Source organism: Sitophilus oryzae, unplaced genomic scaffold (assembly GCF_002938485.1).
Source record: "Sitophilus oryzae breed Bouriz unplaced genomic scaffold, Soryzae_2.0 scaffold_863_pilon_pilon, whole genome shotgun sequence".
NCBI lineage: Eukaryota > Metazoa > Arthropoda > Insecta > Coleoptera > Curculionidae > Sitophilus > Sitophilus oryzae.
The window spans coordinates 1,857,151-1,929,239 of NW_022147487.1; the positions used below are offsets into that span (position 1 = coordinate 1,857,151).

General features: G+C 32.4%; 3 protein-coding genes across 4 annotated transcripts; 2 read left to right on the forward strand and 1 right to left on the reverse strand.

Annotated features, from left to right (window-relative positions):
* Positions 1–3,885: 3,885 nt before the first annotated feature.
* On the reverse strand, positions 3,886–7,185 carry LOC115890354 (serine/threonine/tyrosine-interacting protein A-like). The gene is made up of 5 exons (XM_030910555.1): positions 6,950–7,185; positions 6,583–6,743; positions 6,260–6,520; positions 5,877–6,203; positions 3,886–5,825 (listed from the first exon to the last, which is right to left on the reverse strand). Exons 1-5 carry the CDS (start codon positions 6,983–6,985, stop codon positions 5,759–5,761), a joined length of 852 nt encoding a protein of 283 aa, XP_030766415.1. The 5' UTR covers positions 6,986–7,185; the 3' UTR covers positions 3,886–5,758.
* Positions 7,186–7,433: 248 nt separating this feature from the next.
* Positions 7,434–29,127, forward strand: LOC115890352 (zinc finger CCCH domain-containing protein 14). 2 transcript variants are annotated; one of them, XM_030910553.1, is made up of 12 exons: positions 7,434–7,627; positions 7,681–7,723; positions 7,781–8,040; positions 8,098–8,266; positions 8,322–8,495; positions 14,424–14,893; positions 20,651–20,893; positions 22,204–22,415; positions 22,833–23,033; positions 23,904–24,068; positions 25,837–26,021; positions 28,799–29,127. In XM_030910553.1, the coding sequence occupies exons 1-12, from the start codon at positions 7,589–7,591 to the stop codon at positions 28,987–28,989; spliced, it is 2,352 nt and encodes a 783-aa protein (XP_030766413.1). In that variant the 5' UTR covers positions 7,434–7,588; the 3' UTR covers positions 28,990–29,127. The 2 variants fall into 2 exon arrangements, with proteins under 2 accessions (XP_030766413.1, XP_030766414.1); XM_030910554.1 differs by lacking the exons at positions 22,833–23,033; positions 23,904–24,068 and having other exon boundaries at positions 7,435–7,627.
* Positions 29,128–47,555: 18,428 nt separating this feature from the next.
* LOC115890362 (neprilysin) lies at positions 47,556–68,018 on the forward strand. The gene is made up of 16 exons (XM_030910570.1): positions 47,556–47,905; positions 47,965–48,037; positions 49,899–49,993; positions 50,063–50,365; positions 51,441–51,696; positions 53,524–53,812; positions 56,252–56,493; positions 56,579–56,734; positions 61,115–61,211; positions 61,275–61,451; positions 61,518–61,677; positions 61,848–61,896; positions 61,964–62,031; positions 62,746–62,876; positions 65,548–65,712; positions 67,621–68,018. The coding sequence occupies exons 1-16, from the start codon at positions 47,845–47,847 to the stop codon at positions 67,798–67,800; spliced, it is 2,502 nt and encodes an 833-aa protein (XP_030766430.1). The 5' UTR covers positions 47,556–47,844; the 3' UTR covers positions 67,801–68,018.
* The last annotated feature ends 4,071 nt before the right edge of the window (positions 68,019–72,089 follow it).

Sequence of the window (72,089 nt, forward strand, 5' to 3'; positions counted from 1 at the left end):
TGTTGTCAATGGTGTGTAAATAAAGTGTTATTTGCAAGTTGATTTTATACTCGTACATATAAAACAAAAAAAAATTTTGAAATTATTTTTCATTGTAATCAGAGCCCACAGCACAGCCATAAACAAGGTGACCGTATAAGACAATGCACAGGAGCCGAGCGGGAAGATAATGGGTGAGTTTTTCTTTTTCACAACTTGTGTTTCTAATTTTGTCTTTGCGTTAAGAAAATAATCTGTAAAGGTACACGGGTAATTAACATAGTAATAGCATTAGATATCTAACAAAATATAACCTTAAAACCTCAGATTTTCAAAACATTTTTCCGGATATACTAACTATTACTTAATGAAAATTTGTTAAATAATAGAAATAGCAGGTAAACGCATAGTTTTTTCAAATCAAAATACGTGAGCCTATGATGCACAAGTTAGTGCTGAATCAAATTATGCTACAGGGAAAACAAGCGGAGTTATGATTTTAAAAAAATATATTTTTTGTGATTTTATCATTAGTTTGGGACAAGACTTATACAACAAAATCATTTTAGTATAAGAGGATGCACCTTATAAAACCATGGCAATATTTATAATAACTACTTTTTTCACTATTTCGTCTAGCAACGACGAATATTCGAACTTTCTACACACTTATGGGCCAGCCCTGTATCTTACTCTAGCTTATCCAACGATTTACCGCGCATATCCTTCTTAACCATTGTTTCCCATGATCTGTTTTCTTGTTTTTTTAATTTTTCTAAATATTTTTTTTTTTTTTTTTTTTTTTTTTTTTTTTTTTTTTTTTTTTTTTTTAAATTTTAATGAATCATCGTTACTTTACCTGTATAATTGAAAACGTCTAACGATAAAGAATTTTTTGTATATGTTTGGCATCCAAACGCCTAAATTTATTATTAGGAAGTTCTACTAAAATTATTAACTGATACATTAATTCTCCCCGATATAATAATATACAGGTTTTGGCCACGTACGTCCATAAGAGCGAACCAGTGTGCGGCGGCGTGAACTATATAATAATTTCAGATTTTTGCCGTTGAGGCGCTGCGGTCGGAATTTGTTGAAATCAACTGAAATGCACCAAGCATATACAATGTATTTGAGAAAGGTAATAAAGACAAAGCCTATACACAAGATTTTATAAATTTTATTAACTAGAATCCATATCAAAAAGTGTTTCTTCTTACATAAAGCCTAAATTTACTTACTGGTCGATAAACTAAGAGTTAAAAAAATCGAAAGGTTTATCTAAGAGATAGATATACAAGTAAGTGTTTTTTCATATCAAAAATAACGTTTATCTTTTTAGTCTCGCAATTTTTTCTCCTCCTAAATGCTACGATTTTTCTTTCAGAGATCAAGACATTTACGGTAGTTGTCTATACAGGGTGGCTCATTATTCAAATGAAAAAATCTCCCCAACAGAGTTCCTTTTTGATATTTTAAATTCAGTAGTGAGTATATAAAAATGGTCAAGTTTTAGTACAAACAATGAATCGCCCTGTATATAGTTTATTTTTTCGTTTGTTTTAATATTTCCTTTTCACTGTACAAACTTTTTCCGAAAAAAATAAACGTAAACAACTATTGGCACGTAAACAAAAAAACTAACAACTAACACAAAAATACAGAGAGTATTACAGAAATGTGTTTTTTATAGCATTAATATATATTTTTTTAATAATACCATGTCATCCATAAGTCACCGCATTTTTTTTAAATTCAACAAATAATAAATATTTTTTTAATAAAAATTATAATCAAGAAAAATGAAAAATATATAAGAACTTTATTTTGCATAAAAAAAGTTGATAATTTTGATGTTAAATTTTAATTTTATGGATGACACTGTATACAGGGTGATTCACGACCATGGTACGTTATACGATTTTTTTTAAATTTGGATTTTTGCATAAAGGCACCTGCTCCATCTATATAACATATTTTCCGCATTACAGTGTTGCCGCTTCACTCTAAAAGTGGTAACATCTTTGCTATTTTAAATGGAACACCTGGTATATTATATCTGATAATTTTTCTATTATACTAACCTCTAATAGTTCTAGAGATAAATATAAAATATCTGTAAAATTGACAAAAACATGATCTTGAATAAGCATTTTTTAAATCATAACCACAGCTTAAGAAAAAAACAGCTCGGACAGTGTAGCGTGCCGCTTTGATCTTTTTACGCTCGGATTTGCGATTCGAAAGAGGGAGAACACTAGAGCGGCGAGCTCTCTCGCCACAACCAATAGCCGCGTAAGCGGCAGTCAGCACAGAGATGTATTAAAAAAATTTTTACACGTGACGTAAAAAATTATTCGACTGGTGCTAGAACATAATTTAGATACACGTTTTTTAAATTGTTGACTTTAAATAAATATGCATTCTCAAAGAAAAACATTTAAAAAACAAATTAATTTATTTATTTCTAGAAATAACAGCAAAATGAAATAGGTACATTGATTACTTATAGTTATTTAAGAATGTTTCCAAATTAGGAGCTTTCGGTTTTTGTTTGCTACATTTAAGTTCTTATTAATATTCTTTAAGGTATTAATAAATTAACTTTTGCGTATAATTTTAACAAAAAATACATTATAGGAAAATTTTGACAAGGATGGTTGAATTTAATTGTCTGAAATAATTTAACGAATTTAATAATATATTTTCATTTAAGGAAAGTTCTTCAAAATTGTTCTGATAAATTTTAGAAAAAAACTTTTTTAAAAACAAGTTTTTATTTAAATACACTAAAAAGAATAAAATAAACTTTTTCTTTAAAACTTTTATTATGAACTTATAACGTCATTACACAATTTTAATATTAATATATAAAAGCTTGCCGCGAGATTTGAGTGTACAGTTGCACTCATAAAAATCTGGTACGACAACTTTATCTTGTAATTCCTGGTCTAGTGGTCTATCATAACACAAACTTTGAAAATGAGACAGGGTAGACACAGGTTTTAGTTAATTTACTTGTTTATCGATGTAGAGAAATCTCGTGCCAAGCTTTTATATAATATTAAAATTGTGTAATGGCGTTATAAGTTCATAATAAAAGTTTTAAAGAAAAAGTTTATTTTATTCTTTTTAGTGTATTTAAATTTAAATAAAAGCTTGTTTTTAAAAAGTTTTTTTTGTAAAATTTATTTTCTACTTTTTAGTTATGCTGGTTTCTCAGTGCCACACATTTAAACTCAATTTTTTTCTTAAATAACTTTCTATGGGCATCCTAATAATATGTATATCGATTTTCATTAAAAAAAAGAACTTAAAAAAACGACAGCTGTCAAATTTGACAGTTCAAATGTGAGACAAATAAAATGAAAACCGACTATGGGGTAGGGGGCATCCAATATATCGATTTTTATCAAAATCGGACAAATCTGAAATTTTTTTGACAGCTGTCAAGTTTGACAGCTCAAAATTTTTTCCTTTCATTTTAGCCCATGGCCATCATCGATTTTTATCCAAATCGGACAACTTTGAAATTTTTTTGACAGCTGTCAAATTTGACAGCTCAAAATTTTTTTTCTTTCATTTTAGCCCATGGCCATCCTATATATCAATTTTTATGAAAATCGGTTGACTTTGAAATTTTGACATGTCATTAAACTGTCATTTTTTCAAGATGGCCGTTCATATATTTTTTTCATATGTATATACCCACAATATACCTATATATATATATAATTTTAGCCCGAGCCATTCATAAATAGAATTTTAAAAAATCAAAAACCTCAAAAATGCCGCCATTTTGATAGCTGTCAAAAATTCGGGTCATGCCTTGCAAAAAATGTATTGTCATCGGGTCTGAACCTACATGCCAAATTTCAATCTCCTACAATAAAAGGAAGTGGTTCTAATTTAGCTTACAAGATTTGTCCCGCAAAAACATACATACATACATAGATAGTTACATACAAAGCTTATAAAAATAGCCTCCAATGAGGACACTAAATAAAAAAATGGCCACTTGGCATTAGCAAGCCTCCAAATAAGTGGTCTTTATCGTTTTGAAAAGCTCTAAAGTGTGAATACTTTTGAATTGAACATTAATTTTGAATTGAATTGAAAATTAAACAGACTATATTTTGAATTATTTCCATAATTATTTGTGTAACCAGCAGCCGCACGTCCCGGAAAACCTTTTCCCATTCCAACAATAAAAATAAAATTGAAATAAAAGCACAAATACCTATGGTTAAATATAAGAAAAAATCGAATTAAAATCTTCCGTAATACGGCCCTACACGTCATCGGTGGAGGTTATGCATCGACTGAATGAGGCTGACTGTCGCTCGCTTAATTCAGTTAAGCATCGTCGGAGTGGGGCGTTTTAAATTCGAGCGTGGGAAAAATTGGCGAGTGTCCAAGAAATACATAGGTATAGGTTAGTAAACTAAAAAAAGTATGAGACATAAAAGTAGTTTCCAAAAATCTAATAATATACCGGGTGTTCCATTTAAAATAAGAAAGATGCTACCACTTTTCAAATGATGCGGCAACATTGTAACGGTGAAAATATTTTAGATAGATGGAGCAGGTGCCTTTATGTAAAAATTCAAATTTTTCAAAAAAAAACTATCACCGAATTTCCATAAACTTCTAATGTGCCATCGCTGTGAATCACCATATACATATAATTATGTTGCAAATGATCATACCATTGAATTTACTGTAGAATTACGTAAGGCAAATCAATAAATGTAACAAATTAACAATTTATTACGCAATTTCCTGAATTTATTACGTTATATACCATGCTATGTGTAATAATTACACATTTATTACACTAGAAATAAAACTATTAATTTGTTACATCTACTCATATACAAAAATTTATTTTAAACCAACTGTAGCTTATTACCAAAAGAATTAAAAGTGTTACAAATTAAGAATTTGCTACTTCATTCCTCCAGGGATGGGTATTTAAATTACTCTTCCCGTTTTTTACATTTTGCAAGCAAATATGTGCGTAAAAATCATTAAAACGACCAAACATAGTGAAGCATATTGAAATATCTTTTTTAAAAAGGTTTTTAACAAATAACAGAGTTTTTAGAGAATCTTTAGACCGAAATTTTTTAACAAAAGTAAAAAACACGTTCTTTTTGACTAATTTTTTACGCCAAGATTTTTCTTGCCCATCCCTGGATTGCACTAAAAAAATTATTACATTCTTTACAAGAAAAATGTGTAACAAATTCCCAATTTGTTACAGTTTTTTTTAACAATTATTGAGTAAAATACTCTAAAAACAAGCCTGGTTCAAGAATAGTCTAGATTTCTACAGCTACACAATCATAGACTTATTACATTAAAATTACAGCATAAGAGATCTTTATACTGTGCCTAAAATATAACAAAATAAAACGCAACAACTTTACAAGATTTCTTTAAAAACTAAATAATAATAATAACAACAAGGTGTCGGCCACAGATGTTACATACATATGTACAATTCTTTCTTCACTTTGTATAGGGCAGTATTATTAAGTGTAAATAAAACGTCGAAAATGTGTAAAAAATTGTTATTTTTACACGTAGAAAATCTAGTTTTTTACAACTCCAAACTATTTCTATACCATAAAAAAATCTAGTTTTTACACCTAAAAACTATTTTTTACATGTAAAAAAGACTATATTTTACACGTAAAAATCTAGTTTTTTACGTTAGGGTTTTTTCACTTGCCCATCCCTGATATGAATATAAAAAATTCATGCTGTGAAATCATCGAGAATCTGTGATACGTTCTTTTAAAAATGTTCTGTTAATATATTTTTTTCTGTTTGTGATTCTTAAAATAAATATACTTTCATTAAAAATAATAATGATAATAATATTCTACCTTTGTTCTAGCCACAATTTGTACAGGTTTTTCTCGAAATCGCTCACAGTGGGGCTGTTGTTCTTCATTATGCTTTCTAAGTCATTATAATCGCAAGCTATTGGACTAGGCGGTGGTTGAATCAATTCGTAGTTCAAAGAATCGTTTATTGATTCACTCAGTTGCTCTGATTTACGTTTCTGTCGAATCTTACTGGAAAAGGAAGATTCTCCATTGTTTAGTGTTTGTCTCGCCTTGTATATTGGTTCGTACTCAGAAAGTTGAGCACAGAAACCTTCATTGGGGTTCACAGAAGCCCTTTTTGTTTTCACAAAATTCAACGCCTCACTAAAAGAGATTCAACAAATTAAACTAACATATTTTAATTATTTCCATTACCTTACTTCAAACCAATCCCAAATTTTTCCATGACATAAGCTAGAACTAGGGTTGCACTTCGAGAATTGCCATTGTTTCCATGAACAAGTACTTTAAAATTCTTCGAATGGGCTTCATCAATAAAATTCTTCACTTTTGGGAAAAACCTGATGATATTTTCTGTAACCTGATCCGCTATGTCCAATGTAAGATACGTAAAAGAGGGATCACTAATTTGCGGTCGGATAATATGTGCTTCTATGTCTTGCCGGACACATATTATATATCTAAAAAGAAAAAAAAAATAAGAGGTGTACACCAGCTACAGTTGGGAGAAGAAAAACCTTACCTTATACCCTTATCGACAAGGTTACTGAGGCAGTGAATTTGTGCAGCTGCATAAGGCCCTAAAAATACTCCTGGAATGATTTCTTGCATGTTTGTGTCGCAAAAGTAGTCCCAAGCAGGCGTCGGATACAAAATTGTCGCTCTGTTGCTAGCGTTGTTTATCTGATACAGAAAAATCCTTGAATTTCTAATTTCACACAGAAAAAGTAAGGTTATGAGGCAAAAGCGCCAAAAAAATGTTAGCAAATTTAAAGAGTTCTTTCATTACGTTCTCCATAAGTAGCAGATTTTCAATGAAATATTTATTAACATTAAAGTACAAAAGTTTATCTAAATCTTTTAATGTGAAAACTAAAATTTCTACATACCTCATCTTCATAGTGAGATGGAGTCACATCAATCATGACTGACTAGGGCTACCAGTAAGAAAACAAAAGATATTCTAACAGACGAAAATATACACTGAAAGATTTCCCCACGATTTCCCGAAATTAGATTAATTTGATTGCTAACTCATGGTAAATTTCTGGCGAAAATTTTGGAGGAAACCCATCGCACAACGTACTTCAAACAAGTATGCGACGTTGCCAGGTTGCGAGATAAAGACACGATAAAAAAATATGAGGAAAATGTCAGTTGCATTGACAAAAAAAAACGTTTTTTCCTAAGTTTTAAGCCCTAATTGATGTTATAAACAGTACCAAAATAAATAAAAGTATGAGTGCATTTCTTCAGATAATTTTTAATGTAACAAATAAATTATTTTTTAAACTTTAAATTGGTAGTTTCCTTTTTTATCAACATTCCTTAAAACATGTGACAACATTGAAATTTTATGTCAATTGTCAACTACCAATTGTCAATGTCATAAGTCATCAGTCACTAGTCAGATGTGAAGAAATTGGAGAATTTTGTTGTTGGTTTATATTTAAAAATAATATTTAAACTTATCGATAATGTTTTAATAGTACGTTCTATTCTAAATGTAAAATAATAACGCTTCTAACATGGACAACATTGGGGCCGAAGTGGGCCAAAAAATGCGAGTAAGTATCGATTTCTTTTGCAATGAACAATTCTATTTATAAATTGCTTTCAGAGTGCTATTAAGGCAAAACTAATGGAACTTGACTGCTATGTAGGTATGTATAAGATAAATTTAAGTAAATCCGGCTTAAATAACTGATTAATTTATGCAGACGATGAATTACCTGACTACATTATGGTTATGGTGGCTAACAGACGATCAAAATCACAGATGAATGATGACCTGAACTTATTTCTTTCTTCTAAGACATCTACCTTTGTAAATTGGCTTCATATAGTGCTTAAGAAGCTTAAAGAGGTTACTGTAACTAATCCTGAGATTTATTCGAAAGTTAGTAAACGAAAAAGCACTGATAATCAAGTTGATGATAAAGGTAGCATTAAATTAAAGAAAGAGAAGAACTCCAAGAAGGTACATAGTTTCATAGATACTATAAGGAATAATTCTGTATTTAGATATGTTTTCTAGGTTAAGACAGAAGAAGATTCCGAAATAGTTGATAAAAAACCTGAAGTTACATTAGATTCTAATGAAAAGTCTCTTACCGATGATCTACCCTTAATAGCAAATAAGTTTAGTGATAAAAGAAGGATAGTTATAGAAAATGAAAGTAGTTTGTCGGTCTCAAACAATATCGGTAAGTAAGAACTATCTAATCAAGAAATAAAGTATTAAATATTGAAAAATTTTAGTTGATGATAACTTTGATATACCTCTCCTATCGGAAGTAAACGATAGCTCAAATGAAAAGGAGTTACAAGATATTGAGAGGAAAATTCACAATGTTAAAAGTAGGTTGGGATTGTTGGTTGAAAGTGATAATGAAAATGATGAGGAATGGATTAATAATCAATCAAAAGAAGAAGGTAGGTGTCTAGTATCTGTAGGTCTTATTAAAAAAAATCGAATTTTGTTTTACCTAGTGCAAGCCTAAAGTATGTACTGGGATGTATTTCAATAAAATATTTTAACTTCTACATGATGGATCAAAAAAGTGTTAGTGGATCAGGATGATATTTTTGATTTTTTTAAATGGAACATCCTGTATACTATTGCATTTTTGGATTCCTTTCTGATAATTAGTTGACTTAATCTTAAGATATTTTTTTTGATATTTGTTTTGATAGTTTTTTTAGACGGTTTGAGAGCTACTGTATGATCGATAAAAAACGGCATCCAGTTGGCTTGGAAATGATGATTGTTGACATTTTCTATATAATTTTACATATAAAATGACAGCGATCTTCATTTCATAGCCATCGCTGACGCTGTTTTTTTTTGACCAGACGGTATTTATAAACAAATGAATAAAACATATATTTATCAGTCTTTTTTAAAAAAATTATTAAAAATACAAGAACTGTCCTGAAATCAAAACTATACTAGGTATTTGTTATAGATGGTATGTACTTATTTTGCTTTAAATATCGTGATTTTAAATCATACAGGGTGTTCAAAATTTCTCGCCAAAATTTCTAAAATATCAAATAATTTTTTTTTTAATTTTTTTAAAGGGATGTATTTTTGTTAAATGCAGAATTAAAATTATATAACTCTTCTTGTATTTAAAGTATTTTTAAATTTTTAAAGGTTTCGCAAATATTAAGGTTATTTATTACCTTAGGTTCTTTCATCAGTAAATTTTTGTCAGAGCGACCTAATTATTTTTAAAGACTAATGTCATGTACGGAAAACACAAATTTTCCTGCGGATATGCGTAATTTCCAAATTTCGCACTTTAGAATAACTGAAATCTGCTATAAAAAATACATTTTGCGTTTTATTTTTAATATTTTTCTGAACATAATATAAACACAAAAATTTTCCTGCGTTAATAAGCTGTTTTCATTTTCTAAGGAAATTTATTAGACTTTAGAATAGATGAAATCAGTTATATAAAAAATAAATATATTTTTGCTTTTTAGAAGCCTTTACAAACGCAGGAAAATTAATAATTTCCTGCGGAAATGCCTGTGCCTGATTTTCATTTTCCATTTTTGTAAGCATAAATACATAAAAAATTATCACTTTTGAACTAAAAAAATCATTTAAAAGTGTCTAAAATGCTAACCAATCTAATAATATTTTTACAAAATCACAGTTAATTATTAAAATATAAAAATCACAGCTTAACACCCTCCACAAAGAAAAGCTAACCAAAGCAACCCAAATGCTAACCAACCTAATATTTTTGCAAAATCACAGTTAATTATTGAAATATAAAAGAAAACTGCATGATCCAATGATTTTTTGTTTTGAATCAGCCCTATTTACGTAAAGCTTTAATAAAAAACAAGAATAAGTGCAACATTCCGAGGTACTTATAGTTTACAAGAACCTATATTATCTATTCTACAAGAATTGTTATTCCTCCGAAAGATGTTTTACCCCACCCAACACCTCTATTCGCTCCCGGGTCCCGTAAGCCAAGGATACTATAGAGATAAGGATAGTTCGATTCCTATCTTCCTGCACTGTCAGTTTTTTTACGTCATCTACTGACCGAGTTGAAGTTGGCGCTAAAGATTTTAGACAGTGACAGTTATTTTTGCATTTGACGGACGAGCGCACAGTGCGTTGGAAGATAAATTTAGCGGGACAAAAGCGTTTGGTTAGAAATAAGCCAAAAAATGTGTACTGATAAGAATAAATAGTAGACATTCCAATTGATACAAAAATGCATGAATATTCTTTGTATTTCGATACATTTTTATCAACCAAATTTGGTCGTTTTCTGCTCAGCAAGGCAGAGATCATACGAAAACAAAATATTTACAAGTGCTTATACATTTTATTAGAAAGCCAAATTATGTTGAAGATTGCCAAAGGTATGTACTTTTCTACTGTACGTATATTATTTGTTAAAATCCTTCGTGCCTTTGTTCTGCAGATATCAAACTTTCACTTTTTTTTCAAATATCGATATATTGAATGATGTAGATCAACTCAAAAGTTACCAATAGTTACCAACACAGGTAGTCACAGTCACAGGGAATTCAAGCTTAACAGGTGAATGCCCAAAAAGATTCATTTCAATCGGATAGTATAAAAACAAAACAACTCCATTAAAAGGCACTGAGTTTAAAAAATTGTCTTAGATACTTACTATATATGAATTTACAATTACCGAGTGTTAAAATTAAAATTAAAATATTTATCTCATTTATTATTTTCAAAATAAAATATATTTTTTAAAAATAAATTATAGAGATTACGAATTAATTAAAAAAGATTACAAATTAATTAAGACACAAGATTACAAATTAATTTAAAAAAAACTGCTAAAGAGTTTTTTGATATCATAATTTTATGTATTTGGCAATAGTTTACAATACGGTTTTTGTGTGTCATTGTAGCGTTTTTTAAACCACTACCACTGCGAACGGCAGCTTTTCATCGGAGAGCAGTCGTGGATAAGGTATTTCACTAGAGAGAAAATGAATCAGTAATAATTAACAAAAGATATATAGATATTGGGCGCCAAGCATGTACAGAGAAAAAAAACACAGTTGTGTAATACTTAAAACTAATGACTATATTTATTCATGACGTTCTTTGCTGATACATGACATTTTAGAGTTCTAGTAAATATATAGTGGTTATATGTCAAAGAAAGTGGTGGTAGGAGTCGTACTAAATATCAATGAAAACAACTACGGTAAAATACAGGACATGTAAAGTTTAAGAGAAAATATGAAATGTAGCATTACTTTAATTAATTTGATATATTCCATATGATGCTAAATCGAAGATGTTACACCTGTAGATTCTAGAATCTATGTTTGATTATCCATCTATTAAAATAGTGCAATAATATCTATAAAAGTAATAATACATAATCAAGGGTAATACCATTACAAGATGTAATGCAATGAAACCTAAGATCTAAATTATATTTTAAAGATTATATCGACATGAATGTTCTTAACAATCTAACCACTGAACATAGTCTGTACGATATTACTTAAGATGTACGTTACTGTTTAAGACTGAAAATATTTTAGCTGTTAAAATGTAAAACTAGAACTTAAATATACACTTAGCTGTTCTTTTATGTAACCTTGTTTCAAACAGTAGCAGCGTGAGGTGGTCTAGCATCTCTGTACTGTCTGTCGGCGATCCTGTTGGTCAAAACAACAAAAAAAGGGGCCAGATTGAGGACACCATGAATCCTTACAGCCGCAGCCACTGATCAGGCTTAGAAATGGGAGTGAAGCAGCATGGGACTCAAGCTACATCCACGCTGTGGCACTTAGATGCAAGAAAAAATCGCTCTCACTGGGGACACTTGTCCACAGGACATCCGTACATAAGATAATGTCTGTACATAAGACACTACCCGTACCTTGGAAATAGTCCGTACCTTGGACACTGTTCGTACCTTGGACCCTAAAAATATGAAACTCTTGTTTAAAACCAAACAAGATCTTATAAACAAAATGAACCTACCTCGAATTACTTCCGAGGGCTCACTAAATAATAAAGAACCTGTCCTTCCTTCCATGTGACATTCTGGAGGACAAAAGAAAAGGGACGCCAACGTGCCAGCAAAATACAATTACAAGTTAGGTTGGGGCATCCGCAACTCTACCCTAAAAATACGCAGTAATAGTAACGAATCTAAAAGGATAATATCTCATCTTTACCTGTAGCTTCGAAATAGCAGCTGATTCAGATTATACAGCAAGATTTAAATAATCACCATTTCTCAAAAACTGGGACTAATGGCGTCTGACAGGCCAAACGTTCTAACCAAAAGTGAAGTTAAATCACAGAGAGTTGACAGAAGCGACGTTGACAGAGCGCGCCTCCACAGAGCGATAACAGGGTTGTGTCAAACGAAAACAGGGTTGTGGACTAGAGAACGTAACAATTCGTCAAATAAATCATCAGGCCCGAACGATACGGAATCGTGTGACGATATGCCAGACATCATATATTATATATAAAAAAGACATGTAACGAACTAAAAACGTTACATCATGTACGAATAATATCATAGTTTTATTATCTTGTATTTATTTATTAATAAATTAAGTTGTTAATAAATAAATAAATTTAACCATATAGTTGCTCTATATTAGACCATTTGCTACGTTCTTAGATTTTAAGTCCCAAACATTGCTCTTGAGATTTTGTCCCGCTAGAATAACCATCCGCCGCACTGTGGAGCGCTGGTCAGCGCGTGACGTAGCATTCCACGGCGACTACGACAGCGGCGATTTGACGCGATCGAACCAGATCGAACAGTCCTAGAATATATACAGTCCTTGCCCGTGTGTGACTTGCCAAAGTGACATTGACACATTTCCGCAGGAATTTTTTTGTATTTCTTTGCTCGTAAAGGCTCGTATAAAACAAATACAAGTTCATTTTTCATGTAACTGATTTCGGCTATTCTAAAGTCAAAGCATTTTTTTATGTAAAATAAAAATAAAAAATTTCCGCAGACACTTTTTTGTGTTTTTATGTTGTTTAGAAAAATGTCTAAAACACACCCCGAAGACTAGTTTTGATGTAACAGATTTCGGCTATACTAAAGCCCGAAAAATGAAATTGACGCATTTCCGCACGAAAATTTTTGTATATTTGCACTCCTAACGCCTTCTAGAACGCATATATAAAGTCATCTTTTATATAACAGCACAGATTAGGTATCCTATAAGTATACAGATAAAATCTTGTCCCTAATTCGTGGTACGAAAATTGTTTTTTATGACGATGTGCAAACGAGTCAAATTTCCTGTGCGCAAAAATAAACTCGCGTAAAATAACAATAAACAGCGTAATAGAGAGATATCGCTAAACCGAATAGCGTGCATGGACGTTAATAAGGCCAGGTGTTATTTCCTTTACGTGAGGTGGTATTAACTCTCTTCATTTATAGTTATCGGATCGGAAAGAGTTCTGTTCGCGTCGCGTCCGCTATTTAAACTTAACCTAACTTTGAATTTAAAACTTTGACATTGTTTTGTTTACTAGGTATTTTAAAACTAAAGTGCTTATTTCCAGTGCTTTATTGTTCAACGTCTGCCAGTGGGTTTAGGGCAACAAGCAACAAACAACAAATTCTCTTAGAAGGGCTAAGTCGTCATCTGCTGTAAACCTATGACTCTTTATAGGTTCTTTAGTATTGGAAGAGGTGGAATCCATATTTTGGCCTATATTTATTTAACTAAAACTAATCCCAGCTACTTAAATATCAAATTACCTAATAAAACTAAAGCAATAATTCAAAACAATTCAAACATAACCTAAAATAAAAGATATCGCCGGCCGGCTCCGGTTGTCAAATACCCGCACATGCCCATTTAAGCAATTTTTAAACGTTATCAGAGGTTATTTAGAAAGAGCGCTTGGTGTAATTGATCCGCAAATTACTCAGGCGGTAACGTTATGAGCGGGTGTTGCGTTAAAAATTGACTCGCGCATATCGTAACCATGATAAGGTACGCGTAAATACTGGATGACGCTATTCGGTTTTCCGATATCTCTCTAATAACTGTGCCGGTCAGGCGCTGTGCACAATTTTAGAGGCCATAAGTGGGCGTGCTATGTGCGCAAACTAGTCACCTAACTAGTGCCCGATTCCGAAAATTGGAACCACGAAAAACAATAAAGAAAAAACAAAGATAGATAAGATCTATATAATCTGTGATAACAGATTTCAGCTAAACGAAAGTTGAGCTGTAAAGGGTAATTTACATTTTTTTCCTTAAAATTCTTATTTAAGTGTGATTCTTTCGACTGATATAAAATAAGTACAAAATTTGAAGGATGTTATAATCTTTCAGATAATCCATTAGCCCATACCAGGCAAGTCAGTGTTATAAAAAAGAAAATAAGCGGCTCGGAACTGACTAAACTTGCCGAGTCACTGCTTGCCGCTGAAAATATTGAGGAAACCGACCAACAAAAAGAAGAAACAACCGAAAAAAAATCAGTTCATCAGAGAATAACTTTTGAAAATGACTTTAATAATGACAGTAACGCTTTAAAAAGTGACAAATCAGTTGTGAGGAAATCTTCAGTACTCGATAGACTCGGAAAGAGAACTGGAAGTCCGGATTTTTATGGAGAGCCGAGAAAAAAGGTTAGCCTATCGGAGTATAGGAGGGAGGAGGAAAAGTATACGGGGTCTGTCAGAAGTAAGAGGAGGAGTAGTTCTAGAGATAGGTCGAGAAGTCGAAGGTATAATGACAGGAGGAGTGGGAGTAGAGAGAGAAGTCCAAGAAGGACTAGAGGGAAGGAATCCAGAAAAGAGGTAAGTAGTTTTTTATTTTTATTTTTGTATAATCGCAAATAATAAATTCACCCTCGAGAAGGGATGAAATAAATAAATAAAATTATTTTTTTGAAATTTCGGTTCCATTAAGTTCAAATAAAAGTTCTAGAGCGTTCAATTTTACCTAAAAATGGTCTCTATAATAGCTTCTGAATAACGGTCTAGGTAAAGCATCTAGCTTATTTACCAGCTCAGAATTAGAATTTAAAGTTAGTAACTCGCATTTTTTTTTGGAGGACACTGTCATATTTACTTTAAACCAATAATAAACGAGAATATTTGTATAATTTAATAAAATTACCAGGGTTGGCATGATTTAAATCAAGTTATTTTTTTAATTTTAATCATTTGATTTATATCAAAAAAAAATATATTTTATTGAAACTTTGTAATAAATAAAAAAATAACTGTAAAAGTTATAAAAATGTGTCCTAGAAAACTATATAAAATATTTGTATCACAGATATAACAGATAATAAATCAAAAAATAATTGTAAACTTTATAAAACTATATAAAAATAACTATTCATCAATTTAATTGTTGGACCGATTTTTAACTAATTTCGTGTGAATTCCGGGGTTGGCAAATATCATAATATTTATATAAATATCAAATATCGGATATACAAGGTGTTTCAAAACAAATGCGAAAAACTTCAGGGTGTGATTCCTTGTTCAAAATAAAGGGTAGTTTGCTTCATAAACGTTGGGTCAAAAGTCAACCATTAGGGAGATATCGCGGTACAAAGATGGCGGAAAAATAATGTTTTTATTTTTTATCTTGAAAACGAAAAGAGATAGACTAATGAAATTTTATGGAAGCATTACTGTTATGAAAACACCATTTCTGGTAATTTTTTCTCTTTTTTAAAATGAGTGGAAGGGGTTTAAATAAACTACCCCTATCATTCTTGTTAACGAAATTTAAAGAAAAATCTTATCAAACACATGCAAAAAAAAAATTAATTCTGATAGTTTAGTTTGTTTAGAAACTTTTTATCTCTTGTATTTTTTTTGATAAAACTCACCGATTTGAAATTAAAAAATAAAATGTAAAGCATTACATGTCAGGACAAAAAACATCTTCTGATAAAGAATCTAGTGGGCTGCTGTAATTTTTTTAGGAAAAAATCTAGTCGGCCGCTGTTATTTTTTAGGATGTTTCTAATATTATTTTATTTGACATTACTCTACCGCAATACGTTATTATCTAGATGATTATTATTATCGTTATTTTCTTTCTAAGATTCTGAATCTAAAAATGTGTTTTGTCCTGACATGTAAAGATTTACATTTTATTTTTTAATTTCAAATCGGTGAGTTTTATCAAAAAAATACAAGAGATAAAAAAGTTTTTAAACAAACTAAACTATCCAAATTAATTTTTTTGCATGTGTTTGATAAGATTTTTCTTTAAATTTCGTTAACAAGAATGATAGGGGTAGTTTATTTAAACCCCTTCCACTCATTTTAAAAAAGAGAAAAAATTACCAGAAATGGTGTTTTCATAACAGTAATGCTTCCATAAAATTTCATTAGTCTATCTCTTTTCGTTTTCAAGATAAAAAATAAGAACATTATTTTTCCGCCATCTTTGTACCGCGATATCTCCCTAATGGTTGACTTTTGACCCAACGTTTATGAAGCAAACTACCCTTTATTTTGAACAAGGAATCACCCCCTGAAGTTTTTCGCATTTGTTTTGAAACACCCTGTATATCAAGTTTTGATATTTATTTTTGTTTCTATTTTTTATGTAAAACTGGCGTTTAGTATCAAGTAAAATCAAGAGCTCAAGCAAATATTTTTATTTCAACTTAATTATTGTTGCTTTGCACATAATAGGAACAACATTAAAACATAAATATATAAATATATAAAAAATATACAGAAATTCTAAAAAAATAAACAGAACTTCTAAAAAATAAACAGAAATTCTAAAAAAATAAACAGAAATTCTTAAAAATAAACGGAAATTCTAAAAAATAAACGGAAATTCAAAAAAATAAACAGCTATTCTAAAACTAACAACAAACAAATTTATATTTGATTTATTAATTTTATTAATGGTAAATCATCGTCAGATTCGTCGGCAAGGTTTTCGGTACATTTGAATTTTCCCAGATCCAATCAATATTATCTTTTTTGTTTTTTTTTTCATTCTGATTGTTGTATTTAAATAAAAAAGTCAATTTTCCAGCTTTTTTGTTCCATGTTGACTTTTTTAACGTAGAAATTTAAGAAAAGAGTTGAGTTTTATTTTATTTTATAAATATCATGATATATATCAAAGACATTATAAAGATAGACCGAACATCTCATTCATAAATACTCGTTGGTAGTGTATCAAACATTCCAATGTGTCAAACAAGGACAGAAGAGACAGAGAAGTCTAAAATTTCCGACCCCGGTAACTAGGCGCATTTGGGATTGTTCTAATGGCCAGTGACGTATCGTTTTTTGGAGCGAGTTTAATTAGTAAACTAAAAGTAAATTAATTAGTAAAATTTTTACTCCATATTAATATACTACATTAACACTTTTTCGTCAGATGAGTTTTGTTATAAGGTCTAATATAATAATACAATTAATATCCCACATATACTTATGTTGAAACGTTAGTAGTTTTCGAAAATTACTCCAACGTCGATTTTCAATTTAAACTTTCAGTTACTTCTATATAACCTTTCAGTTACTTTTGGATATTTACAGGGTGACTCAGGCTTCCAAAACAGTTCTATATTAGGTTTGTGGTTGGTGACTTTTCTTTCAATTTTTTTTTCAGAATATGGAGGCATTTAGGCACATATTAGACATTTTTGTAAACACAGGTGGCCGGAACATATTTTCAAACCAAAGTTGTAGATTTGCCATTAAATTTCCATTCCAGAAATACCTAGGGTTGCCACTTGTCCTTTTTTGAAAAGGACAGTCCTTTTTTGGAATAACTTGTCCTTTTGACTTTTTTTGACTTAAAAAGTCATTTTTATTTACGTATTTTCCCTGAGAAAATTACCTACAGCAAACAGAAATATTCTTTTCGCCCAAATTTAATTAGGAATGTTATAAAACTTAACTTATAAATAAATTTTTCTTGTTTAGATTGGCAACATTATTTAGAACTTCCCGTTTAATCTCAAATGATAGTTTAGGTTTTAGTTTTACCTTTTTTTTATCTTAAAAAGAGCTTTTCAAAATTAGTACCTAATTAGTACCGATTTAGTTAGTTCGCAATCGATAGCTTCCTGTGAAGTACTGTGTAATAGTTGTTTAATCTTGTATTATTAATAACTTTCTATACCTAAAATCAATATTTAATGAGAAAATTGTGTTTTTTTTTGAAAATATAGAACAAGATTTGACTCTCTCTCTTTCGGTCTTCTTCTTGTATTATGATGGCTCTGATACGAGGCAATTGCCTTTTAGTCTCGCAATAGAAGGCATTTATCATTAAAAGTATAAAATCTGTGTGCTACAGTATGGGATTTCTGTCGAATAATAATGAATACCTATTACGTTTATTTACAAATCCATTACTTTTAAAGGGAGCTTCATCAGATAATCAAATTTTAGTTAAATGTCCTAATCTTCATGAACTGTATTAAGCATATGTGTTGCGGTTTGAATCACCCTGTATGTTGACAAAAATATTTTGAAAATGTGCGTTACAATGGCCCCCATCTTATGTAAAAAATTGAAATAAAAATCACAAACCAAAAACGTAATAGGTAAAAAGCTTTTTTGGAGGCCTGGGTCACTCTCTATATAGGTATGTATAAAACTAGTAGCCTAAGAATTATTTACAGTTCGTCCCATTCTAAAAAAAGTTAAACACACCGTACAAATAACTCTAGGAAGATGTATTTGTACGGTGGTAAAAAATTGTCTAAACAAGGCCGAAGGGGCAGATATAATAAGCAATAAAATGTAAAAAAGGTCGGTAAACACCTTTGTTTATTTGTTGAGCAAAATTCCTTTAGAATATCGTATATAATGACCGAAATAGGACGCAATTTTAAGAAAAAAATGTCACTTTCTGGCTTATAATAAAGTTTCAAATGTAATGTTTATATTCAAATTTGTTATGATCTACAACAGTTAGGTAGTAATTGAGACGAATTATAATTCAATTACCAGCTACTACGTTCTTGTTTTAATAGATCAAAATTCAACAAATATAATTAGAAATTATTTTAATTGTGAGAGGTTCCCTTGTGGGACGCCTATGTACGATTACGGCGCGGCGGAAATAATACCTACCTATGAAAAGACAAATTCGGGTAATTTGAGCTTATTTGTCTACACATTTGACACTGTCGTACCATATTGAAAATACGCAGATTCAAAAGTACATTAAACAAAAACAAAAACTACTGAAAAACAATGAAAAGTTCACTTCGGACTTGATTCCGACTTCAAACACACCGTAAGCTAACGTAGTACGCTATAACGGATCATGGGCCGTCGCGAGGGGTGGTGGGACGGACGGCTCATTTCATTCTGGAAGACTAGCAGCGACGTTGCCAGTAGTTCTAGACGTTTCAGCACATTAAACAGTAAACATAACTCTGGTTAATAACCATATTATTACGCATGCTTCTTTAAAAATAAACTATTAATTTAATTAAGAAATTGAGATTTATTGATATCCGGTGAAGGTTTTAAAGTCACCTTTTCTGCAAATCAAACTAAGTAGATAGGCGCAAATTTGATATGTGGCAATGTCGCCTTCTCTATCTCAGTTGATTTTTACAGTACGTAGTCAACCTCCGAATGTTTGATCGGGTTAAAATGCATAATGTGATATCTGTTCTTCCTAAATCTATGATATATATCAAGGTATAAATATCATGATATATATCAATGATATATTATATCCGATATATATCATTGATATATATCATGCCAACCCTGGCTCTCAAAATGTCGCAATTTTTTTTTTAAACTTTCAAAGTTAAATAACTCGGTTATTTTCAATCTATTTTAAAAATGGTAAAGAGAAAATATGTTTCTTTTGGCCAGATCTACCACCCCTTAAAATATCTGCACTCATTTCTGGGACACCCTGTATATCTCGCGATGCGGGACTTAATATCTTACCGCTACTTTACGACAAGTCGTATTTATATATTCTGCGCTGTGCTCGTCGTTTTGTGGAAATACCCAAGCTCACCTGATGATGGGGTAGGGCCCCGAAACCGGTAGTGAGAGCAGGTTGATCCACATTATGAAGAACACAGCGTGGAATTAATTTCTATATTAGCAGTTCAGGGCAAGAAACTCTTATATAATTTTATTATATATCTCTCTATACCCATGGAATATTGACATTCTGTATAAGGCAGTATTTTGTTTATTAATGCAACACAATATCTGATCAATAAATAAACTTCAGTAAATATTTAGTATTAAAAACTTTGATAGCCTTTAGACATGAGGCTTTCAAATTTTTACTACAATTTCATAAAATTGAAAATATTTCAAAAAAGGTTTAAGTGTGATAGTCCTTAATCAAATTTACCTTTATTTCAATCGTAGAATCTAAAAATATAGTAACACACAGGGTCTCTCATTAAAAAAACACATAACACTATAATTCCAATGGCACAAAATTATTATTGATTGTCGTTCCACAGCCAGTTTTTTTACAATACTCCATATCGAAAAGCATAAAAATATTGTCTGTATTGAACAAAAAAACTGAATTGAAAATATTTTTTATTTTTTGCTTAATAGGGTATATTGTCGAGACTGGGTGTCCAATCTAAAGTGGCCGTCATTAAAAAGCCGGAAACGTCAGAAAAAAGTGATGATGAGGAGGAGAAAATTGTGAGGGAAGTGCCCAGTTTGATCAAGGTCAAGCCCAGGGTTATACCGAACGATGTTGCGGCACAGGCCAATAAGAATTTACTTTTAAAGGCTGTGGCCGAGGCTCAGAGGAGTATCGCGCAGACGCCAACAGTTGGAAATAATTTGAAGGTAAGTAAATTGTCATTTTTTGAAGTTTTTTGTCATTCTGTCTAGGTCCTGGCGTTTTTAGATATATTTAAAATTTTTGTTTAATTTCAAGGATGGGTGGGCAAAAAAAACTTGGTGTAAAAAAACGATTTTTTACGAGGTACGATTTTTATGGTAGTTTTTTTATGTCCTGACATTTTTAGATTGATTTGAAGTTTTTGTTTAATTTCAGGGATGGGTAGGTAAAAAACGTGCAAAAAACTGGCTTTTTACGTGTAATATACCTTTTTATAGGGTACGTTTTTATGTTTAATGAAAACGTATACAACTAAAGTGTGTTATATTATATGTTTTTGTCGTTGTATCACAGTCCTGACAGTTTTATATAGAAGATTTGAAATTTTTGTTTAATTTCAGGGTTGGGTAGGTAAAAATCCTTTGCATAAAAAACTACATTTTTATGTAAAATATAATATATCTATATTTTTACGTGTAACTTTTTAGGGTTCCGTACCCAAAGGGTACCGAAAATTTTTGTTTAATTTCAGGGTTGGGTAGGTAAAAATCCTTTGCATAAAAAACTACATTTTTATGTAAAATAAAATATATCTATATTTTTACGTGTAACTTTTTAGGATTCCGTACCCAAAGGGTACCGAAAATTTTTGTTTAATTTCAGGGTTGGGTAGGTAAAAATCCTTTGCATAAAAAACTACATTTTTATGTAAAATAAAATATATCTATATTTTTACGTGTAACTTTTTAGGATTCCGTACCCAAAGGGTACCGAAAATTTTTGTTTAATTTCAGGGTTGGGTAGGTAAAAATCCTTTGCATAAAAAACTACATTTTTATGTAAAATAAAATATATCTATATTTTTACGTGTAACTTTTTAGGGTTCCGTACCCAAAGGGTACCGAAAATTTTTGTTTAATTTCAGGGTTGGGTAGGTAAAAATCCTTTGCATAAAAAACTACATTTTTATGTAAAATAAAATATATCTATACCGTTCGGTACCCTTTGGGTACGGAACCCTAAAAAGTTACACGTAAAAATATAGATTTTATGATAAAAATTTTTGTTTAATTTCAGGGTTGGGTAGGTAAAAAAAGTTTAATATTATCTTTTTATTAAGTTCATTTTACGTGTATTTTACGCCACAACGTAAAAAATAGAAGACCCAAGGACTATCCTGCCATCATTTTTATTGAGCCAAAACGTCGAAAAGATGAAAATACTCATGATTTCTATATTTTTATATTTTTTTAACAATTTTAACTAAAGTAACAAATGGAATTCAGCTGTCAAAAACCGTCCTATTTCTTTACAGCCTGATGCATTATATACAAAGAGGTTTAAAGAAAAAAATGGGGATCAGAAAGATAATAATTCTGTTAAAAGGATTGATGAAAAGGAAAAATCCAAATTAAAATCACTAATTCAACAATCTGGTAGTAGGATGAGGAGCTCACTAAACGTGAGCAGCGATGAGTACGACTCTGACGGAGAATACATACCGAAACCAGTGAGAAATGTTGAAAGGTAAGTGTAACATAAATAATAAAAATTTAAATTTATTATTTTTTGATTTTTTCCCTAATTTTAAATACATAGTTTCCATAGCTTTTCATTAAAAAAATTAGTTAGGAACTTACTCAAATATCTACAGTGCGTTCAATAAGTATATTATGTTTCTCAGAAATTTTTATTTTTACTTATATACTATAATCAATTTACTTATTTTTATCTGCAGAATATTTTGTTGAAGTTTTCTTGTTACAATTCGGACCACCCTGTATAACTATAAAAATTAGTAATTTACTCCTTCCCTAGTTTTTTTTTGTTCGTTGGGAACGTGTAAGACATTAAAAAAGGGATCACTCTGTATATTATTATGTGAAAACCGTCCATACATATTTGAAAACATATAAATATTTCAACAAAAACTAATTTTTTTAGAAACCTTCCTAAATATATACCATCGGTGAAAGATAATAATAAAGAGTGCGACGAATCTCATCAAAACAACAACATCGTTGAAACAAAATCAACAAAAATCGTTGAAGATCAACAACAAAACAACAAACAGCAATTCATTATAACGTTAGACGGGATCGATAAAACGCCGTTTACGGATAAGAAAATTTCGGCCAAAATGAGGTATAAAACTTCTTAATGGAAATATATCGTACTATCGCACGATCGAGGGAAAAAAAACGGTGTCTTATGGTCTTCGAAATGATAATCAGTAATAATTTTTTGTGTCCCAAAAATAATATTTAAACGGATAAAAGCGTACAAGTTTTTAGACCCACAAATTATCATAGATTGTCATTTCGAAGGTTACCATGACAACGGTTTTTTTTCGATCATACAGTACTTTGTTTTTGGAGATTCATACAAAACATACAGATGCTTATTCTTTAACGATATTTTTGATATAAAGCCCCCTTTACACGTAACGCTTTACCTGTCGGGTTAGACGGATTAAACAGGTACCTTAAAATTTTGATGTACATATTTTAAAATTTTATAAATTGCGTTCTAGTGGACCGAATTTGATGATTTTTTAAGCAGTATGTAGCTAAATTATTTGACTTTTTAGTATCTCTTTCTAAATTAAAAATGAAAGTTTCTATCTGTCAATTATACGAGGGGAAACAAAATGTTGATATTTTGGTGAAAGTTTGAAACACCCTGTGGAATATGTTAAGACAGCAAGGAATTTACAAATAATTTTATCGTCCAGGGACGAACTTTTTCGTTAGTTTGTTTCTTGGTTCATCTCGATAGCTTTATTTTTGTTGGAGATATTCGCTTTTGAAGAAGACACTCACATTTTTTCGTAATTTATACATTAAAACCATGCCTTAGCTTTTGGTTCCAGTCTCTAGATACATTTTGACTGAACAGGTAAAATTTTATGTGTAGACTGAGCATAAGATCCTAAAAAAACATTTAATAAACCAATGCTATCTGTATGTTTTTATAACTCAAAACACCCGGTATTAGCAGTTATTTTGTTTGTAGGCTCGAAGGCAGGAAAACTCCTTCGCCCATTGTGTTTGATCACAGCGTAATATCGGACAATAAAGTTAAAGTTAACCCTACACGATCTGATTTGCCTACACGTGCCGACATACCGGACACGCTGCCCGTTGTTCACGTACCTTTAGCCGTCAAAAACAAAGAGAGGTAACACTGTTTTTGTTTGATTGGTAGATTTTTGGTAGTTTTTTACTTCTGAATTGCTTATTAGAAATAATGTTTAATGATTATGTATGGATGGATTATTCACCATCATTAGAGGTTCAGTTTTAGTAGTTGCCTTAAAAATAATTCAGAATCTTTACGTTTAATGTAATTTTTTAATGTTATTTTTTAATCTTTAACAAGGTCGGATTTGATCTGCTTTAATATTTAAATACTTTGTAGTATATTGTTTTTAGAGTTTTTTTTAAATACAAAAATTATATATGATCGTCATATTTAAATTATATATGATCGCCATGTATAAAATTATATATCGTTCATATTATATAAATTATACAGGGTCGTTGATGTATGGAAGCGGTCGATTATTAGGTAAAATGTACGAGGTACCGCAAAAAGTTATAGGGTTTTTAATGTCTATTAGCAAGTAATAAATTTTACTATACAGGATGTCCCAGAAATGAGTGCAAATATTTTAAGGGGTGGTAGATCTGGTCAAAAGAAACATATTTTCTCTTTACCATTTTTAAAATAAAATGAAAATAACCGAGTTATTTAACTTTGAAAGTTTTAAAAATAAATTGCGACATTTTGAGAGCCGTCGGGGGAAATCGGCAATTTCCCGGATCTCGCCTTGTTCACCGCCCGCTGTTGCCGCAACTAGAAAGTCTTAAAAACTACTTGCAAAATTCCATAACATTAAGTGCCCCTACACCTTCCAGGAGGAAGTATGCAAAATTCACACTTTAGGTAGAGTTTAGAAGCATATCCACCTTCTTCGGATTTGTATAGGCCATCGCTTTATGTAGGTATGTATGTGTATCGCTATTAAATTTAAACAAAAATACACTTCTAAAATGATTATGAAATAGAAAAATAAGAAAATTAGGGTACTTTATCAGTTGTATTTACATTCCAAGTTATGCGACTATGTTGTATAAACGCATATTAAAATTTTGATTGTGACTGTGCTTATGCTTAATACAAAAATTAAGATTATGATTGCTACTATGTTGCAGTCCATTAAAATTATTACTGTGAATTTATAAACATTTAGAGTGTAGGTATGGTAGGAAGTGGCAACATTGCATTCACTCCGAGATTCTCTCCATGCACGGTAAACGAATTTCCGGAGAGTGAACAGTGGCACTCAAAAGTTTTTCAAAATTTTCCGGAAAATGTCAAGAAAAATATAAAATTTCCAACATTTTTTTTTCGCATAAAAAACCTCATAGGCGTGTTTCTGGGGTTGAACTATACTACCAGTTAAAATATTTGCACTCATTTCTGGGACACCCTGTATATGGTCGGTCATAAAGTCGTGGCACATCAAAATTTATTTTTTTTTAAATGGACCCCCTGTATATTATTGCATAATATTTCATTTTTTCCTTCACTTCTAAGCAAAAATCGAAATATTCACAGACACAATGTACCTCAAACCAATCGTTTCCGAGTTATTGACTGTTGAAAATATCACTTAAACCATTCGATTTTACTATAATAACTACTATAACTTTTCTATTTCATTTTTGCGGTTACTTGTATATTTTACCTAATAATTGACCGTTTCCATACATATCAGCGATCTTGTATATGATCGTTGTAATATGTGTTTCATATATAATTTTTATATTAATCATATATAATTTGATATAACGATATATTTATATATTTTAGATTTTCAATATGTATTAATAATTAAAATATATGTTATGCAAATTTTTAGTGTTTTTTTTTTCTTTTATAGGTGTAAATATTGGCCAAACTGTAGACAGGGAGACAAGTGTGAGTTTGTGCATCCCAGTCAGAATTGTGAGGCGTTTCCTCACTGTAAGTTCAGAGAAAAATGTCTGTTTCTTCACCCACGCTGTAAATTTGGTAATTCTTGTACCAAGAGGGAGTGTCCTTATGATCATGTCAAGTCACTGTCAAGTAAGTATGCTACACTATTTTTTTTTAATTTCTATTTTTTATATCACAACCCAAACAAGTTTTCACCTTTCTACCATCAACCCCTATTTTTTAATAGCGATATTAGTAATTTAATAATAAGTCACGCTGGGAAATGTTTAGCTTTAGGGCTAATTTTCTTAAGAGACTTATATGTTATAACACGGTAGTGCAATGCAAAATTTTATTCAACAGCAGAACTGTTTCATGTGCAATCTCTAATTGATTTGAAAGGATCTACCAGTTCTACTTTATTGTTGCGAATTAATAAATTATCAGGGTGCGTTTATGTTCCTATGCAATATAGATGTGCGTCTTTTTTTGTAAATATAGCACTGTCATTAAGATGTCGTTTAGATAAATCGCGATTTTTAACGATAAAATAGTGAATTATCAACCAGCAAGTCAGATTTTAAAGAAAAATGATTCAGGAAGATCTTCCGCAAGAAATTATTAACCAGGCAGAGGCGACTACAGCACAAATACTGCCAGAAAAGTCTCGTAGGAAATTTATAACACACTAGTTTGTTATAACTTCAAAAACTCACGTGTGTTTTATTTATTTTATATGCATGTATATGTTACGGTTAAGGTGCAATGTCCGGTTAATGTCGACATCTTGGTAATATCGAGAATAACACACAATCAAAAACATAACCAAACAACCAAAAATAGTTTTCATACAGTACGTCTGTCCGTTCTGTAGCTAAGAGGTATCCATGAGAGGGGAAACGATATTCTCTCGAGGTTTTTCGTAAAAAATTAGACGACGCGTTGTGACGACTTTTCTGTCGTTACCCGAATAGAATGAAAAAAGAATCCGTTGCTCAGGGTTAGAGGAAAGCTGGGTTCGTAGGTAAGGCTTCTGACTCACAGTGACTTTCTAATGTTGTTAAAAATTAAAAAAAATGATAACATATATAGGCTGCAGAGATTTTAATATTGATGTTAAGAATTCAAATAGGTATGGTCAAAGACAGTGAAAAGGGCGCCACTTACTTTGTTTATGAGAGTGGTAAAGTAAGAAACCAAAAAGAAAAATACGATATCACAACATAGCTAAAATAAAGTAATCAACAGCATTAAGGGTCTATTATGTTTATCAGGAATAAAAGTCAGAAATATAACTATCCTACATTAAACATTTATTGAAAACGAACACAAGTATCATCAATTAGTCACAGTGATCCCAATAAAACCGCAAGTTATTTTAAATAGATTTGAATTTAGTAACTGTATTCTTTGAACTAAGTAAGCTACTTAATAAAAACAGGTGAAATTTATGTATGTCTCAATACGATGATGTTTCAAACATGTCGTGTACAAAAACCTTTAAAATGAATACGTGTTAATAATTTTCATATAAAATATCATAGCTAAGTAAGAGTGTACTGTACGAATCAAATTATAACTTATAACGTTAAATAAAAAATAATTTTGACTACAATATGTGGGATAAATAGTGATAATTTACCAGGTTATTAAATCTGTTGTCTCAAAATTATAAAATAAAAGCGTACCTTGTGTATCAAACTTAAGAGACTTATCTGTATATAGTTTCTTATGATGTAAACAGGTAGTTAGGTATTCTCCAGACTAACAGAAGTGGATGCAGATGACTATGGCAGGAGAAGTCCTCGACATCAGCCAAAAGAACGATTGTAATGTCAGGAACACTGTCTTAAGGTCTGCATAGGTCCATACAAAATGAAAGTGGGTGAAACATACAATAGTTACCGCATACCATGTGGTAATTACTGAGTACCATGTGGTAGTTACTCTATAAATAAAAAATAGTTCTCAGGACAGATACTAAATAAAAAAAACAACTTACGGTCTGAAAATCAGCTTTACATAAATATATTCAAACCATATGCCGATCCAAACCAGTAATTAAATACTCAAATAAACGAAATAAAAAACGGAAATAACTGACATAGAATTTAGTTAGATATGGCTATATAAAATGGCGGATAAATTTACGGTGATCATTCCAAGAAGAAACCAAACAAATACGATCTATACTCTGGATTGCATACTTTACAAGGTTTTCAAATTTCCAAATCGGATACCCATGCAATGGAAATCGAAAAGTGGATTCAGAGTGCTTTTCACTGGGAAATTTGTCGGACGCCGAAACACGCGTCTTCTTCAGATCCAAATTCTCAGAAAAAAAGACCTTCTTCTCCGTTTCAGAACCGAAGCACAAAAAAACCTTTTCACCACAGACAAAATGAGAGAGAAAAAAGTGATATCATATGATCGAAATCATTAGAACAGAAAATCGCAATCCACAGCGAAGTGAGATTCGGACAAGTGAAATGCAATTGAGGAAGTTTGGCATATAGCGAATAGATGGCGCTAATAAACAAGACAAGTGAACTGTAATAAATGAAGTTTGACATCTAGCGAATAGATGCGCTAATAGAAATTAAATATCGAGACAAGTGAGCTGTAACAAATGGAGTATGGTATCTTTGGCATCTAGCAAATAGATGGCGCCAATACTAAGAAATTTAAATAAAAATAGATTTTTAAATTCAATTTTATTAAAGGAAATAAAAAATGCTACAGCGTCCCATCAATAAAAATTCGACAATTTGCAAGTAGCCAATAAAATGAGTGGGCGGAGCGATTTGCGGTGACGTACTCGTCAAGTCGACGTATAAAATATATTGCTGTTTATTTAAATGTTTTTTGTCCGCATTCCTTTCATAGACACAGATCCAGCAGACGTACTGTATATGTTATATTTTCAGCTACGAGGTTAACCACTGCCGTTCCGGTGTTGCAAAATTGCAAATTTTTCCCCAACTGTACCAACGTGAACTGTCAATTCTACCATCCGAAGCCGTGCATGTACGGGCAATATTGTAAAAATATGGCGGAATGCAGCTTTTCGCACAATTTCCCATTTACAAAAAAGAATTTGAGATGGAAATCTAAGTGAAAAAAGTTGATTTTTCTGTAAAAAAAGTGAAGAAATTTTTAAATATTTTGATGTATCTAGTACAGGAATAGATAGAAGTTGTATATTATTTTTTTTTCTTTATTTTTTTGGACTTAATTGTGATGAAGTATATTTTATTAAAAACGAAGTTAAGTTTGTGTGTGTTTTATTTTTATGTCCCATAGTTTCTAATATTTTTATTATAGTGTAAACATTTATTATTTTATTTCAGGGATGGGTGGGTAAAAAACCTTATTGTAAAAAACTATTTTTTACGTGTAAAAACTAGTTTTTACTTGTAAAAGTCTTAGGAAGTATATACAGGGTGTTCCAGGTTGAGTGCGCATTAGAAGTTTCTAGAGAACTACGATATCTAGATCGGAGATTTTTTGCACATCATTGTTTCACAACGAGACCTATCGATTAAGAATATTTTCAATATGGCGGCACTTCCGGAAATACCGGAAGTTGACAGCAACTTTCTTATTTTAAAAGGGTACCCCATTTTTTATTACATACTTAAATTCTCTGCAAAATTTTATAATTTTTGATATCAAACACTCTATACCTAACCCACAGCTTAAGTAAAAACCAGCTCGGACAGTGTAGCGTGCCGCTTTGATCATTTTACGCTCGGATTTGCGATTCGAAAGAGGGAGAACACTAGAGCAGCGAGCTCTCTCGCCACAACCAATAGCCGCGTAAGCGCCAGTTAGCCAGAGGCGTATTAAAACATTTTTACACGTGACATAAAAAATTATTCGACTGGTGCTAGAACATAATTTAGATACACGTTTTTTAAATTATTGACTTTAAATAAATATGCATTCTCAAAGAAAAACATTTAAAAAACAAAGAAACCAAAAAAAAACCAAATACCTCTGGTTAAATATAAGAAAAAATCGAATTAAAATCTTCCCTAATACGGCCCTACGCGTCACCGGTGGAGGCTATGCATCGACTGAATCACAAAACACATACACAAGAAGAAGTGCGAGCGCCTTGCTAAATATTGGAAAGTGAAATTGACGTTTAAATTTGACACTGTTGACAAGTCTACTGCTACTAGCGCCCCCAATTTCGCTTGTAGGAACTACGGACTAAATTGTCACGCATGGCGGTAAGTTTAAAAAAATAAAAAATTTTATTTCTTCATTTATTTTTAATGACACACAAAAACACAAAAAATACACCATTTTTTAAAAATATGTTTAATATCAATATCAAATATACAACAGAAATTAATTTCACCACAATAAATTAATAAAATTAAAAGAATAATGTTACAAGTAGATCAAGAGACAAAATTAATTATAATAAAACTGAAAAAAATGGCGTCATAGATGGCTTAGAAATAAAAGATATATCATAATTTTGAAAGTAAAATTATATGGGAAATGTCTTCGATCATCATTTTTAAGCCAACTGGACGATTATTTCAAACATACAAGCTGAGTTCGTTCATAGTGCTCTGAGAAATCTAGATAAACAAAGAATAATAAAAGTATTCCAGGGGAAAAGAGAGGAAAAACCTGTATCGTCTCTGATATCTGTCAGGGTATTGTTGAAAGTGTCATCTTTTTGCTCGAAGTTTTCAGGTCGATCAAAAAGATGACATTTACAACAATACTTTGCTGTAACTTTCACAAATATCAGAGAGAGTACATACAGGTATTGCCTCTCTTTTCCTCTGGGATGCTTTATATCTGTTGTTCTTTGTTTATCTATATTTCTCAGAGCATAATGCCGAACACGACTACAGTATATAATAATTTCAATATCCGAAGTGGAAAGAAAAAAGATCACCTTTCTGTTTTGTACTATGGTCCCTTTCTTCCGATGGCTCATCTCGTTGATATTTAGGAAGGATAAATAGGAAGGAAAATATAAAATTCAATTTGATTTGATGATCCTTTTCTGTCACCTAAAATCAGGAGAACGACAATGAGCATGTTAAGATGAAAAAAAAAATTATCAACACTTACCTACACGTTAGTCCGAGGAGTTTTATTAAAAACCTATATATTTGCCTAAATAATTTATGTATTAAATTTGCAAAGCAAAATGCAGCGTGTAAACAAAAGAAATAAAATGGCGACAAGCGACAAGTCAACGTCAACGACCCGACAAGGAGAAAAGTGGTGTTCGAATAACAAATTATGGGTCACCAAAAATTGTTTTTGTCTCCTTTCAACGCACACTTTAGAAAGAAAAAGAGATGAACTGGAATAATGAAAGAACGTCAAGGTTTTATCTGTCACTCTTGTCAATAATTTATCGGTAAGGAAGATTCCTAGAAAATCGCTTGTAGTCAAGTTTTCAACCATTGCCAGTTCTCCCATAAGAAGTGTCATCCACCTGCTATGCATCGACTGAATGAGGCTGACTGTCGCTCGCTTAATTCAGTTAAGCATCGCCGGAGTGGGGCGTTTTAAATTCGAGCGTGGGAAAAATTGGCGAGTGTCCAAGCTATATTATTCTGTAAGCTGTGACCTAACATTAACCGTTTTTGAGAAAAAAAATATTTAAAATTTTTGGAGGAAAAAAACTGCCTATAAAAAAATCTGTGTAGCCTAAAAAACAAATTTAGTGATTACCACAGCCACTGTAGCATAAAGAGCAGACATGTAGCTATCTATTCCAAAAATTAAATTGATCGAAATTCATATAATATTGGCCGTAGCTGTCATGGAATTGAGCAATTAAAAATTATCATAAATTTTTTTTTTTTCAAATGGAAACACTTCTTTTATTTTACTACTGAAAAGGTTTTTTAATTCGTTACTTTTTGATTATACAGAGAAGACCAGGCTACTAATAACATAGCAAGGTGGCGGACGAATTTACGTTTACCCGTTTTGCGTTCGTACTCGAAGCCGAGTCACTGCCGGCTAGTCGGCTGGTCAGGCAGTACGCAGTTGCAGTTGTGCTTGGACGGGTCGGTCGTGACTCGTGACAGACTAAGAGAATATGACGCGAGTGCCGAGTATTTATTATTTTCATTTTAAGTGTTTACCTTCACTTAAGGTAAAAACTAAAAATAAATAAATTCTCTAAACCCAAAAAAAAACTATAATATTACTCTAAATAAAAAAGTTATAACAAGTGTTCAAAAGGCCACCTTGTTGTGCTAGACAGAAGCCCTAGGCGGTCGTAAAATCCCCGTCTGACATTGGCTAACATATTAGGGATAATAGTTTGGAAAGCCTCTTGTATTTTTACTTGAAGCTCATCCATATTATTAGCCCTATTATGACTCCATACACTTTGGATTTTACATAACCCCACAAAAAAGAAATCATTGGGAGAAAGATCTGGTGATCTAGCGGGCCACAAAATAGTTCCATATCCACTAATTAAACGGTTGGGAAAAGTATTGTTCAAATATTCTTGAACAATACGGGCATTGTGGGCAGGGTAACCACCTCAGCAATTTGATTACTTGAAAACGTGGGATTTTGATCCGCGGTAGCACAAACGTTAGCACAAACGTAGCACACGTTCTTCATTAATCAACACATCAGACTTTTTGTGTTTTTGTGGGGACACGCACCCATGTGTTTCAAAATTATTAATAACTCTTGATATAGCAGATAAAGATGGAATTGGCCTGTTTACATAAGTTTGTTGTTGATAAGACCTATTTTGGAAATACCATTTTACAATTTGAATTTTCTCACGAACTTCATAAACATCCATTATTTTACTTAAAAAATAAATTTTACACGAGAACTGTCGCAACGATCTACGTATTCATTTTGGCTATTAAAACACGAATATATACAAATTCTGAAACATTCTTATCACATATCTACCTATTTTTATTTTACCGCATTTTTTCGCCTGCTTTTTATCCGGCGGACGGGTATACGCTAATTCGTCCGGTTCTGCCTATGTTACTACTACTGTGGTCCGGTCTGTATATGTTCCTATATCTAAAATAAATCCTTTTTACCCAAGCAGCATTTGGACGTCGGGACAACGTTGTGTCACGCGACCAAACGTCGGGGCGCAACGTCGGCACAACCTCGTGCCAACCCTAGTCTGCACTAGTTTGGAGAATAATTTTTGGGTCGAAACGACGTTGGATACCGACGTTGGCTAGAAGCCTAATTTAGTACAAACTGCAACGTTGTTTAAAATCCTAATTCACAGAAATACAAAACTAATATGGCGTCTAAGTCGCGTTTTATCCTAAATTGGGATAATTATAGTAAAAATATTATATTTATAATTTAGTTAGAGACATATGTCAGATGGCAGTGAAGGAAAACAAAACAAAAGTATTTAAGTGTGGAGGATGTTTGAAGATCATAATTATTGAAACACTTTAACCGACTCTGTAACTCGTTACCCAAGGTAAAAAGTTAAACGCAAACAACTTTATTGATAAATGTATTGTTTCTACTTTAAAAAATACTAATGGGCCTTGAAATTAAAGAAGTTTTAAAAATTTTCTTGAATTTTTTTTTTAGTAAAATGAGAATAATTTATTCGCATTCGAAAAAATTGTTTCCGCGTATTTTTTAGGGTCAAATATTTCAAGTTAATGTATTCAAAAAGCAGGAATTGCTATTTTAAGAACGAAACATTTTCTTATTTAACAACATGGCGGCTTTAACTTTGTTGTTTTGGAGATTAAGATGGAGTAGTTCGAGTAGTCGCATACTGGACTAATAAAGTCGCAGTTCGGCCTTAACAGGTAGTATACTAGTCGCAAGATTGCCTAATTTAGTCATTCTAGAGTCTAGCTTGTGCCGCCCTCTATAATCTAAATAAACGAGGAAGTGTCGGTAATATATGTCGATGTATATTTAAATTTAGTTTTATATGTACCTTTCTTATGTCCCATTTTAATTAAGTTTTTTTTTTATAAAAACAAAAACAGCACTGAACTGTCTGACTGAACAGAACAATGAATTGAAAATTTAAGATTTAAGGTTATGGTTCAATACAGTTGCAAAAAGGTAGTGACTCTACGTCCTACCAACGTAAGAATAAGGAAATCTAAACAACGTTGGAATTAGTAAAACAGACGACGTTTGCATAACGTTGGAATAGGTCCTGAAACTGACGTCGGAAAACTCTATATTATCCAACGTTGTAACTACGTTGTCCAAATCACCTAAAGATCACTTAAGCAAAAAAGGTTACAAGACAACGTTTATTCGACGTCGCAGAAGCTTCCTACTTTGCTGTAGTACTAGTCCAACGTCGGCACAACGTTATAAAAACGTTTAAATTTATTTTAATACCCAAAGTAGGGAGCTAACTATTTTTTGTAACTAATCCAACGTTGTGATTAGTAAACATGTGGTCGCAAGTCGTGAAAATGCTACTTGGGTAAGCTATTTAAGATTTAGTTTTAAAGGGTAATGATATCAAAGAGTTTTTGATGCTAAAAATTATAAAATTTCGCAGATAATTTAAGTATGTAATAAAAAATGGGGGTACCCATTTAAAATAAGAAAGTTGCTGTCAACTTCCGGTATTTGGGGAAGTGCCGCCATATTGCAAATAATATTCTTAATCGATAGATTTCGTTGTGAAACAGTAATATGTGCAAAAAGTCTCCGATTCAGATATTGTAGTTCTCTAGAAACTTCTAACGCACGCTCAGCCTGAGACACCCTGTATATTAATGGATAAAAAAAAGATAAATGTTTTTCCGAACAGTAGGATACCCTGTATATTATAGAAAATGTGATACAAAAAGTAGTAGAAAAAATATAAATAGTTATCGTACCTATGATATCAATCGAAATTAAATAAAAGTTCATGTCGACAGTTAAAAATTACTTTACTGAAGAGGTATAATAAATAATTTTTTGTCATACGCTCCCAAAAACAGCTATTTTACGGACTCATTTCAGTCCGTAAAATGTTTCTTTTTCGGCCTAGGCCGTAAAGGTCGTCATGGCAACCTTTATGGACTAAAATGTCTAAATTCGTTATTTGGTTGTTTTATTTTGTCATTCGAAATTTGTCACAAAATCACATAAAATTATACATATATTTATAATTAAATTATTAAATACTAACAATATCAAAAGCTAAGTTATTTGTTTAAAGTAAGTACCCTAGGTACCTATTTAAAAGAGGCTTTTAAATTAAAATATTCTTAAATTACAGTCACAAACAAGACATAATCATGTGGTACATTTTTTGGCCTAAGACAAGCATATTTTCTATACAACTCAACTGGATTGACAACGTTCCCTTCGTTCACCACCGGAAACACTCTTTGATATTAGTTTTTGTATCCGCAAGGGTAACTAAAAGGCAGCTGTTGTCTTTTTCTATGATGTCTTGCACTCGTAGAGAGTACAATTCTTCTCTTCTACATGCTCCACAAAGGCCAATGACAAGAGCTACCTAAAAATCAAATACAATGGAATAAGAAACCATCTATATATTTTAAAATCATTATCGCAAACTTACCTTAGTAAGTAAATAAGTTTCATCACTAGCCGTGGCCAAAAATCACCGATCTCTTTTATGGACAAAACCTTAGACTTTTTTAGGCTCAAAACCAACCGAATTCCTCTTCAAAAAAGCAATAAGTTTTGGAAATTTGTCAATATAAATATCTTCTTTAACACTTAACACTGCTCTCAGCATGGAATATTTCGACCAAATTGACGATGGTTTGAATGTTTGTGACTGTAATTTAAGAATATTTTAATTTAAAACTCCTCTTTTAAATAGGTACCTAGGTACTTACTTTTTTTCGTGGAAATAATTTAGCAATACATCTTCATTTACAAACGAATACGCCATTTTTGAAGTCTTTCCATTCATTAAAAACATCATATTCTTTCTGGTAAATGGCACGAGACTTCACAGGAAGTAAATCCAACACGATTTCTTTGGCCTTATTAGCAATATGTTCGGGATTTTGGAACATTTTAAAATTGTTGATGAATTTGTGTGATTTTGTGACAAATTTCGAATGACATGTCAAAATGCGATGAAATAAAAAACTCGTTACTAAGATATGAATTTATAAGCCAACTTTTCAAACATTATAATTTCAAATATGGAAAATTTTGCAAATATAGCGTTCTAAAAAACTGTAAAAAGCGTATGACAAAAAATAGTGTATGTAACACGTACCTAAATTATGTTTTTTAGGACTCATCTACTATTTCGGACTCGGCTAACGCCTCGTCCGCAAACAGTAATGATTCGTCCTAAAAAACATCATTTTAGGTACTAGTTACATAAATAGCTATTATACCCCAGATAACGCATATTTAATTATTTAATATTCTCTTTAAGTTACCTACTTCCTACTACCTTTTTTCAAACGGAAATAAATAAAGGTTTTAAATACAGTTTCATAAAATGCAATATTTTTTTTGTTGATATAAAAACTTGTGCGTGTGGAGAGTTAATAATAATTATAAGGGTAGGTTTCCAACAATAAACAGGGTGGCTCTGCTACTTGATCAGGGAGCACCTATAAATTACGTGCTTTCAACCCTTAAGTCCCTTGTCTTTTTTGCTGTGGTGAAATATCAAGGATATTTTAAAAGTGATTACCTATTTAGGGGAATTATAAATTACGATATTTTTTTCTGAGATACCCTGTATACATTTTAATATTCGTTTAGTGCTAATTAATAATTTATGGTCTGTTATCTTTATAGGAAGTATCTGAATATGTGTAAACATGAATTTTATAAAGGTATATTTTTTTTAATATGCCTAACGACATGTTCGTCACAAAAGGTTGTTCAACCCTTTAACGTTAAACATAGTCCTAAAAATAGCGTTAAAAAATAATGATTAATTGTATGAAATAGAAAAAATATAGGGAAAAAGAAATGTTTGTATCGGCCTAACCTCAGTAATTTGACCAAATGGACTGATAGATTAAATGGAATCAAAATAAAAATAAAATTATTTTTGTTAATGATATACATTGAATTAACAAAAAAGGGTAATAATGATGATGTTATTACGTCACTGCTTAATTTATTAGCCTTATTACCTCACTTATACAATTTAAAATATACCGAGTGGTGCATCGTCGTTGGAAACATTCCCATGCAAATTTTGAACTGTTCAAATATTGGCTCGCCTATTGATTTTATAGCGAAGTCGTAGATAGATTTTTAAAGGCCTACGATTGGTAAACACACATGCCAAATTTAAATCATTTTGGACAAGCCGGACGATGCAATCTTTATTAAATTACTCAAAACCGGCTGGTCTAAAATTGTTCAAATTTGGCATGTGTATTTACCATATATAAACATTTAAAAAATATATTTACGATGCACCACCCGGTATAGTTATTATCTAAACACGTACGTAACATGAAATTTTTCAAAATTAGGATCTATACCTACTTACTTGTTAAAAGTAAGTAGTGTAAAGTTACTAAGAAGACCTACGAGGACAGCCTGAAAAGTAATAGGCCCAAATGTAAAGCGATATACTTCTCCCAACTGATTCTTCAGCCTCATTAACCCATCCAAATATCGTATGATGCTGGGTGCCGTACCGCCGACACATGAACGTAATAAACAAGTTGCAACAGAGACATCTTAGACAACTCTTAACAATCAAATGGTTCCATCATGTCTCAAACGTATCGGTTCTTGAAAAAGCTAACTGCGAGAGTATTCAAATTCAAATTTCTTTATTAGACCCCATTAAGTTTTACAGAATAATATTAGTATTAATAAATGTGTGTCTAAAGGGATCGCACCGCGATTAAAAACCAGATACAATGGCACAAAGTGACAAAGTGTTGCGACCCCAAATACAAAATAGAAATAAATTAAATTATAAAAATAAACAGAATTAAAAAATTATAATTATATAAAAAAAGTGAAAATATAATTTTATCAGGGATGAGCGGAGATAAGCAGAGAGGCATAATGAAACAGTGTAAAAACCGGAACAGCAACCAATGACGGGCATATCAGAAGAACAAGATCTCACAAATCAGTCGAAGAAATTATAATATTTACGAATTTAGTAAATGATTTTTAATTTGTTTTTTATAATCTGTAAAGGATTGAAATTTAAAGTTATTAGAAATATTATTCCACAAATGTGGCGCTATGAAACTGAAAGATTTTGGAAGTTAGCTGTCGGTGTTGAGGAATTTTAAAATAATGCACTTGTCTAGTCGAATGATCATGGTCAACGTAGTGAAACAATGAGAACAAATAGGGAGGCTGCTCTGTAGTTAAAATTCGATAAATGAATGTCATTAAATGAAATTGTCATCTGTTAGTCATGGATAAAATAGATAAATTTTTAAGATGTGGCGTTATATGATCTCTAAAAGGAATGTTAAAAGAAAACCGTAGACACGAGTTTTGAAGTATTTGGATTTTTCTAGAGAATCTAGCGTTTATGGATGTACCATAAACAACATCGCCATAATCAAATAAAGATAAAATAATTGATACTTAGTCTTTGATGGGATATATTTCTTAAGAGACGAAAAATTCTTCAACCGTATATAAGCAGCCTTTAATTTAGTAGTTATTGTGCCTGAAAAGAAAACTTCGCATCAAAATAGACTCCAAGATTTTTAGTCTCTGTAACAATGGGTATCGCAACATTATCTATATGGATATTCATGTTACCAGCCGTATTTGTAATTTTGTTTATATCACTACCAAATACTATAACACAAGATTTACCGGCATTTAATTTCAAATTATGATCCAGAGCATATTTATTAATTTTATTAAGATCGTCGTTAAAATTTAACTGAAATTGTGCCAAATTATTAGTATCTATTCTGCAATAAATTTGAGAATCATCTGCATATTGCTGCAATTTAGAAAACTGTAATTTCTTATCCATATCAGCTACATATAACGAAAATAAAAGTGAAATCCCTGAAATCATAGGAATATAACTAGATTTTTGTTTTAAACTTCCCCGTTTCATGACAACACAATGTGATCTATCTTTTAAAACGTTTTTTATCAATTCTAAAGAGCCGTCTGAAAATCCAAAATACTGTAATTTTGTTAGGAGCAATGAATGGTCTAGAGTATCAAATGCCTTACTAAAGTCTAGTAAGCTAAGACACGTCATATTTTTATTTTCTTGATTTGTTCTAATATCATTAACCAGCTTCAGTAAACAAGTGGTAGTGCTGTAGTTCTTACGAAAACCAGATTGGCATTCAGGTATTAGTTTATTTGAATCTACAGTATTGAAGTCATGATTACAAAGTCCCGCTTAAGATGGGCTCGCCACGTATGCAGAATGCAAGAAAATCGCATACCAAAATCTCTGCTTTACGGCGAGCTTGTAGGCGATAAGAAGAGGCCGGGTGGACAACTCAAAAGGTACCAGGATATTTTCCAAGAAAACTTAAAGGGGATTAACAAGCAGAATGAGTGGGAAGAAGCAGTTCATAATAGAATGGAATGGAGAAGAATTATAAATTCAGTTAACAGCGACAACCAAAAAGTAAAGAAGCAACAAAGCAATGAGATTTTTGTATGTCCGGAGTGCGGTAGACAGATAACATCATGTATCCGGGCTTTTCAGTCACAGAAAAGCTCATGAAAGAAAACGCCTTGCGTGACCATCTTCTGATGCGTGTCAAGTACTCGTCAGCGAGTAATGGCAGTATGTATGTATGTATGTATGTACGTCAACAACACACAAATTTCTTATTGCCTTTTTTTGAATTATGAAAACTTCATCGAACAGTCTTCTGGAATATGCCCCCTAAAAGAGGGACCGTCAAAAGAATTATCACGAACTAGAGGTGTGTAGTTCGTGAACGAACTAGTTCCAATGAACTATTCCGACCCCGGAATGAAAGGAACTAGTTCCTGGATTCTCAAAGAACTAGTTCCTCAGGACATATTCCGGGATCGAGACTGTGACCGACATAGAATAATATGCGCCGGCGACGGATCGGCTAGCGCGCGTAGCTCAATGGTAGGCAGGAGTGGGGAATGCCAGCCGTACCTTATCGGATCCGGACCTAGAGGAACTAAACTACAAAACACATACACAAGGAGAAGTGCGAGCGCCTTGCTAAATATTGGAAAGTGAAATTGACGTTTAAATTTGACACTGTTGACAAGTCTACTGCTACTAGCGCCCCCAATATCGCTTGTAGGAACTACGGACTAGATTGTCACGCATGGCGGGAAGTTTAAAAAAATAAAAAATTTTAATTCTTCATTTATTTTTAATTATGACATAGATAAAAACACAAAAAATACACCATTTTTTAAAAATATGTTTAATATCAATATCAAATATACAACAGAAATTAATTTCACCACAATAAATTAATAAAATTAAAAAATAATGTTACAAGTAGATCAAGAGACAAAATTAATTATAACAAAACTGAAAAAAATGGCGTCATAGATGGCTTAGAAATGACGATATATATCATAATTTTGAAAGTAAAATTATATAGGAAATGTCATCGATCATCATTTTGAAGCCAACTGGACGATTATTTCAAACATACAAGCTGAGTTCGTTCATAGTGCTCTGAGAAATCTAGATAAACAAAGAATAATAAATTAAAAGTATTCCAGGGAAAAAGAGAGGAAAAACCTGTATCGTCTCTGATATCTGTCAGGGTTTTGTTGAAAGTGTCATCTTTTTGCTCGAAGTTTTCAGGTCGATTAAAAAGATGACATTTACAACAATACTTTGCCGTAACTTTCACAAATATCAGAGAGAGAGTACAGGTATTGCCTCTCTTTTCCTCTGGGATGCTTTATATCTGTTCTTCTTTGTTTACCTATATTTCTAAGAGCATAATGCCAAACACGACTACAGTATATAATAATTTCAATATCCTAAGTGGAAAGAAAAAAGATCACCTTTCTGTTTTGTACTATGGTCCCTTTCTTCCGATGGCTCATCTCGTTGATATTTAGGAAGGTATCCATAAAATATATATTTTATTATCGGTCCTGGGATGAAAAAATATAAAATTCAATTTCATTTGATGATCCTTTTCTGTCACCTAAATCAGGAGAATGACAATGAGCATGTTAAGATGAAAAAAAACTTATTTATCAACACTTACCTACACGTTAGTCCAAGGAGTTTTATCAAAAACCTATATTTGCCTAAATAATTTATGTATTCAATTTACAAAGCAAACTGCAGCGTGTAAACAAAAGAAATAAAATGGCGACAAGTCACGTCAACGACCCGACAAGGGAAAAAAGTGGTTTTCGAATAACAAATTATGGGTCACCAAAATTGTTTTTGTCTCCTTTCAACGCACACTTTAGAAAGAAAAGAGATGAACTGTTATACTGAAAGAATGTCAAGGTTTTATCTGTCACTCTTGTCAATAATTTATCGGTAAGGAAGATTCCTAGAAAATCGCTTGTAGTCAAGTTTTCAACCATTGCCAGTTCTCCCATAAGAAGTGTCATCCACCTGAACTAAACTAAATAGACTAGTTTACGTACGAACGGATCGGGCCAGCGCGATCGATGCTAGGCAGGATGTGGGGAGTGCCAGCCGTATGCCGTATGCCGTATGTTATCGGATCCGGACCTAAAGGAACTAAATAAAAGACTAGTTTACGTATGGATCAGCCAGCGCGATTGATGCTAGGCAGGCGTGGGGAGTGCCAGCCGTATGTTATCGCATCCGGACATAGAGGAACTATTAAAAGACTAGTTTACGGGAATCTATTCAGTTGGTAGATCTATTTGGTAGATCAAGGTTGCTAGTCTATTGCCACAGCCGGCGCGGCGTAATTACCACAGAAGATTGTCGTGGATACTGTTTTTGATTTTTAGTTTGTTTTTTAAATATTTTATGGGAATGTTTCAATTTAGGTCCCTAATATTAAGAAATATATTATAAAACGAAGTAGATATTCTGAATTTTTAGACAAAAACAAAAAGTTTGAAGTGGGGAAAAAATGCAATATTTCAGTAAATTTTTGTAATATTTGCTCCAATTGATTTATGATATAGTTTTTTAAATTCTGATTTATTTTTATTTTTTTTATCTGCAATAAAATTTACCTATAGGTTTTTAACATACACAATTATACGTCTCGTTATATCTCCGTACATTATAAAAATTATACAGATAAAAATTAAACAGATTAGCAAGCAAGGGGGATGTCAATGTTAGTCGGGAACTATTGTGAACTAAAGACCTAGTTCAAGGAACTATTCCTCTGGAGGAACTAGAACTAAGGAACTAGTTCCTCCCAAGGAACTAGAATTCCTACTTCTATCACGAACCTAAAGGTTGAATTTCCAAACCAACTATCGAATTACATCGACGAACTGTATCGACGCATCGTATCAACGCATCAGCGCATAATGATTATGGTGCTTAAGATACTTTTACTGCAAAATATGACTGTGTGTGTGGAAGATTTGTAAGAAAAATAAACCATTCACACTTGTCACGGAATCTTGTTATTAAATCAACCTTCCATTAAATCCCGAACGTGACGTTCGGTCACCAATACAAATTACACAATCCCGACCAAAAAAGAACGATTAGATTAAACATCGGTCGCGATTGCCTCCAAAAAAGTAGGTAAGGCAATGCATAATTAAGTGGAGGATAAATCGAACAATCGATATGACTGGTTCATCGATTCTGAACGGACATTAGGTGGAGTTTTTGTCGTGTTTTTTTATTTATTCCTATTCCTGTAACGATATTTTGTAGATTCCTTATATGCAAGTCTCTGATATTTAGATTATCCAAATCAATGAGCTGATTTTTTTTAGATTTCCCTCATTCCACCAAGTGGTATATTTGTTTTTCAAAGCGCATTTGTGGTCTATGCAATATTGATGCTGCAATCATTCATTTCTTCATTTTTTTTTATTGTCGATGACAATACCATATGATTGAGAAAAAAAACGGCATCAAACAACGCTTTATTGTACAAAAAACCAAAACGGCTTCATCGACAAAGCACTCACAAAACAAACAAAAGCACAAAAAAATACAAACCACAAAAAATACACAATACAAATAATACAATTCAAATAAATTTAAGTCATTAAAATAACAAAAAGAATATACGTGGATAATTGCAGAACAGTACGCAGTAAATAGATATAATTTTAGAGTTATAAAATATTAAATACTTGACTTTTGACCAGTGTGTGAGATGATTAAAATTTTAAAATTCAAAATTGTTCATAATTAAACATCCACAAAAAAGTCGTTTACCGTATATAGGGCTCTCTACAGTAAGTATGATTTTAGAGCTTTGCGAAATGCGGGAAAGAATGAAAGCGACTTGATTCTAGCAGATATGTGCTTGCGGATTAAGCAAAGGGATTCAAAAATGAATAAAGAAGGAAGAGTCAGTATTTTGAAATTTTTAAAGAAATTCTGGCAGTGAGTTCTACTGTTCAGTCCCAATAAATATCGAACTGCTCACTTTTGAAGTCTGAAAATGCCGATCAAATTTTGTTGCGCAGCAAGTACCCCAGAATGGAAGGGCATAACGAAGATGTGACTCAAAAAGGGCATCATAGGCTATTCTAGAGGTTGAGAAGTTAAGTTCCTTAGAAACTGATCTTAGCGCAAAACAGGCAGCGCTTAGTTTCTTTGATAGAGGTTCGATGTGAAAGTCCCATTTTAACGAGTTGTCTACAACAAGTCCTAAGAATTTCACGACGTCAACAGTGGTGTTATTAAGTACAAAAGGTTGTATAGCACTTTTATATGACAAAACTTTAGTTTTTGATAGGTTGAGGCATAGGACATTAGAATCGCACCAAGATTTAATGGTGCGTAAGTCACTGGATATAGTATCATATAGTGCCGTAACATCTGGGCCGCTCCAAGTGAAACTAGCATCGTCCGCAAAGAAGCAGATTTTACCGCTAATGTCTAGATTTGCAATGTCGTTGATAAACACCAGAAACTAAATAGGGCCAAGTACTGAACTCTGAGGGACACCACATTCTATAGAATTACAAGAAGACATAGACGATGGCGGAGGAATAACAATGGATAATTATTTTGGCGAGGTCAATGTCTAGACGTCATTTACTAAAAATTGACATAAAACTTGTCAAAAATTCACACTAATTATAGAACGATAAAGAATATAATGTTTCTAGACATACAAACTTATTTCCAAAAAATATTTTTTCTCGAATTTCAATCTACACCTTAAAAACCATTTTTACTCAAATAAAAATAAATTAAAACTGTCTTAAGGTCAATTGGCAGTAAGCGCCACTAACATAATATAAAAAAGAGTACGGGCTAAGTAAATGACGTCTAAAGCTTGACCTCGCCAAAATTATCATCGATTGTCATTCCCCAGCCGTCTTTGACACCGTTTTTTTTTCTCGATGGTATGGTATATTCTTTTAAGTATTTTTATATTGTTTAAGAAATGGCGTTTTTGTAGATTTTTGTCAAGAAAAGTTTTACTAACTGTTTAATCAAAGTCTTTTCTTTAAAGTTTATTTATTTTTGTTTAAAATATCTAATATGTATAGATTTTTAAATGGTTATTTTAGTGTATCTACTTTTTTACAAAAAAAAAACACCCTATTATAGTAAGTTGTTAATTTATATTTAAATGGTCTAAAAATGACTTATGCTGCAAAAAGTGGATGTCAAAAAATGTGTTAAACATACTAAACGCATTTGGCTGAATTTTCAGTCAATATTTACCGAATTCTGATACACCTACTTATCACCTGTGAATTTTCAGAATCTATATCACGTTTTAATATTTTTTATTGATATAAAGGGATATTTAGTATTTTAAACATAAATGACTAACATTATACAGAGTGCTAATATTTTTTTTACGGAAAAAGGCACCACATGTATACTTTTTAAAGCTGTGATCAAGTTATAGTACCATACGATCGAAAAAAAAACATCTAGAGATTGACCTCGCAAAAATTGTCATCGATTGTCACTCCCCAGCCGTCTTTGACGCCGTTTTTTTTCGATCTTATAGTATAATAATCATATAGAATCTTTGTGAATAAACTGATTTATTAAATAACTGACAAACTAGCATTTTTCTATTTACATCAGGTTTGTATATCTTAGGTATACCTTCATTTTATAAATTAAGGCTTCTACAGGGTGGTCCGAACTGTATTACGGAAACTTCGGCAGCATATTCTGCAGATAAAAATAAGTAAAAAAGTTCGTATAAATGTATGTCCTAAAATGTTTAGTTTCGGATATACAGGGTGTAGAAGTTTCATTTTTATTTCGATTTTTTCCAAATAATTTCTGCAGTAACGTCAATATTTAGATGAAAATTTCACACCTCTACTTTTCAACCAATAACATGCTTTAATGTTGACTAGTTACCATGGCAACTGAAAAAATTTCCGGAAATTTTTTCACAGTTGTTTTCACAGTTTCGCCACGAAACTTTAGTGGAAATTTTTTGACAGTTGAAAAGGTAAACATAAGATCTACAATCATAATGTGAATGAACTACAATGTCTATATATTGAAATATTACCCATTTGAGTTTTAGCATTTGATGTAACTAAGGTTGGTAATATTTTTTATTTAAGGAAATATGTTAGATATACCTACATATGAATTTCTTCGAAATTGCCATGTTCTAAAAATATAGTTCTGCCGCCTTTATTTAACTAAAGCTGAACTACAATGAACAGAATCGCAAACAAAAATGACAAAACACATAATATGTCAAAAACATCAATACCTTGGCCAACTTAACAAATTGAAATTATTTTAAAATGTCATGTTGGATTAATATTTTTTCAAATTTAGGTGTGAAATTTTCTTACCGAATACCACGCAAGCTTAAATTATTCCTGGAAATTTTCTTTCGGGCACGAATATTTTAGGAAAATTATCCCTCGTCTTCGACTCGGGATAATTTTCAAAATATTCGTGCCCTCAAAAAAATTTCCGAAAATAATTTAAGCTCTTGTGATATTATAAGTGAAAATTGATGTTTGGGGGTTTTTTGACATGAGAAATTTGATTTTAATGTCAATATGACTCCTACTAGTAGAGGGCGCCACCTACATATTTTTTAACTGGTTTGAAGAGTTATAACTTCGAAATTATCAATACCTGTCATCATTGACATAAAATTAAACATGTTGACTAAATAGTTATTAGACTGAGATCATAAATTTGAAAGTTTTCTTGCCAAAAGTCCAACAGAAACTGTTTTATCATCATTTTTTTGCAGAAAAATTTATGATTAATTTAAAAAAATAAAAATGCCCCAAATTTATTACTTATTTCAGTCAAATAACTATCTACTCAACGTGTTTATTTTTCGTCAATAATGACATGTAATGACTATTTCCATTCTAAATATCTTGAGAACAGTTGCTCGTAGCGATTTTTACAAAGAGATATTTTTCACGTAAAAAGTCACAGAGATGTATATTTTTTTCCCTCGGTAGTTTTATACAGGTACGGACAAAAAGTTATTACGCTTCAAAACAGTTAAAACACATGTAGGTGACGCTCTCTAGAATTAGCATTTAGAATTTAGAATGAGTGGGAGGGGGGTTAATCACTTCGACCTTACAGATCCATTGTGTCCCCCTTTCTTGAATCATAACTCATCATACAGTCCCAGGGCTTTGACAAAAGCCAGTATCTGGGACGGTTTTATAGAGGGTAGTTCTCCATCTCCAATATCAGTCGTACCAAAATTCATGGCACGAATGGTTGTCGTCTCGGCGCACTCAGTGATGAGGTGTACTGGTGTTTCACCATCTTCCCCACAGAATCTGCATTCGCCGTTTCTTTCGTTCTTAGTTTCAATCTACTGAGGTGTTCATTGAGGAGACAGTGTCCTGTTAAAACCCCGTGACAATCCGAAGGTTGTTCTTACTCAGACCCAGGAAGATCTGTGATTTTTCTTGATCATAAGCCCTCAGAAACTTCTTCAGTGTCTTAGACCATTGCAAGATTTCCATTCCAGGTTGCGGATGGAATCTTCCAAGTTCTTGAGTTCCGCCTTGAGTTGGTTACCACTTGGAAAGCAGAACGATTCTGGTCCAGTTAGTGGAGTGTTCGCTCCTTTCCTAGCTAGATTATTTGCTTTTTCATTGCCTTCTATCCCTTGGTGAGCAGGCACCCAGTGTAGGAGGACTTTGTTTTCTTTGCCTACCAATAGGAGTCATATTGACGTCAAAATCAAATTTCTCATGTCAAAAAACTCCTTTTTTCATCCATACCAATTTTCATCGAAATATTGACGTTACTTCAAAAATTATTTGGAAAAAATAGAAATAAAAATGAAACTTCTACACCCTGTATCTTCGAAACTAAGCATTTGAGGACATACATTTGTACGAACTTTTTTACTTATTTTTATCTGCAGAATATGCTGCAGAAGTTTCCGGGATACAGTTCGGACCACCCTGTATATTTATATAATTATTTTTCTAAAATTTCCTGTATTTTCCGGAATAAAAAAAAATGTTAAAAGAACCATTAAAAATTAGGTTCCACGATTTTTTTTCTCAGTTTTATCTTTTTTTATATAATCTTTTCTAACAAAGATAACTCGATAATGGAGACCCTGCAACATTATTTTAATAGTCGCGCTAAAACTCTACCTGGTTTTAAAGTACACGTCCATACAGGACTACAGGATAGTTTTATCTAGCGCAAATACGAATTATATATTTTTATATTCCTCCACATTAGTCAGTAAAGTGGGAAAACTCTGACAAGTCAGTTAACATATTTTTTTTTCAAAGATAACACAATAATTTTTTTAAATTTAAAAACAATGGGTTAAATAAGTTTATATTAGTTTTATTTCGTATAAAAGTCGCGTTGAAGAAACCAACAAAAAAAAATCATCATGGTTTGGATAAAATAGTGTTTTTTTCCTGGATAATTATGGATAACTACGGATACAATCCCGAGGAAAACAGCAATGGGAGACCCTTTACTATATCCAGTAAGATTTTAGAATTTTTTTATTTTTAAAAATTTGTCTAAAATTTTTGATTTGAATAGGAGGACTAGATTCGGCTAACAAACAAAACAACGAAAATGATTTTTATGTCGCGATTAATTCAAGATTTAAACCGTAAGTTATTATTTTTTTGATTAAAATTGTTCATTATTATTTTAGTATTGATATATTACTTTAATATTATTTTCTTTAATGTTTTTTTAAAATTACTTTAATATTATATCATATTCATATTAATATTTTAATAGTTTTTATTGAGTTATAGCCTAATAATCATTATTTAGAGTCATAGGGGGTGTTTATCAAAAACTGGCCCACCCCTATAACTTTTTATTTTTTTCAGATAAAAAAAACAAGATTTGGTATTTATATACAGGGTGTTTCAAAACAAATGCGAAAAACTTTAGGGGGTGATTCCTTGTTCAAAATAAAGGGTAGTTTGCTTTATAAACGTTGGGTCAAAAGTCAACCATTAGGGAGATATCGCGGTACAAAGATGGCGGAAAAATAATGTTTTTATTTTTTATCTTGAAAACGAAAAGAGATAGACTAATAAAAGGGGTTGAAATAAACTACCCCTATCATTCTTGTTAACGAAATTTAAAGAAAAATCTTATCAAACACATGCAAATGCTTTAATTTGGATAGTTTAGTTTGTTTAGAAACTTTTTTACCTCTTGTGTTTTTTTGATAAAACTCACCGATTGGAAATTAAAAAATAAAATGTGAAGCATTACATGTCAGGACAAAAACATTTTTAGATTAAAGAATCTAGTGATAATAACGATAATAATAATCATCTAGATAATAACGTATTGCAGTAGAGTAATGTCAAATAAAATAATATTAGGAACATCTTAAAAAGTAACAGCGGCCGACTAGATTTTTTCCTAAAAAAATTACAGCAGCCCACTAGATTCTTTATCAGAAAATGTTTTTTGTCCTGACATGTAATGCTTTACATTTTATTTTTTAATTTCAAATCGGTGAGTTTTATCAAAAAAATACAAGAGATAAAAAAGTTTCTAAACAATCTAAACTATCCAAGTGATTTTTTTTGCATATGTTTGATAAGATTTTTCTTTAAATTTCGTTAACAAGAATGATAGGGGTAGTTTATTTCAAACCCTTCCACTCATTTTAAAAAAGTGAAAAAATTACCAGAAAGTGTGTTTCTATAACAGTAATGCTTCCATAAAATTTTATTAGTCTATCTCTTTTGGTCTTCAAGATAAAAAATAAAAACATTATTTTTCCGCCATCTTTGTACCGCAATATCTCCCTAATGGTTGACTTTTGACCCAACGTTTATGAAGCAAACTACCCTTTATTTTGAACAAGGAATCACCCCCTGAAGTTTTTCGCATTTGTTTTGAAACACCCTGTATATCTGACTTAAATTAGGATTGATTGACGTATTCAATTAGTTTTGTTTATTTCCTCTTTCATCGAAAATTATTTCTACTTTTTATTTTTAAATGGCACCTTCGCATTTTTTACTTTATTTGCTAGAAAATGACCCAAATCGTATTTTTAATCATAATTCATTTTTTCAAATGGAACGCGGGTGGCCCATAAGCATATTTAGTAAAATTTTTTAGGAATAATTTAGTTCCAGACACTTGGTATTTCGAGTAAAATTGTCGTTGTGAACTGCATGTTACAATTTTAAATAAACCATATGCCAAAATGTCAAAACTTGACATATGATGTGTCATTCTATTCAGAGTGTCATTTTATATCGAATAAAGTAAAAAAAAATACCAATGGTGTCATTTTAAAATCAAAAGTTATACTCATTTCCGGTGAAACAGGAAGTAACTAAAAATAATTGAATACGTCAATTAATCCTAGTTTATGTCACATACTAACATACCAAATCTCGTTTTTTTATCTGGAAAAATAATAATATAGTATACACAAATTAAAAAAAAAATATATTTTTTAGGTTATATTGCTTTTTTGTTTCTTTTAGTGTTAAAAAAGAGATATATTACAAAAGGGCGACACTAATACTAATATGCCTTGTCGTGTTATTACTAATTGGTTTGTTAGTGCTAATAATTTTATGTAAGTACCATAAAAAAATCATATTTCAGTCAAAAATAATATAACTTTTTTATTTTTCTATTATATTAGATTTGAAACCAGGATTTAAAGGCAATTTGTGCATCACCAACAAATGTATTCGTACAGCTGCAAACCTAAAATACTCCATGAATTTTTCCATGGATCCATGTGAGGATTTCTATGAGTTTTGTTGTGGTAAATGGTCAATAGAACATCCCAATCATGGATGGTACACTACATTTTCTACGTTTTCTACTATTTCTGAAAAAATCCTTCTTGAATCATTGGAAGTTCTTTCTAAAAAAGAAGTTGAAGACGAACCTTTGTCTGTAAGTCAAGCAAAATGGTTCTATCAGTCTTGTATGGATACAGGTAATTTACATAAAACAATAAATAGAATTTGCAACACCCAGTAGGCAAATCAAAATATACATAAGGTTGAATTTAAAATAGCAAAGATTTGGGCAATTTTATAACAAACGGAAGGTAAATATTTTTTTTTGCTCTTCCTGTATAACATCCAATCGGTTCATTTAGACAGATCGTATACCGGGTGCGTCTTAAAAATGGCTCACCCCTATAACTTCTTTATTTTTTCAGATAAAAAAACGAGATTTGGTATGTTAGTATATGACATAAATTAGGATTGATTGACGTACCTATTCAATTATTTTTGGTCACTTCCTGTTACACGGGAAATAACTACAAATTTTGTTTTTTAAATTACACCCTCGGTATTTTTTTACTTTATTCGATAGCAAATGACACTCTGAATAGAATGACATATGATATGTCAACTTCTGAACTTCTGACATTTTCGCATATATGGTTTATTTTTGAAATTGTAACATACGGTTCATAACGACAGTTTGACTCGAAATACCAAGTGTGTGGTACCAAATTATTCGTAAAAAAATGCCTTTTCCAAATATGCTCATGAGCCACCCTTGTTCCATTTCAAAAAACTGAGATATGATTAAAAAAAACCATTTGAGCATCTTTTAACCGACCAGGACAAGACAGGAAAAACATTAGATGATCAAATCTATTTTTCCAATGCTCCTTGATTAAAAATTAGTGTTTTTAACACAGCCAAGGCACTCTAGATTGAAATTTAAAATACGATATTTTTTAAAGCGAAAATGTCAAAAGTATATTCTGAGTCATTTTCTATCGAATAAAGTAAAAATATAGGGTGCCATTTAAAAATCAAAAATTGTAGTCATTTTCGGCGAAACAGGAAGTGACCAAAAACAATTGAATACGTCAATCAATCCTAATTTATGTCATACACTAACATACAAAATCTCATTTTTTTATCTGAAAAAATAAAAAAGTTATAGGGGTGAGCCACTTTTGAGACGCACCCGGTATAACGGGAGTTGCAGTTTCTATGTGACACAGAGTATATTATTTTATTATTAACTTAAACTGGTAATTCTTTTAGATTCTATCGATTCATTAGGTCTGAAACCGTTGTACAAGTACCTAAAGGCAGTAAATTTACCAGTACTGCCTGATTTTTTTAATAATATTTCCAACACTAAAGACAGAAAATTTGATTGGATTAAAAGCGAGGTCCTCATCAAAACAGTGTTGGCTATGGATTTATTTGTTGGCTTCACTGTAGGTCCTAACATATTTAAGAGAGACCAAAACGTGATATATGTGGGAGTTTTGTTTCAAAGTTGCCCTTTACCTAGGTAAGTTTTAAAAATACCCAGTTTAAATTGGATTATTCTTTATTACTGAAGTTTATTTCTTACTGAATTTATATAAGCTTATATCGTCTTGGTGACACTAACCATTAAATAGAGTTATAGCTCCCTTGGGACGTTATTAACGGGAATTAATATGCCATGATTCCCTCTACCTTTTAGGTAGGTAACGACCATGAAGTACAATAGAGAGAGATTTTGAGTAATATATAAAATGAAAATGGACACAAATTTACAAGAGAACAGTTTCATCGATATCCTCCGCTAGAATATTTTCCTATCCCAGCCACTGAAGGTATATTATTACAATAATATATAAACAAAGTTATTACAAAATATCTATTGTATTTTATGGTTGTTACCTATAAAAGTTAGAGGGAATTATGGCATCTTAATTCTCGTTAATAATTTTTTTCAAGTTTTCAAGTTAAGGTTTTTTTCTTTTAAAGGCTATACTTCACTACCATAACTAATGATGCTTTTAACTATGCTGTTATAAATTTTGTGTTTGTTTTGTTTTGATACTGCCTTATCCCATAAAATACTGTTGAGTTGTCTAATTGCTTGTCTTCCCTGGTTGTTTCTGCACTTAATTTCCTCATCAAGGCTACCATCGTTGGTAATGTGCATGCCAAGATATTTATATTTTTGGCAGTGTTTTATCTCTTGCTGTTGCTGTTCTAGGATTAAGTTCTCTTGTTTGCCACCGATACACATATATTCCGTCTTCTTAAGGTTTACCGCCAGCCCCCACTTGTTATACTCTTCAATTAATTTGCGGGTCATATATTCCAGGTCCTCGTAGTCTTGAGCCAGTATTATTTGATCATCAGCGAAACAAAGAGTGTAAAGTATCGAGTCATTTAGTGGTATCCCGATCTGTTCGCACTTTCTTTTCCACGTTTTCAGAGCTTGTTCCAAATAGATTTTAAACAGTGTCGGAGACAGACAGCAGCCCTGTTTAAGACTTTTGTTTATGCTGAATCCCTTTGATACTGTTTGTCCTTTCTTTACTTGGCTAGTATTGTGTTCATATAAAGTTCTTGGACAGCCTTATTTAATGTTACGTTGATATTAGTTTTCTCGAGAGCTTCCTACAATTTAGACTGGGGAACACTATCATACGCTTTCTTGAGATCTACGTAGAGGAGATGTATTTCTTGATTTCTTGCCATCTTTTTCTCAATTATCTGTGTCAGTGTAAATAAATGGTCGACCGTGGATCTACCAACTCTAAATCCCGCTTGTTCTGCAGGCCTCCATATCCTTCTATTATTATTAATTCTTTCTCAATTCTCTTTAGACCAATTTTCCATAGACTCTTGAAACAGAGCTCAGCACGGAGATTCCTCGATAGTTATCCTTTACTTCCTTTCTTGTGTATTGATATTATATATGACTTTTTCATTCTTTCGGTATATTTTTTATATTCCTTTTGGTAAATGGATTCACTTTTAGGTGGAACTAACGCTTGTCGTGCTTCTTCAGTTTTTTTTAATATTTCCTCCATTTTAATGGAGACGTACTCGAACATGTGCCGAATTCGTGCGAAAGGTGTTTTTTTTACAAAAACTATTGACAACTACCATCAATTTATAAACAAGTTCCTACCAGCAGCATTAATACAAATATACCGGAAGATTACTAAATGCAACATTTGTGTTGTTTTAAAGCGGGACAAAATATATTAAATTCAGTTCAAATTCAAGAAATAAAATTCTCTATGTACAAGAGGGCAATATTTCTGCCGTCAGTAATTCATAATTAACTCCCCAAAAACCCCATTCATAATATTTTTTTTAAACATTTTAGTCCACTTAAAAAGAAACGGTACATTCGACAACCATGGAAAAGACAACTTCAACAAAATTTGAACACTATTTCTAGTCATAGTACAAACAAAACTAGTGATACCGATAGTGATGATGATGATTATGATACGGATGAAGCTGAAGAGACGCTTAGGAATATGATACGATCAAACATGATCAAACTTGTAACCAAAAGGATTGTTGAAGATGTTGGTGGTAATCAACCGGAAGATACAGTGTTGCAACGCGCTATGGAAGTGATAAATAATATAACAGATTTTATAGACGAAGTAAGTCTGATATACAGGGTGTAATTAATTATATTCATAATTTATAATTTTCTTCCAAGTACTTTTAGAATTTCGAATGAAATTTTGAGGGTAAAATTTACTATAAATACGACATATTTTAAAGCTAAAAAAGTGTCGACATATTCACCAGGTACCTGCATATGGGTTATCACTGATATATTTTTCTAAAAAAACATGTACGCCACTGACTTTTTTCTCTTGTTAGCGAAATATTGTAATCTGTTTAATGCCGATTAAAAGTTGTCTCTTGATAGTTTGTCGATTTCGGCCTTCTTGATGAGATATACGCAATTTTATTAATTTGCGATGACCCAAGTCAACTATCAACCTTTAAAAAAAAAATAATATCATTAATTACAATTATTCCTCCTCAAAAAATATGAAAAAAGGTTCCTATAAAGATGGGTATGGAAATGCATTAGTTTTTTTGTAATTATCTTAAATACCAATATTTTTTTTTATTTGAAATTGTTGGAGGTTGGACTAATAGTAATAATATTAAATAATAAATTAGGTAAAATATATAATTTACTAAATTTATTTTTATTTGAATTTTATTAATAGTGATTAATAAAATTGCGTTTATCGCATCAAGGAGGTCGAATTCGACAAAATATCAAGAGATAACTTTTAATTGGCATTAAACGGCCTAAACAATTTTGATATCAAAAGAAAGAAGTCAGTGGCGCACGTTTTCTTTTTAAAAAATACACCAGTGATCATCCATATGCACGTCCCTGATGAATTTATCGACACTTTTTTACCATTAAAATATGTAGCACTTAGAGTAACTTTTACCCTCAAAATTTTTCATTCGAATCACTAAAAGAATTTGGAAGAAAATTATAATAAATCGAAAGATTATTAAAACTTTGTAACACCCTGTAGCTACGAAAGTAAGCAGAATCGGCCCTATGTTGATATGAAAAATAAATCTTATTTTTACCTGAGGAATCTCCCCACGACAGACGGCACATGTTTTTTGAAACACCCTGTATACAGGGTGCTACAAATTGGAGGTACGAGCATTGGTAATCTCGGAAACCGTAATAGATACGAAGATGGTTAAATTGGGACAAAGTTGCGCTTTGGGATGTTCACCAAGATGTTATCAAAAAAGTTTTAAAAATGTCAAGGATTGCTGAGGTTTTTGGAAAAAACGGATTCCCGTCGTTAATCCATTAACGACGTTAATTAATCCATCCTTACAATAATGATAAGCCTTCAAACTTAAAAATGACGTGGGGTACAACATTGAATACGGAAAATCAAATGCAATAAAAAATAAATAATATAAATATAATATAATATAAACAATCAAATCATTTCCCCGGAAGATGGATTGGAAATGGTAGAGCTGTATAATGGTCATCGAGGTTCCTGGACCTGTCGCCCAGGTGCGTGGGGGGGGGATATTGCATTACTTGACGTCATTTGTAAAAGTGAAATCATTATTTTTCAACATTTACAATAAATTTGTGCAATAGGCAAAGTGGTAACCCTTTCGAACATGTAGAGCATTACAAACTAGTTGGTAGAAGTTGATTTATTCATAATAACAACGATTAATATTAAGTATATTATTATATCGTACACTGATATTTCAAATTCATAATAAAAAAAGTTGAAAATAATCTTTAAATTGCTGACCTGGTTATTATTTATTTGAATCTTTCAATTGGCCTGAGTTTCCTTATTCAATGTTAACTAGCCCTGGTCAATATTATTGCGATGAATATAATCAGATTAAATAATTTAAAAAAAAACAGACTCGGACTTGAAATTATTTTAGTAATAATTATAATAATTAAATAGTTTTGTTGTTGTTAAGGTTAAGGTACCAAAAACAAAAAAAGTATAAAGTGTGGCATATCATTGTACTCAGGAGACCGAGTTCTTTCAAAAACTGAAATAAAAAATGCAGGTCCGTATTTAAAAAAATTAAGTTGGCCTCTGTATCTCACAAATTGGCGGCTAATTTGAAAATCTAAAAACACTATAAAATAGCCCTAATAAAGTGGCTATGAGAATGTGCAATTACTTTTTTGATTTCCTAAAAAGTAACGACAGGAAAAAATATAATTGATTTCCAAAAAATTCAGCAAATCCTTGACATTTTTAAAACTTTTTTGATGGCATCTTGGTGAAAATCACAAAGCGCAACTTTGCCCCAATTTAACCATCTTCGTATCTATTACGGTTTCCGAGATACCAATGCTCGTACCTCGAATTTGTAGCACCCTGTAGAGTACTGCTACCAGCAATACAGGGTGAATAACATAACTGTTTTTTGGATTAACATTTTGCACTGTTTCTAATATGAAATATCAAAACCCTTGATTATATTTTTTTTCTAGAAATGGTATAGTTTTCAATGTAACTAAATCATGTTTTGAATTGTTTTTGTTTTTGTTTTAGATAAATGGTAACTTCACAGTTCCAGAAGGTGAGAGTGAATACGAAAAAACTCGCAAATATTCTATCCAGGAACTTCAAGATCTCACCGATAATAACGTCAAAACTTCAATGCCCAATTTCTGGATGGACTACATAGGCCGGATTTTCGAAAACACTAACGTCACTATTGCCAGAAACGATTCAGTGTTTATTGTTGACGTTGAACTGGAATACTTGTACACTATTTTGGAGTATGTTTCCAGGTAATTTTTTACAGTTTTGTACAATGAAAGACTAAGACTTCTTCTTTTTTTCTTCATTTATTAGTTATGTTTGTTTTTGTTATAGTCAGCCGTCTGAGCATTTGGAGCTGTATATGTGGTGGGCTACAGTGTATTCCATGGTGATCAACCTTTCCTCTGATCTAGCCGATGAGGTACTAACTCAAGCTTCTATGTTCTATCAAGAGTCAAAAGATCAGGGGAGTGTATATGCCAGATCCAGGTATTTATAGATACAGATCCCGTAGACATACAAACATACCGCCATTACTCGCTGACGAGTATTTGACACGCATCAGAAGATGGTCACGTAAGGCGTGTTCTTTCATGAGCTTTTCTGTGACTGAAAAGCCCGATACGTGATGTTATCTGCCTACCGCACTCCGGCCATTCAAAAATCTCATTGCTTTGTTGCCTCTTTACTTTTTCGTTGTCGCTGTTAACTGAGTTAACAATTCTTCTCCATGGAGTTCTATTGTGAGCTGCTTCTTCCCACTCATTCTGCATGTTAATCCCATTTATTGGAAGATTCCATCCGCAACCTGGAATGGAAATCTTGCAATGGTCTAAGACACTCGAAGAAGTTTCTGAGGGTTTATGATCAAGAAAAATCACAGATCTTCCTGGGTCTGAGTAAGAACAATCTTCGGATTGTCACGGGGTTTTTAACAGGACACTGTCTCCTCAATGAACACCTCAGTAGATTGAAACTAAGAAGAAACGGCGAATGCAGATTCTGTGGGGAAGATGGTGAAACACCAGTACACCTCATCACTGAGTGCGCCGAGATGACAACCATTCGTGCCATGAATTTTGGTACGACTGATATTGGAGATGGAGAACTACACTCTATAAAACCGTCCCAGATACTGGCTTTTGTCAAAGCCCTGGGACTGTATGATGAGTTATGATTCAAGAAAGGGGGGCACAATGGATCTGTAAGGTCGAAGTGATTAACCCCCCTCCCACTCATTCTAAATTCTAAAAAAATTCTAATCCCATTTAAGTTTTCGTGGAAAATGTCCCTGTATCTTTTGAGTTGTCCACCCAGCCTCCTCTTTATCGTCTACAAGCTCACCGTAACGCACAGATTTTGGTATGCCGTTTTCTTGCATTCTGCATACGTGACCAGCCCATCTTAAGTGGGATTTTGTAACCATGACTTCAATACTCTCGCAGTTAGCTTTTTCAAGGACCGATACGTTTGAGACATGATGGAACCATCGGATTCTTAAGAGTTGTCTAAGGTGTCTCTGTAGCAACTTGTTTTGTACGTGTTTTTGCCCTTAGTCTTTTTATGTTGAACAGACCGCCATCGTATCTGTATCTAATGCCCAATCTTCTCTCCTGCAGTTTGCTGTCCACTATAATGGATAGTGTTGGGAAAATTCGAATTAAATAATACGACTAATTCGATAGTAAATTAAAACTAACTAATTCGATTATCTTTTTCGATATAATCGAGATAAAAATTAGTAGTATTTTATATTATATCTGTGGTAACCGAATTACAAATGAACATAAAACATACCCTCTTATGGACGAATACGAATATTAGTAATTAATATAGTACTATTAGTAGTACAGTACGTCTGTCCGTTCAGTAGCTACGGGGTATCCGTGAGAGGGGAAACGATAATCTCTCGATGTTTTTCGTAAAAAATTAGACGACGCGTCCCATCAATAAAAATTCGACAAATTTGCAAGTAGCCAATAAAATGAGTGGGCGGAGGAGCGATTTGCGGTGACGTACTCGTCAAGTCGACGTATAAAATATATTGCTGTTTATTTAAATGTTTTTTGTCCGCATTCCTTTCATAGACACAGATCCAGCAGACGTACTGTATTCTTTCGTTCTGAACGAACTGAAAATTTTCACTTAAACTGATTTATAAAGGGAATCGACAAAGAAAGGAACGATCCGATATAGAAAAATCCAGAAATCATTGTTATTTCCTATACCACGTAGGAATAAATCAGTTTAAGTGAAAATTTTCATTTCGTTCAGAACGAAAGAATACTACTATTATTTGGTTCATTTCCATCTCACCTAAATTTCAGCGAACACCTGCCGAACACTAAAATTAATTTTCTTGTTTTATCTAAATAATTATTGATTGCAACTGATAAAATAAAAAGAAATACGGACCGCACGTAAACAAGGACATACTTATATTGTTTTAGAAGAAGCTTTTATTTTAGATATGAGCTTTTCAATAGGAATTGAAATGTTTATAAAAGGCCATAACAATAACAATCATAAACTCGGCACTTTTAAATTTAAAACTTTAAATTATGGTTTAATTTATTAAACGGCTTCGGCACAATTAATAGAATACATTGAATAAAGAATATTTTTTTTATTTTTTATTCAGTGATAGAATATAGGTATGGCAATGGCTCAGATTTGTTTAAAATAGCCCCTAGACGAGCACTAGCTGGGACGAATTTATTTTTAGGTTAAATTTATAATACTACTAAATAATTCGAATTATTAATTCGATTGTGAAATATGAATTATTACTAATTATTCGATGGTGAAAATAATTCGATTATTCCCATCACTAATAATGGAGAGCGCTGCCATGAATAGGTTGAATAGGAGAGGCGCTAAGACACATCCCTGCCTAACTCCTGTATTTGTTAGGAAGGGATCGCTCAGTGACCCATGATGTGATACTCTTGAGTTGTTGTTGTTATGGAGGCTGTTACACATTGTAAGAAATTTGTTGGGTACTCCGAACTTTTTCATAATCGCCGTAGACGCCAAATTGCCAGATTCCGTAGACGTACTTTATAAAAGTAACTTTCAAGTAAATGTTACATTATACACTGCTGGCAAAGGAATATTAGCAATAGGAGGTTTTCAATGCGATAAAAAAAGATGGTAAGGCTGCAAAATACATTGCAGTGCAACAGAGACGGATAAAGTGTCTTTTCCCTACCATTGTATAGGGGAAGTGATCACAGAAGTGATACGACGATAGAGCCCCTGCGAGAGGGGGCGCCGGGCGGGTCTTTACGCTTGTGTGGGGGCTACCGCCTACTAATAGAACAGAATCGAAAAAATAGAAACAGGACGGACAGTGTTGCCATTCAATTACATCGAAATTATGTTGGCTTGTCAAAATCCTAAATCTTCTAATCCCATTATCTTGCCTACTTAATGAAATATTAAATAAAGTACGAAACAATTTTAAGAATGTTTTCTCTAGGCACATAACTTCTTTCTAAAACGAAAAGTAACATGCAAAACTTTGAAATCATTTCTAAAATAGCAAGTGCAATTCTATGAAATGGCAATACTGTACGATCTTCCTAGCAGTCGCCCCGACACAGTCGGTCGGCGGCGGCGCTTGACAAAGCCGCGGCTGTGACAAAGGAATTAGGCCGAAAAAAACTTTATAAGGAGTAGCCGAACAGGGTTGCCGGGTTGGTTAGATTATAATTCCATACGAGAACAAAATTCTCGGTAGATCTTCAACAAAAATTAAAAGTACAGAAACGAAATAAAATATAATATTTAAGTCCAAAATTAGCATTCCTATGTGTCGTAATAATAGATCACTCAAATAAAATACAAATATAATAAATATAACAAGAATTAGAAATAGCTAGGTATATTATTTGATATTAAAAAAAATATTGAATTAAATAATATTAATATATTAATAAAAACATATAAAACTATAACAAGTAGGGATAGCAGTCACAAATTAGTGTAGCAGTCACTTTTTACCTTTGTACAAATTTTGATCAGTGATATCTAAAATTAATTTCATTTCAATGGGAAAGCTGTAGCAACTCTCAACTCTTTTTTCATATTAATATATTTTTTTACGGGAAAATCACTAAAATATTTGTCCGAATTTAGGTTGTTTCTTAACTTAAATTTTGTTTTTTGTTTACATTTTTGGGGAAAATATGGGTTCAACTTTAGTAGATAAATGAAATAAAATCTTTTCAAAAGATATCAACTTCTTCGGGCATGTCGCCAATACCGCGCCTAATAAGGAGTAATAAGGATTTTTAGGAATATCTCTGTAACTCTGCAACTAGACAGAACGATGACCTGTATGTGTGTTATTACTAAATAAATTTTAATGAAACAATAATAAAGTCAGATTATACAGATTCCAACGCGGCAGTCGCTTAGTTTTTAGTCAAATAAGTCAGCTTTTTAAAAGTGCTTCTATTGTAAAAACTAAAGACGCAGTTGAATATATCGTTGGATTTTTCTTTAAATCGGTAGATCGGTAGCTTACAGACGAAACCGGTAGACCTGGCAACTCTGTGATGAACTGACGGGAGTCGGAATAGCGAGGTGCGGAGGCGCGGGAAGGAAAATAAAATAATGGCGATAAATAAAGGGCAGGGAGATGGGTATCATGAGTGGATGGGAGGTGGCGGAATTTCCAGAATTTGTTATCTTATTGGAGTTTGTCTAAGTAGACAGTCGTAGTGGAAGTGGAAACGGGGAAGTTGTTGTCCATCTCTGTTTAAGCATAGACTTTTTATAGGCGTTTCATTCCAATGCATGTAATTCCTATGCCTAGAGATCCATTGCCGGGCCTGTATACTATTTCGTGTTTATCATTTTTAGATCCATTACTTGCTGTGAACTGGTAAATACTTACATGGGATGGGCTGTGAGTTATGTAGTGGCTGACAAAAGTTTTGCCAATCAAACCAAGCCCAAAGTAAGTAGTCAAAAAGTGTCATATTATATTTTTTGTTTATTTTCCAGCAATGTCGTGTTTTAGGTGGAAAAAATGATAAATGATATTAAAGCTGCGTTTGTTGATCACGTGAAAACTTTAAAATGGATGGATAAGGATACGAAAAAAGTTACTTTAGAGAAAACAGAAGAAATGTTGAGTTTGGTTGGTTATCCTGATTGGTTGTTTAAAGATGGAGCTGTTGACAGGAAATACGAAGGGGTATAGATAAAATTCAAAAATGTTAGAGTGGAGTTTTTAGTTTTAAATTTGTATTTCTTGTTGCAGCTAGAAATAAACTCTACTACCTATTTGAATAATATGGTTAATACCATAATAATAAGTGTTGCCCAAACTTTAACCTCTTTGAGAATACCCAATCCTAGAGACTGGACTACTGAAGCCATTGTGGTCAATGCCTATAACAGCTTTGGGGATAATTCAATAAGTAAATATTTTTCAGAATTGTTTAAGCCGCAATTTATTAAAAATTATTTTTAATTGTTTTTCTAAAATAATCATCCTTTTTAATCTTTATTATTATTTTATTTGTTATTTTCTATTGTTTCAATGATTATTTTTAATTTTCTGTTAGTTATATTTATGTAATTTTTTTAGATGTACCCATGGCAATACTGAACTACCCCGTCTATGACCTAGGATTAGAGTAAGTTTTTGTTTGATACAGTTTACAAGTTTACAAAACATTAAAGTACATTATTTAATAACTTTAGAGTTTTAAATTATGGTTCCATTGGATCAATAATAGGACACGAGTTGACACATGGATTCGATAACACAGGCAAGTACAACTGTATTGATCTAAGTATATATCGCTCAAAAAAATATATAGTCTCATTAGAGTACGTCCATAGTGCACCAGTCAGCCAGCTTCAATCGGCTTAAACTGCTTTTACCCGCTTTTACCGGAGTGAATAATTATTGTTTCTTTTTGTCGCTCCCTCAAACTTATCTACCCTGCTAAGCTCATTTCTAAACTTCCAATAAAGGTTATGTTTTAGCACAATTCAAGCTATTTACTGACTAAATTATTAACAATTAATCGATTTTAATTATAACATTTTTAAAGTAAAAAAATAATAGATTTAAATTAAATTTTCGCTCAAAAATATTGTTACTATAGAAAAAAATAAACTTAGATTGTTCTGGATTTCTATTTCGTTGCAATTTTGTTTTATAGCAGATTTTCTTATTTATACATTTCGTCCCGGGAGGGGTAATTACCCCCTTTACCCCTCCCGTATATGCGCGTAGTACTTTTTTGAATCAGTTTAATATGAGCATTATCACTAGTTAATAAAAAGACATAATAGAGCCCCACGGTGCTCTATGATGCTAAATCACATTCCCGCTTCTTGCAAGCGGTTGCTAATGGCCACGCCTGCATCAATGGCGCGGGTTCACAAAGCGATAAGCCCGGAAATCGGAAAGCCGGTGCACTATGGACGTACTTTAACGTAGTGAATAATGATATATAATACATTTGTTCATCTAGGCAGAAAACATGATAAATACGGCAATTATATACAGTGGTGGCCAAATAAGACTATAGAAACTTTCGAGAATATGACTCAGTGTTTTATAAACCAGTACGACAACTACACTATAGATGGCATCAAAGGACACGTAAGTAGACATATAGTGTACTTTAAATTATGAAAATATCTAATTAATCAAATCGATCAATATTTGCATTTTAGATTCTTAATAAAATAAAAAATCGGTAAAAAAAACTTTTAAGTTAAACGGTTTTATCTTATGTGCACTGAAAACTAGAAAATAATAATAACAATAAGGTATTTTGAACTTCTAGTTCAGAAATATTTTAGTACTAGGCAGAATAGCTTTTAGGCATATTAGACTAAAATAAAAACGTCTGAAATTTTACCTATGGCAAAGCATATCTTTATACTTTGGTAGATCATGAGCTCGGCGTTCGCTGGTGAAGCCGCCACGGCTGGTTATTGATTGTCAAAATCTCCAGTTACGATTATAGTAAGTCGATGCAATCCACACTTAGTATAGAAGAAAGTATTACAGCAATAGTTAATGGGCCCCTCGTTTTTATTTTAGTCTAATATGCCTAAAAGCTATTCTGCCTAGTACTAATATTTCTGAACTAGAAGTTCAAAATACCTAATTGTTATTATTATTTTCTAGTTTTCAGTGCACATAAGATAAAACCCTTTAACTTAAAAGTTTTTTTACCGATTTTTTATTTCCTAGTTTTTAGTATTTAACGGAAATGCCTACCGAATATTCCTCATTCTATTTAATTCATTTAGTGCATCATTATTACATGGTTTTTTACCTGATAATTTATTACAATCTGACGCTCAGGTGTTTCTGACGCTAACAACTCTTTCTGTCTGTCGCGTTCTGATGCTAGCCTAGACTCATGACGCTCAGGTGTTTCTGACGCTAACAACTCTCTTTGTCTCCCTCGTTGTGATGCCAGCCTAGACTCATGACGCTCAGGTGTTTCTGCCGCTAACAACTCTCTCTGTCTGTCACGTTGTGATGCTAGCCTGGACTCATGACGCTCAGGTGTTTCTGACGCTAACAACTCTTTCTGTCTGTCGCGTTCTGATGCTAGCCTAGACTCATGACGCTCAGGTGTTTCTGACGCTAACAACTCTCTTTGTCTCCCTCGTTGTGATGCCAGCCTAGACTCATGACGCTCAGGTGTTTCTGCCGCTAACAACTCTCTCTGTCTGTCACGTTGTGATGCTAGCCTGGACTCATGACGCTCAGGTGTTTCTGACGCTAACAACTCTTTCTGTCTGTCGCGTTCTGATGCTAGCCTAGACTCATGACGCTCAGGTGTTTCTGACGCTAACAACTCTCTTTGTCTCCCTCGTTGTGATGCCAGCCTAGACTCATGACGCTCAGGTGTTTCTGCCGCTAACAACTCTCTCTATCTGTCACGTTGTGATGCTAGCCTGGACTCATGACGCTCAGGTGTTTCTGACTCTACCAGCTGCCTTTGTCTCTCACGTTGTGCTATTAACCTGGCATCATGTTGCTCAGGTGTTTCTGTTGCTAACCGTTCTCTTCGTTTCTGTAGTCGACTATAGGTTTCATTTTCACTTTCTTTTGCACGTTTCGTTCTATACTTTTCTTTCGCCTTTTCGAGCCTTCTTTTTCGTTGTGTAGCAGTTTCGTTTTTATTTTTGTTTGTGTTTTTATTTATTGTTTCCATGTTGTTCCCACGAGTAATGGACATTTTAACGGTCGACCCCAGAGGTCCAGTAGAGGGGCAAAGCTATAATATACAACAAGAGGCGCCCAATCTTGAGGGGAAACGCTTGCGACATTACATTTTTAGCCACCCTAATGCCATACAGTCCTCAGCACATTTTAACCTATTACCTTAACTTGGGTGGTAAAGCTACCGCTAACTACGTAGATACATCTAATCACCTATTTTTTTTATCTGTCCTTCTAACGTCACACAATCTTGGACACAACTGTTCTGGACACGACTACTCATGCCCTCACCTAATACGCCATTTTGTAACGACGTCCATCTTGGATTTTAAATTTTGTCATAATCACAGTATTCTACTAGTGTAGCCCTTTCATTTGATACCCATATTGAGGGGGTTGTGGAAAAATATGAAATCCGCGATTTTGTACCGGCGGCCATCTTAGATTTACAGTGTTATTGATATTACTATATTGTATTGTCATCGGAACTAACGGTGTGTACCAAATTTCAGATAAATCTGACAACAGGAAGGTACTTAAATTTCAATTTCTAATTTTGACCCAAATAAACAAACAAATAAATAAATACCGTACGGGTCGAGCTAAATAAAACCGTTTAATAAACGGTATACCAAAAATTTTACTATAGAAAACCTAATTTTTTAACAATCTGCGCGATCTCATATTCAAAAGTTTAAAAATGCAGAGGAAGCAATAACTAGTGAGATTGATGATCAAAAAAAAAACGGAGTCAAAGACTGTTTCTAGATGTCATTTACTAAAAATCGACATAAAACTTAAATTTACACAAATTTTAGAAAGATTAAAAAAGGATAGAATATGTTTCCAACCAAATAATTCCATTTTCTAATAAATGTTTTTTTTCTCGAATTTTGTACTACACCATTTAAAAATAATTTTTACTCAATATAAAAATAAATTACAAGCTTCTTAAGCTCTAATAACGGCTAGGGCTTGACCTCGTCAAAATTACCATCGATTGTCATTTCCCAGCCGTCTTTGACGCCGTTTTTTTTCGGCCATACGGTATTTTTCTTCTAAAAAGGATTTTTTATTCCCTTTTCAGGTTAAAGGGAAAGTGACTTTGGGAGAAAACTTGGCGGATAACGGCGGATTAAGTCAGGCTTACACGGCTTACAAGCGTTTTCAAAAACGGAATGGCTTAGAGCCCAAACTGCCAGGTTTCGAGAATTACAAGGACGACCAGCTGTTTTTTATTGCCTATGGAAGCGTGAGTTTAGTGTTTATCTATTTTGAAACACGAGCGACGTGTCTGTGATAGAATGTTCTTTTAATAAAATTAAGTGTTCGCATCTGTATTATTACAGAAAAAAATGTTTTACCTTATACTATACCGGGTGCGTCTCAAAAGTGGCTCACCCCTATAACTTTTTTAATTTTTCAGATTAAAAAACGTCATTTGGTATGTTAGTATATGACATAAATTAGGATTGGTTGACGTATTCGAAATGATTACAACTTTTGATTTTTAAATGGCACCCTCGGTATATTTCTACTTGCAACCCAAATCTTTCTTCGTTCCAAACTCAGGGGCTTGGAACACCCTCAAAAAGGAAATACCACTCCTGCAACTCCCAGTGGACGATATGCTAAGAACGTACAACTTTGACAAACATGTCAATGTAGTATTGAGCAATAAGAAGGATTGGAAGAGCGAAACGCTTGCCCAGCAGTTAAAAGACCATACCATAACTTGGTATACTGATGCTTCCAAAACCAATACGGGAACAGGGATCGGAGTGTTTGCGCCGAGAGCTAATTACTCCGAACCAATGGGCACTTACCCTAGTATCCTACAGGCAGAAATCTACGCTATCGAGAGATGCGTACAACTTATCTTAGATAGGAACTATCGGAAACAAGAAATAGCCATCTTATCTGATAGTCAAGCAGCGTTAAAGGCGATCAACTCAGTATCAATCGATTTGAAATTGGTCAAAGAATGCATAGAGAAGCTGAATAAATTAGGCAAAGAAAACAAAGTCCTCCTACACTGGGTGCCTGCTCACCAAGGGATAGAAGGCAATGAAAAAGCAAATAATCTAGCTAGGAAAGGAGCGAACACTCCACTAACTGGACCAGAACCGTTCTGCTTTCCAGTGGTAACCAACTCAAGGCGGAACTCAAGAACTTGGAAGATTCCATCCGCAACCTGGAATGGAAATCTTGCAATGGTCTAAGACACTCGAAGAAGTTTCTGAGGGCTTATGATCAAGAAAAATCACAGATCTTCCTGGGTCTGAGTAAGAACAATCTTCGGATTGTCACGGGGTTTTTAACAGGACACTGTCTCCTCAATGAACACCTCAGTAGATTGAAACTAAGAAGAAACGGCGAGTGCAGATTCTGTGGGGAAGATGGGGAAACACCAGTACACCTCATCACTGAGTGCGCCGAGACGACAACCATTCGTGCCATGAATTTTGGTACGACTGATATTGGAGATGGAGAACTACCCTCTATAAAACCGTCCCAGATACTGGATTTTGTCAAAGCCCTGGGACTGTATGATGAGTTACGATTCAAGAAAGGGGGACACAATGGATCTGTAAGGTCGAAGTGATTAACCCCCCTCCCACTCATTCTAAAAAAAATAATAATAATTATTTATAAATAATTTGATACCACGCACTTGGTATTTCGAGTCAAATTGTCGTTATGTGCGAAAATGTCAAAAGTTGACATATTATATGTCATTCTACTCGGAGTATCATATTCTATTGAATAAAGTAAAAATATACGGAGGGTGCCATTTAAAAATCAAAAGTTGTAGTCATTTCCGGTGAAACAGGAAGTGACCGAAAACAGTTGAATACGTCAATCAATCCTAATTTATGTCATTTACTAACATACCAAATCTCGTTTTTTATCCGAACAAAATAAAAAAGTTATAGTGGTGAGCCACTTTTGAGATGCACCCGGTATACTTACATCATATAAATAATTTATACTGAATGTCCCGGATTGTCTTGACAAGAGGCAAACCTTTTTTATTATTGACATTTTAAGAAAAATGCATACTTATTTTTCCAAGTTTCCATACCCTTTTAGAGAAAATAAAAAAAAACACACTTTAAAATTTACACTTTACAGTTAATTTTTCTTAAATATTTCTTAGATTTGGTGCGAAACCCCGACAGTTAAGGATCTCCAAGACCAAATTGAGTACGACGAGCATGCTCCTAACTCACTGAGAGTTATAGGAACACTACAGAACTCACCTGAGTTCTCTCGGGCATTCAATTGCCCTAAAAAAAGTTACATGAATCCAGAAAAATCAAAATGCAAAATTTGGTAAAAATACTTAGGTCACAATCAAAATGGATTTTGAATAATTTTCACAATTTGAGAAAAAATTAAATGAACAATTAATTTTAAGTAGGGTTTTTTTGTTTCAAATGTAGATCCTTCTTTAAGTACAAAAAGCTCAAAGTAGAGTAGGAAAAAATTGTATAGAAATAGATTTTCTATATCTATAGAATTTAACATCAATATATAAATTATTTTGTTTTAAATTTAAGTATAATATAGTTATTTATATTTAAACTATCAATTGTTAAGAAACTGTGTGTGATAAACTTTAGCTGTGCCTTGAATAAACATTATAATATATTCTAAAAGCATTTTTTATTAAAAAAAAAACGAATGAACTAAACAATACATATACAGTTCATGCCAAATAAACTATTAGTCACGTGATTAAGCTTGACCGGCACAGCGTTGCCAACTTTTATATATTTTCTTTTAATAAAAATATTTTAGGAAGCAAAAATAAATTAATTATAAATATATAAACAGTTATTATTTACACCAACAAAACTCACCTTTCTAACAGCACTTAAGGAAGATAAAGGGCCATTACTACTGCCTTCCAGTTCAAAGTATTCTAATAAAGTTGCGACGAGTTTTTTACAGCTATTAAGCTATCTTGCACACTTCGCACTAAAAAAGGTTCTAAAAAGAACAATGTTCGACTGCAAGGTCTGCTGGTAAACATTTTTAAGCTTAACGTAGCACAACACTATTTATTTAAACCAAAAACTAACTCGTAATACAAAAAAATACACTAAAGTGTCAAAACGAATGACAACCCAAGCAGCATTTGGACGTCGGGACAACGTTGTGTCACGCGATCAAACGTCGGGGCGCAACGTCTGTACAACCTCGTGCCAACCCTAGTCTGCACTAGTTTGGAGAATAATTTTTGGGTCGAAACGACGTTGGATACCGACGTTGGCTAGAAGCCTAATTTAGTACAAACTGCAACGTTGTTTAAAATCCTAATTTACAGAAATACAAAACTAATATGGCGTCTAAGTCGCGTTTTATCCTAACTTGGGATAATTATAGTAAAAATATTATTTTTATGATTTAGTTAGAGACATATGTCAGATGACAGTGAAGGAAAACAAAACAAAAGTATTTAAGTGTGGAGGATGTTGAAGATCATAATTATTGAAACACTTTAACCGACTCTGTAACTCGTTACCCAAGGCAAAAAAGTTAAACGCAAACAACTTTATTGATAAATGTATTGTTTCTACTTTGAAAAATACTAATGGGCTTTAAAATTAAAGAAGTTTTAAAAATTTTCTTGAATTTTTTTTTTAGTAAAATGAGAATAATTTATCCGCAGTCGAAAAAATTGTTTCCGCGTGTTTTTTCGGGTCAAATATTTCAAGTTAATGTATTCAAAAAGCAGGAATTGCTATTTTAGGAACGAAACATTTTCTTATTTAACAACATGGCAGCTTTCATTTTGTTGTTTTGGAGATTAAGATGGAGTAGTTCGAGTAGTCGCATACTGGACTAATAAAGTCGCAGTTCGGCCGTAACAGGTAGTATACTAGTCGCAAGATTGCCTAATTTAGTCATCCTAGAGTCTAGCTTGTGCCGCTCTCTAAAATCTAAATAAACGAGGGAGTGGATAAACTATCGGTAATATATGTCGATGTATTTTTAAATTTAGTTTTATATGTACCTTTCTTATGTCCCATTTTAATTAAGTTTTTTTTATAAAAACAAAAACAGCACTGAACTGTCTGACTGAACAGAACAATGAAGTGAAAATTTAAGATTTAAGGTTATGGTTCAATACAGTTGCAAAAAGGTAGTGACTCGACGTCCTACCAACGTAAGAATAAGGAAATCTAAACATCGTTGGAAGTAATAAAACAGACGACGTTAGCATAACGTTGGAATAGGTCCTGTAACTGACGTCGGAAAACTCTATATTGTCCAACGTTGTAACTACGTTGTCCGAATCACCTAAAGATCACTTAAGCAAAAAAGGTTACAAGACAACGTTTATTCGACGTCGCAGAAGCTTCTACTTTGCTGTAGTACTAGTCCAACGTCAGCACAACGTTATAAAAACGTTTAAATTTATTTTAATACCAAAGGTAGGCTGCTAACTATTTTTTGTAACTAATTCAACGTTGTGTTTAGTAAACATGTGGTCGCAAGTCGTGAAAATGCTACTTGGGAATGTCAGGAAATAAATAAATAAATGCGACAACTTGACATTTTTTACAGCAGACCGAATATATCCGCGAAAATGGCGCCTTCGATTACGTAACTAAAAGTTTAATTGGTATCGCCTATACCTATATACAGGGTGTTTCAAAACAAATGCGAAAAACTTCAGGGGGTGGTTCCTTGTTCAAAATAAAGGGTAGTTTGCTTCATAAACGTTTGGTCAAAAGTCAACCATTAGGGAGATATCGCGGTACAAAGATGGCGGAAAAATAATGTTCTTATTTTTTATCTTGAAAACGAAAAGAGATAGACTAATGAAATATTACGGAAGCATTAGTGTTACGAAAACACACTTTCTGGTAATTTTTTCACTTTTTTAAAATGAGTGGAAGGGGTTGAAATAAACTACCCCTATCATTCTTGTTAACGAAATTTAAAGAAAAATCTTATCAAACACATGCAAAAAAATTAATTTGGATAGTTTAGTTTGTTTAGAAACTTTTTTATCTCTTGTAATTTTTTTATAACTCACCGATTTGAAATTAAAAAATAAAATGTAAAGCATTACATGTCAGGACTAAAAATATTTTTAGATTAAGAATCTAGTGATAATAATGATAATAATTATAATCTAGATAATAACGTATTGCAGTAGGGTAATGTCAAATAAAACAATATTAGAAACATCCTAAAAAGTGACAGCGGCCGACTAGACTTTTTCCTAAAAAAATTACAGCTGCCCACTAGATTCTTTATCTAAAAATGTTTTTTGTCCTGACATGTAATGCTTTACATTTTATTTTTTAATTTCAAATCGGTGAGTTTTATCAAAAAAACACAAGAGATAAAAAAGTTTCTAAACAAACTAAACTATCCAAATTAATTTTTTTGCATGTGTTTGATAAGATTTTTCTTTAAATTTCGTTAACAAGAATGATAGGGGTAGTTTATTTCAACCCCTTCCACTCATTTTAAAAAAGTGAAAAAATTACCAGAAAGTGTGTTTTCGTAACACTAATGCTTCCGTAAAATTTCATTAGTCTATCTCTTTTCGTTTTCAAGATAAAAAATAAAAACATTATTTTTCCGCCATCTTTGTACCGCGATATCTCCCTAATGGTTGACTTTTGACCCAACGTTTATAAAGCAAACTACCCTTTATTTTGAACAAGGGATCACCCCTGAAGTTTTTCGCATTTGTTTTGAAACACCCTGTATATGTTTGATTGATAATACTCGTTATATTCAAAAATTTAGAAAGTATCTAGATTTTCTTTTCCTACAAGCAACATATATCTTAATATTTCAACTTCGTATTATCTTTTCGATACAGGCGTCAACCCTATCGAAAATTTATCGAAATCTCTATTCCCCAGGCGACTTTGACCGGCAGATAACCGAGACCGAGGCCCGGAAGTACCGCAGTCTAAACGTCCGTCATTTCGAATCACCAGAATACAAAAAGCCGTTTATTCTAGCGACTGTGCAACGATTTTCGGCCATTAGGATCGGCTCCGGAGAAGTACAATAGGCGGTACTGTCAAAAAGTCTTTATTCGTGCAGTTAAGTACCTTGGATTTATCTCAAGTACCTGTCGTAATAGTCGAAAAGTTAAATGGTACCTAAAGTCGTAAAGCTTTTTATAATAGCAATCTATAGTGGTTGATAAATATCAATGTTAGACAAGATTTGTTTGGATATTTTTGTATATATATACAGGGTGTTTCAAAACAAATGCGAAAAACTTCAGGGGGTGATTCCTTGTTCAAAATAAAGGGTAGTTTGCTTTATAAACGTTGGGTCAAAAGTCAACCATTAGGGAGATATCGCGGTACAAAGATGGCGGAAAAATAATGTTTTTATTCTATATCTTGAAAACGAAAAACGATAGACTAATGAAATTTTATGGAAGCATTACTGTTATGAAAACGTACTTTCTGGTAATTTTCTCACTTTTTTAAAATGAGTGGAAGGTGTTGAAATAAACTACCCCTATCATTCTTGTTAACGAAATTAAAAAAAAAAGCTGATCAAACACATGCAAAAAAATTAATTTGGATAGTTTAGTTTGTTTAGAAACTTTTTTATCTCTTGTCTTTTTTTGATAAA

Excerpts from the sequence above, each read along its gene's own strand:
- LOC115890352 (XM_030910553.1), top strand. The coding sequence starts at position 7,589 with ATGGACAACATTGGGGCCGAAGTGGGCCAAAAAATGCGA. Across the intron at positions 8,041-8,097 it reads AAGAGAAGAACTCCAAGAAG|GTTAAGACAGAAGAAGATTC; the intron begins GTACATAGTTTC and ends TATGTTTTCTAG. Across the intron at positions 20,894-22,203 it reads CAGTTGGAAATAATTTGAAG|CCTGATGCATTATATACAAA; the intron begins GTAAGTAAATTG and ends ATTTCTTTACAG.
- LOC115890362 (XM_030910570.1), top strand. The coding sequence starts at position 47,845 with ATGGATAACTACGGATACAATCCCGAGGAAAACAGCAATGGGAGACCC. Across the intron at positions 48,038-49,898 it reads ATTAATTCAAGATTTAAACC|TGTTAAAAAAGAGATATATT; the intron begins GTAAGTTATTAT and ends TGTTTCTTTTAG. Across the intron at positions 56,494-56,578 it reads ATTTTGGAGTATGTTTCCAG|TCAGCCGTCTGAGCATTTGG; the intron begins GTAATTTTTTAC and ends TTTTTGTTATAG.
- LOC115890354 (XM_030910555.1), bottom strand. The coding sequence starts at position 6,985 with ATGATTGATGTGACTCCATCTCACTATGAAGATGAG. Across the intron at positions 6,521-6,582 it reads CTTGTCGATAAGGGTATAAG|ATATATAATATGTGTCCGGC; the intron begins GTAAGGTTTTTC and ends TTTTCTTTTTAG. Across the intron at positions 5,826-5,876 it reads AAATTGTGGCTAGAACAAAG|AATCACAAACAGAAAAAAAT; the intron begins GTAGAATATTAT and ends ATTTATTTTAAG.